Genomic DNA, 72089 nt, shown 5'->3' with positions numbered 1-72089 from the left:
AAAATTTGTGTTAGTTTTTGCAATATTTGAACATGTTTAGCAGATTTCAATGACTATACCATGTATTATTCTTTTGAAGTTAATTAATTTTTCTTTTATATTTCTATATTGTGTAATCATATACATTTTTTTTTCAAAAATTTATAGGAAGTAAATCTTATGATTCTTTAATATTTTTTGGTCTTTCAAAAGTTTTAACCTCTTAATTATTCTTTTGATGGTAACACATCTTTCTCTATTGTCTAGTCTCTCTCTCTCTCTCTCTCACACACACACACATATTATCTATAATTTGTAGGCTTTGAATATTTTGATTCATTTCAATAGTTATAGCCATGGATTATTCTTTTGAATGTAACTCATCTTTCTCTTATATTTCTCTATTGTTTAGTCATATATATTTTGTTTTGTTTCAATAATTTCTAAGAGGTGAATCATCTAATTTTTTAATATTTTCTGGTCTTTCAAAAGTTTTAATATCTAAAATTTTGAATTATTTTTTTGTAGTATTTGAAAATGTCCAAAAAAATTTTGTAAGCCATTTAACGCAATGGTGTAGTTTCTTAATCAATTTAAGATTTTATAAAATTATTTTAGTCTATCTCACAAATAGATAGGTTCCCGTGCATAACATGGGTTATCGACTTATTATAATAATAATAATAATAAAGAAATCTGATTAACAAATATAGCGACTTATAATAATAATAAAGAAATATGATTAACAAATATTGATTAATAGGTGATGAAAATTTAGATGGTTTATTTTTAATAAAATTTATTTTTACTTTCCTTTTAACATAAATATAATTATAAAAAGAAATTAGTGTTTCTATAAAAAATTAAAAAACAAAAAAAAAAAACAAAAAAAAATTTACATTCTAAAATTATCTACCTAACTCTACATTAATCTTTGACAAAACTACATTATTGGAGTACTATTAGTCCCTCAAGTTTAAAAAATGAGAATTGTTACTCCTTTTATTGACTATTGTTAATATACTCTACATTAATCTTTGGCAAAACTACACTATTGGAGTACTTTTAGTCCCTCAAGTTAAATAAATGAGAATTGTTACTCCTTTTATTGACTACCGTTAATATGATTGCCTAGCTGACTAACGGAAAAATAACATGACATCTTTTAATTGACGTGACATTTACAAATTGATGATGTGACATTTACAAATTGATGTAGCAACTTAAGTGTTAAATGACACGTTAGCTATTTAATTACAAGGTTGTCATATAAATTTTAACTGATTATTAGTTATTATAATGGAAAAAAAAAAAAATTTCCTTTTGCTTGTCCATTTTTCCCCTATTTTCCCTTTTGCTTTAGTTGCTTTCATTTCTTCAATCAAGTCACCGGAGCACCTCAAAGCTAACAAAAATCGCTTGTAAATTGATTATTGGGTTGGAGAGTTCCACCTTTAAAGAATTCAAAGTCTTATAAAATTAACTCTCTCTCATTTGGATTCAATGACCATAAATCCTTTCTTGTTAATGGGAATAGTCTAAAGTTTAAGCGCAGGAAACCCAGCACAGATCAGGGAAGAAAAAGCAGTTATGCACTCAAACTTATATCTATGCAATAAAATGCAGATCCCATGAATATTGGTTGGAAGAGGAGGGGTAAATAAATAATAATTAAATATTTTAAATGGATTTAAACCTTTTCATGTTGATTATGGATCTGTACTGGAAACAAAGAAACAATGAGATCTTTGGGGATTAGCAGCTGGTGAGTTCCATGGAGATTGGCAAGGGATAGAGATCAAGGTGCTTGTGCTGATTGATGTGGTGGTGACGACAGTTGTTTGGATTAAAGGGAAGTGAGGCAAACAGCAGCAAATTCTCCAAATGTGTCTATTACCATATAGACACGTCCCTTTGTAAAACACTTTGTAGTAAAAAAGAAAAAGAAAAAAGAGAAATGCCAAATCATTTTGCCATTAGCCACGTAGACAGTAACACTAACAGTAGTTAACTTAAGGATTAAGAGTGTTCATTTTTTAAACTTGTGGGACCAATGGTGTTTATTTGAAATTTGAGAGACCAACTGTGCTCACAAGGAAAATTTTAGGAACCAACAATATAGTTTCGCCTTAATCTTTCTCAACCAATTAAAATTTGTGCTCTTGATACTCTATAGCCATCAAAGGGATAATCACACATCTGATTGGTCCCATCCAAAACCGATTCAATCCAAAAATGATTCAATAGATTTTGTGGATTTAGGAATTCAAAGGGATTATTAGTTTTTTCCAATATCTCAACAATAATACTCAAAACTTCTTTGCAAATCAATCAATCTGATAATTGTTTTTTTAAACAACTTTAACCTTGATTGAATTAGTTTATTTGTACTAATACCACTATGATCATGCCAAAATCGTGAAATATCAACTATGATATTAGCATGTTAAATGCATTTCATGCCAAATATGGTCATTTTGCTATGAAAATTTTTCCTATGTAGAGTAATTTAAATATTAAAAAAAAAAAAATTGTAAATTCTAAACTGTGTTATTTCTACTGAATAGATCAATTCAGCATCAAGCATATTCTCTTCAAAATAGAGCTTAGTCTAAGGCCGACTCAACACGTTTTCACATTTTGGAGCCATATGTAAAGGTAAAATATATTATTACTAGGACTATTAAAAAAAAAAAAAAACGCTATGAACACACTTAAACTGGCTTCAAAATTTGGTTGCCACACTACCAATTGTAGTGGAGGTGCAAAAACTGCATTGTTGATTGCTGACTATAGTTATGTTTTTAGAAAACGGCAAAAAATTGCACCGCACCTCATCTATCAATACATAAGTTATGCTATATTATACTAGACTTATCACATACACTTTACACATGCAATAATGCTCTTTTTTTATTTATTTGTTTTCTGGTTTAGTGTTATAATGTTTAAAAATGATATATAAATAGCCGTTTGTATTTTTCTTTTAAGAAAGAGGTAAGGTAATGTAAATTACTCTTTTAATCAATTTGTGTTATTTAATTTAAAATTATTTAACTAAAAAGATAGAGATATTTTAGAGAGTTTAAGAATTTGTGTGAAGGTATTTTAGTACGCAAAATGTTGAAACTCAAACATGGAATCTTATTATTAATAGTATAAATTATATATATATATATATATATATTAAAATTATCTTTTTAATATATTAAGCTGGGATGAGGTAAGAGCTTGAACACTCCTAATTATTACTTAATATTTTAAAAAATGATACATGAATTAGAAAAAAAAATACAATTTTTTTAATATATTTATAAAACATATTTTGAAACCTTTAATTAAAAAAAATATCAAAATAATCAGTATTAGAATAAAATTTAAATTTGAGATGGTTATTGTCTCTCTTAGCAAGAAAGAAAGAATAAAATTCTTGGGAGATTGAAAACTTTTACACTCTTAAACTACCACAAATATAGTAAAAAATATTAATAAAACTAATACTATTATTCTTGTGCCATGCATATCTTAATGAAAATTTTAGTGGAATAAAAAATTATACTAATAATTAGCAAAAATATATCAATTAATGTTACAAATGGATACACAATTCTATGCACATTTTACATGAATAAGTAGAAATAAAATTTATAATATTCAAAATATAAATAAAAAAATAGGAAAAATGAAACAACATGAATAAATCATATTTGTGGGAGGTTCGAGGACCGAAGAGGATCATAACACAAAAATATCTCGTACAATCCCACCCGTAAAGGGGTATCCACCCCGAAGACTTCATCGACCCGAGGACGTGAAGGGATACAAAATAGTGTTTCATGAGAGCTCATGGAGAAGAGGAAGGACCATGAGGGGGGCAAAGACAGTGGGAGGAAGCTTCCTAGAAAGGCATATTTTGCCCCTCCATATTGAATGCCCTACAACAACCTTATCAGCTGCATTAATGGAAAAGTGACACCTGAATAGTGATTTCACAGCTAGCAGCCCCTTCTACCACCTTCAAAAAACTCTAATGGGATAAATATCCTGAAAATAACCATGAGGCATACAAGTGGAGGGCTAGAATGTAAGAAGAAAAGAAATATAAGGGAGGGGGACCTCCCAGATAAGGGGTTGAACATTTTGCCTAAGAGAGAGAAAGAGAAAAGAAAGATAAACAGGGTGAATTTTGTATAAGGTCTAGAATGTTCATGTATTAGAACCCAATCTTCGAACGAACCTGTGGAGAGCACTATTCTTAAGAACTACTTGAATTACATCTCTCTATTACTTTGTACTCTTCGGTCATAAACTTGTGCTTAGTTTTGGATTGCAACTGAACTGTTTTCCCACTCTCTGTAGAAATTCTATTGTTTGGGTTTAGTTCGAAGGACAAAGCATCACTGTTCTCAGTGGGCTAGGGTCTTCTTTTTCTTAGTACTTACAATATTAAAAAAGCATTTTATTTAGATGCATAATTCTAGTTGAAAAATAAAATTTTGTTTATAAACTTATATAATATATATAATTTATTTGAGAAGCAATAATTAGGCTTATAATTATTAACTTAGCTAAGATTTAATGTGGTGTATTTAATTAAATGATCGAGAACAATATTAAAGCACATACTTTTAAGCCACATCTAGAAATTAAAAATAATTAAGCATTCAAATATTGAAAGACAATTTAAGCTTATGTATACTTGCATGGTGATGTAGACATGGTATACGTATCTATCCACGGTTGTTGCAATAAACAATGGAAGCCTCATCTTTAATACAAATTATCGAAATGCTATAAGAGTTATGCCTAGAATCAACCTTAGAATGTTATTGATAATTCAAAAATTTTTTTTTTTTGAGAAAGTGATAATTCCAATTAAATTTTAAATTGATACTATTTAAAAAAATCGTACTAAGAAATTGATAAGTCCAAATTTAATATAATCTCGATAATATTTTAAAATTAAAACTGATCATTCAAGAATACTTGTGTAGGACATCTTGATAATTTGATAGAAAAACGTAAAAATCAAATACAAAAGTTGTTAAAATTAATCTATCAGTTCCAACTTCTAACCATATTTAATTATTAATTCTCAAACCATAAGCTTATAAATTAGATCAAAGTTAAGAAATCAGTTTTAAAAAAAGACAACCAATACACATTACACAAAACCTCATTTTAGTAAAAACAAAATACAAAAGCAAAGAAGGATCCTTTAGAAAGTTAAAAATATTTTTGAATGGTTTGAATTTATCAATTAGAAACCATGAGAAGATAAAGAACCAATAGTAATACTTAAGAAAAAATAAATAAAATAATGAATAAAAAAAGTATACTCACGTTGTTATGGGATTTAAGCATTCACGTATTGGAGTAAGCTTTACTCCAAAAAAGATATACATATTGGTAGAGTTTCCTTTGACATAAAATTTAAATCCTATTGAAATTAGGAATTCTAATCAACATGTGTGTTCTTATCCCATAAAATAAGTGGAATTAAAAAAAAGTCATATGAATAGAATAAAAAAAAAATGTCGATATCAACATATCGTAAAAATTAAAAATTAAGATAGATTTAAAAAATAAAATAAAAGGGTATGTGTATATATATATATATATATATATCATTTCTAATATCAATAGGATTTAAATTCAATATCTAACGAGACTCTAAGAATATATATATACACAAAACTTATGTACAATACTTTAGGTGTTGTTCCTAAGGTTTCCCTCTGAAGATTTTATCATAGGGCTACTTAACTTACAAAATACTTACAAAATACACTTCCGTTCATGAAAAAAAAAAAAAAGCTACATGGCAGAATTTTAAGAGAAAAACTAAAAAAATAGCACTTAAGTACTGTATCTAAGTCTTACTCATATATATATATAGGTAGAGTCCATTTGATATAGTGTTTAACTTAACATTATATAGATCTTCTCAAAAAAAAAAAAAAAAAAAAAAAAAACTTAATATTATATAGGAGAGTCTAAAGATTCTGTCATAGGGCTACTTAACTTACAAAATACACTTCCATTCATGAAAAAAAAAAAAACCACATGGCAGAATTTTAAGAGAAAAACTAAAAAAATAGCATCTAAGTATTGTATTAGTCTTACTTATATATATATATATATATATATATTGGTAGAGTCCATTTGATACAGTGTTTAACTTAACATTATATAGATCTTCTCAAAAAAAAAAAAAAAAAAACTTAACATTATATAGGAGAGCTACATGTGTGTAAAAGAGCTGTAAACGGAACCCAACTCTGAAGATTCTGTCATAGGGCTACTTAACTTACAAAAAAAAAAAAAAATTAATATTATATAGGAGAGCTACATGTGTGTAAAAGAACTGTAAACGGAACCCAACTCTTTGAAAAAACAAGAATTTGAATTTCAAGAAGAAAAGATTTCTAATTCTTTCATATAAATCCGTTTTCCGCATCCCATAAATTAGCCTATATATCTTTTCCAAATCCCTCACCATTCATAATTCTACTTATTTCTTGCATTGTTTCGTTCTCTCTTTCTCTCTCTTATTCTTTCTCTATAGCCCTCTCTCAAGTCTCAACCCTACTTTCTAGTCATGATGAACGAAGAAGACAAAAACCAAGATACTCTATAACCATCAGAATAGCTAATCGCACATCTAATTAGTCCCATAAGACAAAAATTTAAAGGAATTATTAGTTTCTTCCAATATTTTAACGGTAGTACTGAACACTTCATTGCAAATCAATCAATTTGATTTTTGATTTTTTAAACAACTTTAGCTTTGATTGAATTAGTTGTTATGTACTAATACCACTACGATCATGTCAAAATCATGAAATATTGACTATGATATTGGTATGTTAAATGCATTTCATGCAAAATATGGTGATATTGCTATGAAAAATTTTCATATGTAGAGTGTATTTTAAATATATAATTTTTTTTAATAATTGTAAATTTTAAACAGTGTTATTTGTGTTGAATAGATCAATTCATCTTCAAACAGATTCTTTTCAAACCTCCTCAAATTTACGATGGCTTGCAAAAATAGAACTTAGTCTAAAGCCGACTCAACACATTTCACATTTTGGGGCAGATGTAAATGTAAAATGTATTATTACTTGGCTATACAAAAAATAATAAATAAAAAACCACTATGATTGCACTTAAATCGACATCAACATTTGGTGACCACACTGCCAATTGCGGTAGAGGTGCAAAAACCGCATTGTTGCCGACTACGGTTATGTTTTCAAAAATAGCAAAAAATCACACTGTGCCTCATCTATTAATATATAAGTTATATATATATATATATATATATATAGTATTTAATCCATCTTTTTAATATATTAAGGTTAGATGAGGTAAGGGCTTTGGGCAAACCGCATTGTACGGTGCCTTGCTAAATATGACCCAAAACTACTTCAAACTGTATATCATGAACACTCCTAATTATTACTTAATATTTTATAAATGATATATGAATTAGGAAAAAAATCCAATTTTTTTTATATATTTAAAAAGCGTATTTCAAAAATTTTAATATTTCAAAACTTTTAATTCTAAAAATATTGAAATAAATATATTTGAGATGGTTATTGTCTCTCTTAGCAATGTTGGATTCAAAGGGAAAGAGGGAATAAAATTCTTGGGAGCTTGAACACTTTTACACTCTTAAACTACCACAAATATAGTAAAAATATTAATAAAACTAGCATTATTCTCGTACAATACATTTCTTAATAAAAAATTGATGGGAATAAAAAAATATACAAATAATTAGCAAAAATATATTAAATAATGTTACAAATGGATAAACAATTCTATGCACACTTTACATGAATAAGTAGAAATAAATTTTCTAATATTAAAATAAAATAAAAAATAAAAAAAGGAAAAATGGAACAACATGAATAAATCCTATTAAAAAAACATTTCATTTAGATGCATAATTCTAGTTGAAAAACGCAATTTTGTTTATAAATTTATATACTATATAGTTTATTTGAGAAACGATAATTAGTTTTATAATTACTAACTTAGCTAAGACTTAATGTGGTGTATTTAAATGAACCAAAAAAATAATAAAGCATATACTTTTGAGCCTAATTACATCTAGAGAAATAATAAAGCATTCAAATATTGAAAGACAATTTAAGTTTATGTAGGCTTGCATGAGATGCACCTATTATTGATATAATGCTCATAGAAGCTACCAAAAGAATTAAAAAGTTCAATAAATATTAAAGAAGAAATGATTTTTTGATACAAGATAGAATTTCTATTATATCCTAATCTAAGTGTATATGTATGTAAAGTTCCCTTTTAGAGACTTAAATTCGGCTCTTGCCCCCCACACTATAAGCACTTATACTTATAAAGTGACCACCATACCAAGGGTACATGATGGTAAGAAGAAATGATTAAGTGTAAATAATTATTTCACTAAAATAAAGGATAAGAGTTATGCCTAGAATCAACCTTAGAATGATATTGAATTTTTTTTTTTTTTTTTTGAGACAGTGATAATTCCAAACTAAATTTTATATTGATATTTCTTTAAAAAAATCGTACTAAGCAAATTGATAAGTCAAAATTTAATATAATCATGATAATATTTTAAATTTAAAACTGATAATATATTCAAGAATATAGATGTGTAGGACATCTAGATAATTTGAATATTTGATAGAACAACGTAAAAATCAAACACAAAAATTGTTAAAATTAATCTATTAGTACTAACTATATTTAATCATTGATTCTCATACCCTAAGCATATAAATTAGATCAAAATAAAGAAAATTAGTTTAAACAAAAGACAAACAATACAAAAAATGTAATCATTTTAATACAAGAAGAGCCTTTTAGAAAGTTAAAAACATTTTGGAATGGTTTGAATTCATCAATTGAAAACCGTATGAAGACAAAGAACCAATAGTAACACCTAAGAAAAAAATAAAGAAGAAAAAATGTATAGCTCAAATTTAGGCATTCATATTAAAGTACGTTTCACTTCAAATTAAAAGGATATACATATGGATATGGATAGAGTTCTATTTGATATAGAATTTAAATTTTATTGAAATTAGGATTTTTAAATTCTAATCAAAGAGTGTGTTGCTATCCCATAAAAAAGTGGAATTAAAAAAATAAAGTCATATGAATAGAATGAAAAAAAAAAATTGATATTAACATAACGTAAAAATAAAAAATTTAAATTTGAATGAGAAAAAAAAAAAAAAAAACCATTATATAGAAGAGCTACGTCAGTAAAAGAGATGTAAACGGACCCGAACTCTTTAAAAACAAGAATTCGAATTTCAGATAAATGCATTTTCCGCATCCCATAAATCAGCATATATATCTTTTCCAAATCCCTCACAACTCATAATTCTACTTATTTTCTTGCATTGTTCGTTCTCTCTCATTCTTTCTCTATAACCCCTCTCTAGTCATGATGAACGAAGAAGACAAGAACAGGAAGAGAAAGCACAACAACAATCAAGATTTCCCATTTGTAAAAAGGTTTCAAGAACCTGATCTTACCCTTAGGCTTAACTTTGGTCCCACAAGACCTAGGCAAACATCACCAGTAAACCCATCATTACCATCAACATCATCACCACCACCACCACCGTCATCACCACCATCGCCATCAACAATGGCTCTATCACAATCAATGCAAGCACTTTTATCCCAAACCCCATCACAAATTCCCCCTCAACTCTTTTCCTCACACTCTCTATACAATTATATGCCACCCTTCGTGCCACCGCCGCGGCAGGAGACCTCCACATCAATCCCGGTGGTGTACCACCGCCCTGAGACCGCCACACCCCGCCCTTCACGAGCTCGTCGTAACCCGACACAGGTCCCGCGTGCAGGAAAGAGCGAGACTGTGCCGGCTCTGTTCCCGTGGGCCACAACTCATCGTGCTACGGTGCATAGTCTCGATTACATGCTATCCAAGGAAATAGTTTCTATCACTGGTGAGGTGCAATGCAAGCGTTGTGAGATTAAGTATGAGATGGAATATGATCTGAAAGAAAAGTTCATGGATGTTGCAAGATTTATAGAGAATAACAAGAGCAACATGCGTGATAGGGCTCCTAGTATTTGGATGAATCCTGTTCTTCCAAGGTGCAAGTACTGTGAACACGAAAATAGCGTGAAGCCGATTATTGCAGATAAGAAGAAGGGAATCAACTGGCTGTTTTTGCTTCTGGGTCAAATGATTGGTTGCTGTACGCTTGAGCAGTTGAAGTATTTCTGCAAGCACACCAAGAATCATCGAACAGGTGCCAAAGATCGAGTTCTTTATCTCACATATCTTGGATTGTGTAAACAGCTTTGCCCAGATGGCCCTTTTGATCGATAAGAATTTAAGTAGTATGTATATTGGTCCAGGATGCACTTACACTTCTTTTGAGGTATAGGCATTATTATGTTATAATACCGTGTCCGTGCATCCTGAATATTATTGGTGGCTAGATTGCAATCTTTATTTTTGTTTGTACCTTTATTTTAATTTTAATTTTGGATCTTGATCGATTTGATTTGTTAGGATTTGTGCACTTGGCCTTTTTCAGTTTGGCTTGTAATCTTTCATATTCATGTCTATTTTTTCAAATCGGTGGCTAGATTGCAATCTTTATTTTTGTTTTTGTTTTTCAAGGGTACCTTTATTTCGGATCTTGATTGATTTTATTTGAGCTAGGGCTTGTGCACTTGGCTTTCTCAGTTTGGTTTGTAATCTTTCATATTCATGGCATGCTATATCTAGTTTTCCAAATTGGTTTCATAATCATATTGAGTGATTTTAACGCCATGCATGCTACATCTAGCTTTTCAAGTTGCATGGTTTCCTAAAATTTTAGGTAATTAGGTTTAATAATATCATTTTGATTCTGTTATAATCTCAAGTTAATAAATATCATCATTTTGTTTTCTTGAATTTACTGAGGATGAGGATATTAATTAGATTTGGCTCCATGCAATTATATAAAGCATGACTATAACAATGACTATGACATTCAAATCTGCTTTCATGATCTGACTATGACCATGACTATGACTGTGACATTTAAATCTGCTATCAAGATATACATATGCAGATCATCTTCTGGATTTTAATAGCTAACTTTTCATTTTAATGGGTTATAGAATAAGTCAATGAGATTTCCCCCTCAGTATTTTTTGTTTTGAAGGATTTATAAGTATCTCTTAGGGATGATGATTTCTGGTATAAGGTCTTTGGGGAAAAGTTTGGCTTTGTTATTTTGGCTAGATATAATTGTAATAGGAATTTAGACTTGTACGTGCTTGTATTTTGATACTGCAAAAAAATCAGTCTATCCCGGCATTTTTTTTGTGGCATTTCCTAATATTGCCGCCATATGTCACCTATTGCAGCTGTTTTGGTAAACACTGTCTTGGTTCGAAATGACAATTCGTGTTTGTTGTAGATACTAAATAGTATCTAGTTCTTAGATCACTTGCTTCAGCCGATTTAATGGCATAAATGCAAAAGTTTGGCCAACCAACCCAAAAAAAAACCTTTAAAATGATGCATATCTTGTCTACAATTATTGTGTAAATTTACATGACAAATGGCAGGTGTAAAAACATATTTTGTTTATTTATCAATTCACTTTTTCAGTTAATGCGGACATGAATGATGTGGGTATTTTAAAAAAGTGGTTACCTTAATGAAAAACTAATATTTTATTGAAATAACTTTTAGAATATAATTTGATGTGTGCATTTTTAAAAAAGTTGTTGGGTAAAACATAAAAATGAGACTTTAATATTAAAATAGACATAAATTTTTGTATGAACTTATGTGAATTCTCTTATTATCTCTCACACTTTGTCGTGTTATGATAAGTTAAAAGACTAGATCTAGATTCTTTTGGGAAGTCAAGTTTAATACTTACACCAATGAGTTGCTTGTTAACTATTATTGCTGCGTTTTCTCCTAGACAAAGATAATATCATGATTGATGGAAATGACAAATTAATGAGAAAATATGTCTCCCGTGTATAAATGATTTAAGATATCAAACATAAATATATGGGAGGAAAAGAAATATGGTTAGCAAGGCTACACAAATATATTTAGCATGATTAAATGAATACATATTTGTCATTGCTCAAGTTAATATATTCAACATTAAACTCATGCTAATAAATTATCAAAAAACATTATATGAAGATATGTTGCAACATATAAAGAGAATAAGACATGTAGAAATTAAATTATCTTAGTTGCAAGCAATTTATATATCTCTCTTGGCCGAAACAAATTAATCATGTGGCATGTGCAATAAGTCTAAGTCCCAGGGATCCACATTAACGAGTGTGAAATAGCATCAACTATGAATGTATATTAGCCTCTATGGCTATAGCTCGCAAGACTTATGGTGTAAGCTTCAAAGAAAAGGGAAAAACAAAAGTAATGAGCTATAGGCGAAAGATACATTCCTATTTGTGTAATTAAAATCTCCTAAAAATGCCTTGCATATGAATGTAATTGAGAAATGCAATGTCTACTTCCTCAAAAAAAAAAAAAAAAAAAAAAGGAGAAATCCAATGTTTACAATATTTTTCATAACACTTTTACAATAAATCATAAGTAATAGATTATTACTGACTATTATTGATGGGCAAAAATATAATTTCACTGATGAGTTCAAATTAAAACTAGTAATAACCTATAATTTGTTCTAAAATGTAGTGAATGTTACACTTTTGAATGTAATTTGAAGTACTAGAAAGTTCAAGTTTACATGTGTTTCAAGTATGTGTGGCTAATCTTAATGTCCCTCACATTTGGATTCCCTTTTTATTTTATAATAATGATTCTTGAATTACTTAAGAGACTTGTTGAATGAGAAGAATGTCAACTATGGCCATTAGGTATTAGTTTTCACCCTTATTAGGTAGTGTACATCCTTAAAAGGGAGAAATTACATGGTGTTTCTGATGCATGTATTCTCCCTCTCACATGAGGGTGGACCCTATACTTATGGGGTCTACCCTCATATGAGAGGAATGATGCATATACCGGAAACACCATATACTACCTCTTTAAAATGAGACAACATTTATGCTTTTGTTTAAGGACAACAGCATGGTAGACTAACTCCCTTAAAATCCACTTCCTCAAAGGGAAAATCCTAATTCTAATTTGTAGTAATGATAATTATTTGTGGAGGAATAGATACTGTTAGGTGAAACTTTGTAAAACGGCGGATAACATTTTTGCTCTCATGAGTTCTTTTATATACACATGGGCTCAATGATCTTACAAGTCTTCCGAGATCAGTTGTTAGATTTTGAGTGGGCCCAATTAGATGTGGAATAGTCCGTTTGCCCTCAAATGAGTCAAATAATTTTCCCTTTCCTGGCTACTTCTTTCTCCTGTGAACTTGGTTCACATACTGAGAGGAAGCACTCTAAATAATTTTGGTTTTGTTGGCCTGGTTTTTTGGGCTTTGTCCATTTTTTTTAGCAATATTCTAATGGGTTCAAAGATTTACAAAAGGTGACTTCAACAAATAGTATGATAAGAACGAGTCCAAATTTCCCCTATCCTTCACTCCTGGTGTTCATCTGCATCAGATGGTATTCTCAGTGATTATGTGGTGTTTTATATTTGAAGGAAGACTGTGTGCAAGTTTTCTATCAAGGGCAAACTCATAAACATTTACTGTGAAAGTTTCAAAACTAAGAAAACGAGTAAATGAAAAGGGAAAAAATTTTGCAAACCTTTTTTTTGGGGGGGGACCGGGTTTGAGTGGTTGGTTGACAACTTTCAAGTATACTCAACTGTTGTATTTTCATGCATTGAGTAGAGCAGCTAGAATATGATAGAAACTGCATGTAATGGAAACAAAATTTGAACTCGGAGAGTAACACACAGCAAGCCTTTATAGAGGATAAGGTGGGTTGAAGCAGTCCAGGGCATAACTTAGTCTCAAAGATCACAATTGTAAACTTAACTGTACCTTGAGTGACATTATGTAAACTGCAAAAATGTTGGCATTTTTTTTTTTGGTGGATAATTCAACAGTAACAATAATTGGGAAGGAGAGATTCGAATCCTGATTCTCCTAATAAATGAGAAGAGGTTATACCACTGGGCTACAAAGCTTTTAGCATGTTCTTGGCAATTGAAAATGAATAAATAACCACTAGTGTACCAAGGTTCCAGACCCAAAATGTAATTGCAACTTGGAACAAATGGACATCATCTTACAGCTCCTAGCATGCGGAAGCAAAAACTAGCATTGTAGCAACATGACTACCAAAAAAGAAAAAGGGAAAATATAACTTACTGGCAGTCTGGTACTGCCAAGGATGCAGAGGAAAACCCATTTAAGGTAGGGTTTCCTTGGCAAAACACTTACTTCACAAACAGAACTTTATATATTTCTTAATCTGTATGACTGCACAAAATTAGTTGCCTTGCTTACAAAAAAAGGGTAAGTTTATCAGCAAGCAGAATCAGTCATCCCTCGATCTTCCAGCAATGGATTCAGAAGTAGTTTGGTGGAAAAAGTAGGCATCATGTAAACATTGAATCCATTTAAGATTTAGAATTGTTGAGACTCCTCACTGATGTCCTCTTGCTTTTCATTCAGCTCATCATTAATATCCACGTCATCATCTCCTTTGTTATATGCATGATTGATATCAGCATGATTGGTATCAAAACACTGCACTTCATCCTCTTCCATCTTGACATCTTTAGAATCATAAAGTTGAGGTTTTGAGACTTCATCAGGGCTCTTGTCCGTGTCAAGAAGTTCAGAAGGCTGTGAAACCTCTGGAGAAGCCAAAGTTTCAGTACCTGAGTCCAAGTTAGATTGAGAGCGGCGCGTCTGAATGAGATAATGTGCCACAGACTTGAAGCCCAATTTTAAAACCTGAAAAGTAGAGAAAATTTAGCCATTTCTTCTATTCCATTGCTATTAATTCTGCTCAACATGCTAATTATATCTGTAGCTGAGTCCTAGCATCATATCACACACCAGAAATGGAAGATAAAAACACTTGTACACCTTTTTTAGTGAAAGGATACAAGCACCCATCTGAGCAGGCATATGAGGAACTATGATAGAAGATTATTAATTGCATACACAAAATAAATGGGGAAAGCATAAAAATGTTCATCCTCATGCACATATACAGGGTATATGGAGCTAACCTTCCTGTAAAGATTACCAGTGGGCATCCACCCTTTTCCCTTACGGCAAAGACTGCAGTTGCAAATTCCTCTACAAACAGGGCAAATCCAATCGGGATTTTGATTGGCTTCTATCACATTCTCTCCATATCTGAGTAAGATAATAGATTTCAAACACAGATTGCCAACATAGTTCAATGTGACTAATATTCATAGGCCGGGCACTAACTTTTGAGTAACATACAGTTACAGTTTAATAATTCCAAATAATTTATGGATAATCTCCGTTCCAAGTAATATATTTGGAATGCACGCTTCGTAATATTGTCATTTATGAACTTCATGAGCATACATTTTATTTTGTAGTAATGAGATTAAGGTGCATTGAACTTACTGACCATATTAATTTATCATTATTGTAAAAAGATAGGAGATATAGGGAGGGGAAGGTAGTTTACTAATCAATGTATACTTGTCCAAAACCATGTATGGAATGTTGAAAATGGCAAGAACAGAAAATTTCAGTTTCAATCATAAACAGAGATGTTAAGAATCACTATCACCAATTGTCGTTCATAACTTGAATGTGCATGTTTGTTTCCCACATTATCTAAAAGCAACATAGTCACTCATTAGTATAGGTTTGCAGATAAGTATTATAATAGACATATCTATTAACTGTCATTTTGGTGGTCCCTTTGGAATTGGCATAGCCTTTATGCATGGCAGAGTAATATGAAAGTAACATTTCAAAAACCAAAGAAAAACAGGATGCAATGCAATGGCACTTCAATCAAGCCAACATAATTAAATAAAAGACAGTTTACTTTTGTGGAAGTCTAGTGGATCAAGTTAATTAAAATTAATTACCTCATGTATAAGCAATCCCCACAAAACTGCCCTTGGACCAAGGTGCATTGGCTGCAATGGGTACGCAGACCAAGAGTTTTCTGTCTAAAAAAAAAAAGGGCCATTACTGTGCTTGCATTATTAAGTACTACCATGTAATTGGAGAAAAGGTAGCTCTTATTACAGAAGATACATTGGACAATTTGAACAATCAACCACAAGATATACGGTTTAGGTGTTTGAGTTACACCTGATGTGACTTTTCCATTGGATACATTCTTTGACAAACCCACTGTTTAATTATATTGTCTCCTTATATCTTCCATGCTTGCAAAATATCAAGATGATAAAAAATCAATAACTATCTCATCTACAAAGTGTTCAAATTTCAAGTTTTCTTAGTTTAAAATTATACCCAAACATAAATTTATGAATCATCTGATAGTAAATAGAATCATATTAGCATGAATTTAGCATTCGTGTTGAGAACAAATAAAACATGTAACCCAAATATGGAACTTGCAAAATATTAATCCAGTAAAAGACTTTAAATGGTGTAACACTAATGAAGAGTTACACCAAACACCCAAAAATGCTCTCTTCCAGTTGTATAATTAATTACATACAAAACTTTTGAATTATTACCCAATTCTACATCCACACGTGTAAAATAATTTCAGAAGTAAAAGAAACTACATGCAAATCAGCTGATGGAAAGCAACCTTTTGTTGAAGGCTACAGTTACACGCTGCTAATTAATTTCCTATCTGCAAGGAATTTGAGGTGTGCAGGGGATGAAAGCTTTGAGGAAGAAGGGAAGCGGAAAAAGAGAGGGGGGGGGGGGGGGGGGAAGGGGAGAATTTAGAAGCAACTGCATATTGTCCACAATAAACTGTATTCCAAGTTCAAGATATTATTACCGGATTAAGAATGAGACAACAATACAACAATATCACATACTTCCAGCATTAAATAAGCTTGAGTAGATTTTCCTTTTATTACATCATTTTCTAAACAATTCCAATAAGAAAACTTTATTATAATTTATAAAGAGAAAAGAACAAGAAAAAAAAGGAAACCCATCCATCTAGAAATCAATAAAAATGCTTTACCTGCATTGATGGCATGTCTCTCCATTCACCGGATCATAGATGCGCTCCCCGTCCTTGCCATATCCATCCACTGAAAGTGTCCAACTTGACTTACAGTCTCCCAGAAGCTTATCATGTTCTTCAGTATAAATTTCTGGCTGTGAACCTTCAAGTATATGAATCTCAATATTCCTTGAGAAGCCCCTCTTCCTTTTCGGATGGTCTTCTGAATAGCTAACTGGAGTCAAAGTCTTCAACCTAAAACCCCCCACCAAAACTTTCAAAGAAGATTAAAAGCATAAACCCAGAAATTTGCACACCATTAGGAATCAGAACAACATCAAGAACTACAAAAACCACACATATATAAGTTTCTAATACTTGAGTTAGTCTACAACTGCTTGGCATTTGAAAAGAGAATCATATCATTATATCATACATGGAAACCAAAACTATAAAAAGTCTACAATCTTCTATTAAATTACTGATAAGTACTAAAAGAAAATATCAGAATTTTGAAGCTGGAATTTTAAGCATTCTTTAAAAGATTCTAATTTTAAAGGCGAAAACAATATTGAACACACAAGTAAGTTCCTTCTCTTTTTATTTTACTCCATATTCTCATCAACCAATCAAAGGCTAAACCACAAAATATCAAATACACAGAAGAGTAGAGTGGATAACACAATTTCACACAAAATTTCCATTCTTTTCTTTCCTTTCATGTTCTGAGCAATCAAACATGAGAAGATGTCTACATACATAAGAAGGCCAGCAATAGACAGTAGCAAATGTTTTCAACTCATATTTCTTTCAAGTTTTGAACTTTTACTCAATTAAAAAAAAAAAACAAAAACTGTCCTTCACTTCCCGTTCCTTTCCTCATTTTCCCACCAACTAATTTTAAAGGCAAAAACAATATTGAACGCACAAGCAAGTTCCTTCTCTTTTTATTTTCCCCCATATTCTCATCAACCAATCAAAGGCTAAACCACAAAACATGAAATACCCAGAAGAGTGGAGTGGATAACACAAACACAACAGCACACAAAATTTCCATTCTTTTCTTTCCCTTCATTTTCTCAGCAACCAAACATGAGAAGATGACAACATACATAAAAAAGCCAACAGTAGACAGTATAGCAAATGTTTTCTACTCACATTTCTTTCAAATTTTGAACTTTTACTCAAATTTATAAAAACACCCAAAAAAAAAAAAAAACAAAACAAAACAAAAACTTTCTTTCACCTTCCATTCCTTTTCCTCATTTTCCCACCAATCAAACAGAGATTCAAAGTTCAAAAAAACTCAAAAAAGGAAGAGAAAAAAACCTAGTAGAGCGCCTTGGAGAGCCAGAAAGGGGCAATGGGTCGTGGGTTTTTTTGTCAGAAGGGTTTCTTGGAGTTGGGTTTGGCTTTGGCTTGGTGTGGGACTTCTTAAGGTTGTGAGAGAGGTCAAGAATGCCTAGCTTCTGCATCCTCTCCATGTTTTCTTTGATCCTCTGCTCCCTGAACTGCTCGTACCCTGAGTTTTCATTCTGTACAACGTTTCCTTCATTCTCACTGGTTTTTCGTGCTCTCTTTGCCCGAGCCATTACAGTCTTATTAGCCTCTGACTATGTATGACTCTCTCTCTCTCTCTCTCTCTCTCTCTCTCTGAGTTTTGAGCGAAGTGAGAGAGTTCTGATAGAAAAGAGAAGACATGCATGATGATGATGGATTTATGGTCCAATGAACGGCCCGACATTTGGAGGGCTGTCTTTTGTTTTTCATTTCTTTCAAAGTTTCCATAAAACGATAGTTGGAGGGATTTGTTATTTTGCTTCGCGGGCAGAAAATACGGTGTCGTTTATCATTCATGGCATTGACAAGCATCTTTCTTTACTCAAATTTTTTTAGTAAAATCTACAAAAATAGAAAAAGAAAGTCTATATTGAACAAAACTCAAGAACGGCATAAATTTGGAGGAAAAGTTTAGGACTATAATACTATGATCGCATCATTTTCAAAATAATTTTACAATGGTATTTTGTTATTTACAAATAAAAAAATGATGTCAATAATGGTTTCAAATTAGAACCAGAAACAATTTGTTATTTATTCTCAAACAGTAACAAAATCAATTGAAAAAATCATCAATGATCTATATACTATATGCACTTTTATTCACATGACAATTTTTTAATAAGTCATATGACATATTTAAATAATACACAAACGGTCTTATAAAATATAAATTATCATGCAGTGGTTGGAGAAGATATATAAATAGACAAGTGAGAATTGTAAATTTTGAAGTTTGGACGTGGTCAAAATTTGTAAAATCCTCCTTGATACAATATGTTAGTTGAATCCAACAAAAAGAATTATAATAAATAAGTAGTTTCTACAATGTAAAAATTGATTATGATATAAGTGGCAAGTACATTATTTTGTTTTTCATTAAGGAAAAAGTTAACAGATGTTCTAAAAGAAAAGAAAAAAGTAATTGATTTTTTTACAATTTATTACATTTCCCATAAAAGTGGCATCAAAATTTTTCTAAAATGATTTATTAACAAATGTCTCAAGAACATCTGTTAACCGAACCTTTTATCAATTTGACCATTCTCACTTATTAGCAGCAAAATGCAAATAGTAACAAATTTTGAGCTTCTTCATACTTGTGCTCAACCATACTTTCAACCACCATCCACCCAAAAAAAAAAAAATTTGAACTAATAAGAGGCCATTTTGATAGCCCAAACAATTTGAACTAGCAGGCAGAAGATGAAAAGGTGGCAACTGTTTCTGTCACTGTTGCAGATTGGGCACTTACATGTTTCAAGTGCAAATCTCTTATTTGATGCATCACATGTAGGTAGTATATTCCATGCAATCTTCCTCAGCATCACCATTGCAGATCGAGTCGCTCATGAATTTTGGATTTCCATTGTTTGTTCCAATCCTCCTTTAAAGGACTCGGAGAGGAAAAACGTTGAGCTTGGTCAATTCCATAGGCTGATTTGGTTGTGTGACAACCATCTTAACTAGGGGTCCATATATTGCTATCACCAGTGTTAGTTTATGGAAAATGGATTCAAACACCTGTGATGTGATGCTGAAATATGGGTTCATCACTTCTGAACTTTGTAAGCCCAGGCTCATGTAACTGTTAAATTAGCATTTGAATTTGAACCCTCTGATTGTTGGCATCCAGATCATTCCTAACATCAGTGAAAATACCATTTCCAACATTCAAGTAACTTTCCTTTCTCCTTCTCAAAAAAAAAAAAGTAACTTTCCTTTCTCAAAAAATAAATAAATAAATGACTTCCCTTTCTCAATAGTTCCCTTCCACAGACACAATGATAAGTTCAATGCATTGATGCATTCGTCTAAAGGAATAAAAAGGATTTTTTTTTTTTTTCCATTTTTCTTATTTTGCTAAGTAAATAAAAAGGTACATCTTTTCATTGTTTTGCAACCAAAACACAGAATATCGTAATCACAGTTGTACAGAAGCCTAGAATATCAAACCTTTGTGCAACTAATAATGTTTTGAAATTTGAAATAATGGTGATGAAAAAGAATATCAATGATTTTGTATACTAGTGTCTGCGACAATACAAAATCCCTGCCAAATGGGAATAGCTCAAATGAGCAGTAGGTGTACACAAAAGATGATTTCTATACACTCTAATTCTACGTTTTTGTACAGTTAAAATGAGAGAGATCCAAAGTTACTTCCCATATTCCCAAGAAGAAAAGAATTTCCCATATATTTAAACATTCGAGGCTCCAGTTTGTTGATAAAAATTATTGGCACCACGTAACCTAATACATGATCTTGCCAACCTTGGAAAACATCTCAATTTTTCAGCTTCATGATCACAGGGAAGATAACCAGACAACTCCCACAAGGTTAGAGTAAAAGGTATCCGTTAACGTCCTATACAGGTTGTGGAATACTCATCTTCCCATGAACATCATGAACAAGATTCTTCAGCTCGGGGAAAACTGATACAAGTGATTTTTCTAGTATCGCGTATCCAAGTTGCTTCACACAAGTAGTAGACTGCAATTTATAGCAAACCATATTTAGCTTTTAGAAAACGAACAGAAAGCTGAAAACAAAGATAAAGAAATTATGGAAAGAAAACAGCATCAAGAAGGCTTAACCTGAGTGAAATAATAAATGTCTCTTGCACAACGCCTGTACTGCTTATGCCCAATCAAGCTGACCAAGGCCGTTGGAGCTCCATCTGGAAAAAGTGAAGGTTAATTTAATCTATTTATTCATTACCGTAGTCATTTTAGTTTGTGTCAATCTTGCTAACAGTAGCTTGCATGTTGCCTAATGTCTAAAACTTTCAGAATTACTAATCATCCGACATTGAATCAGAACCTGTATAGTTATATCTTATGCTCAGATATTGGGATCCCCATGAAAGTCTTATCTTTTTAACATTTGCAATGCCCATATTTTGTTCAGGTGTTCTGTGGTTTGGCCTCAGAGAATTCTACGTACGGGCTAAGCTTGATCAACATAGTTGGCCTCTTTCCTAGACATAATGTAAATGCAACAAATAACACAAAAGACAGCACTGGATTAATTACCTATATAAAAAAAGCACCAGATTTGTGGATGTACGACCCCTTGATCACATGCTGGAACACACATAAATTCATCACTCCCACCTCTATACATACATATTGCAAATTTTCAGTCCTATTTACTTACAATGATCCCCGAAACTTCCCCCTCAAGTCCCCAAAAATTGATGGCTGATCAATATATAGGAGCATTTTTGCTTCTTGTACCAGGAACTAAGTACTTATCCAAAAAAAAAAAATCTGGAACTAGACACACTCATTTAGATTACTTGGTCCCGCTAATCAAGACTCATATGAATAGAAAGTATCTAGTAACACATTCCAATTCTTAAGCACAAGCAAGGAGTCACAACTTTTACAGCATCAAATCTCAAGTGGCTAAAAGTAAAATGTAAATACCAACAAAGGATAAAGGTAAATTTCACAACTTAATGACTTCTAATATAAAATTGAACTCTTAAAAGAACATTTCTCACCAAATAGCATTTTCTTGACCTCACTTGCTCTGCGAGCAGCCTCAAGCTGTTGTTCAAAAGCCCCCAACGTAGAGATCTTACTGCCACCAAATCGAGTTGTAGTTTGAGAAGGTTTTTGATTAGGTTCAGTATCATCATCATTACTCTGAGCAGTCCCTAATTTCATGAAGAATGTGCCATCAGGCCAGAGAACCTGAAAGAAATATATAATTAGCAAAAGCTTGCATGCTTCTTTCATATTTCTACATGGTGTCCCATTCCGTAACAAGAAAATGTTTTACCGTAACAAATAATTTTGAGAGGAGGCATACACAAATTTAAGATCATGATACAACTTGGAAGTAATGCAAGCAGGAGTGCATGTAATCACCTGTTCTCATCTATAAACAACTGAAAGGCAATCTAATTTCAGCTCAAAAAGAAAAAAAAAAAAAAAAAAAAAGAAGCCTTGAATGTGATCAGATGCAGTTATAAGGAAAATTGAAAGTCATCTGATAGTGTCTTGTGGGGAATTCTGTTCTTCAATATCCCTTGTTTTTAACATAAAAATTAACAAGTGCAGGTAAGAAAACAAGTGTTATTTAACGCGATCTACATGTATTATTATTATTATTATAGAATGGGTTCTACATGTATGAAATAGTCACAGATATTTAACACTTCAAATGTACAGGACCAATGTAGATATCTCTTTCTATGCTTCTAGTTCTATCAGCCAATGCCCAGCCTACAATTCAGGCACAAAATTTCAGTTGCAAATCTCTTAGTCCACAGTTTTAAAGTCTACACAGTGGAGAATGGTGTGTGCTAATTGCACATGCAGCTCTAATTGCTGAGTTGGTGAACATTTCAGCAAAATGATGATGGTTATGATTGGTTGAATCCTTACATCTTGAACCCACCGAATCCCTTGAGCGATAACGTCATCTCTCCGGAGCCAATGAATCTGCCTCAAGAGCCAGTCATCAATTGCATCTTCCATTATTAACTGCAATATTTGTTTTGATATCCAAAAGACCTGTCTTCTGTATCAACGAAAATAACTCTTAGAGACCAATCAATTGCAGTAATCAAACAAACAATAGCATAGTTACATGTTATCATGTTTTAACACAATTCCATCAGTACAAAAGACCAGAAATTAAGTGCAAGCCTAAATGAGATGATAGAGAAAAGATACTGTAAAAGTTATAGATGATTTTATGCGCGTGAAGGGGAACAACAAAATGGGGTCAGGAACAAGATGAAAGATTTCTTCAGGAGTAAATATAAAATCTAGAAAAGACCAATAAAGAACCACACCAGCCAACAATCTCCTAAAATAATCAAATTATGATAGAAAAATATTAGTTGACAATCAACATAGAAATTATTGATGTCAGGAGGGCCATACCTACATAAATTCTGGGCATAAGGAGCACACGGGTAAATAAAGATATAGGAAAATGAAATAACATAAAAGGCTGTTGATCAACAAACAAACTCCTAAAATTGAAGAACAGAAGGGCACATCCTCTAGAAAGAAAAAAGCAGGGAAAAAACAGAAAAAAGCTCATTATTGAAAATTACACAGGACACAGCCTGCACAACAACTGCATCATGCCAGAGGGACAAGATGCTAGGATGTAAATGGACATGTTAAGGTTGATCACAGTCACACAAAAAGAGGTCTAAATGAAGAATGTAGTAATCAACTCAGGCACATGCATACACACACACAACAAAAAGGCATTTCATTAAGGGATGGAATAACTAATGAAAAATTCAAGAAAGATTCTGCAAATTGAAAGACAAGGCACTGAAAAAACACATAAACTTGACTTAATAGCAATAACTGTGTTCAAAATTTCTTAAAATAAGACATAAATATAGCCCACCTTAGCCAGCCTCTTCTCTTGAGCTGAAATATCTTATCAACTAGATTCAACAGAGGAACACTAACATTAGACGGAGTCCACTGCAAGAAAAATCCAAATAGTAAATAAACATATAGTTTCAAATACAAATTAAACACACAAAAGATAAGAAAACTTAGTTAGTTACATAAACTAAAATAGGTAATACAGGATACACACAGTATCTAGACAGCCAATGGTGACACATAAAATGGAAAAGAAAACAAACTCAGCTAACTCATGATACCTCAGGTGGCATTCCAACTGGGTCCTCCCAGTGATCTGAGATTACCAGGAGATCTGCTGCTGGAAATCCACCCTGGTCTATCCCAGATTTCACCATTAAACCATGTCTCTTCTCCGAACCCAAGTTCCTAGGCTCTTCACCACATTTGATTACTCGAGGGGGAAAGCTTTTGGAGTTCAATTCATTGTCTGAATGCCACCCATTGGTGCTACTATTGACTTCCTCATGGCCATCATTTTCATCCTTGTCACCTTCTTCATTATCAGAATAACTGTTTTCAGTTCCCACACTATAATGACTTGAAACATTTCTATTTATATCATCTGCATTCAAGGGTAAGTTTCGGCTTGCTGTTGAAGAAGATGCTTCATAAGTGGGTAATGGACCAGAAACTTTACGAATTAAGCCATCTGAAACCCCTTTGAACTGACGCACAATATCATCCACCGCATCATCAACATTGACTGTTTGAGATTTCCGCAATACAAAAATAAAAAGTCAAATGTAGTAGGAAATATTAAGCAATGGAAAAATGGTCATAAAATCCAAATAACTCCGTTAAAATGATATCTAATTCATAACAAACAATTAGCATCATGAACAATCACATTAAAAAAAATACATGTCAGGGTTTTAAGAAATTTGGAGATTGAGTAGCAAGGATCTTCATTTTGTAAAAAAAAATGTTTTAGAAGGAAAAGCCCATGTTCACGCAATGCCCATTCAATAAAGCAATGAGAAACAAAAAGAACAAGATTATTTCATACGAAAAAATCAGCTTCACTGTGTGTGATGAGACGATTAATACAATCCAGGACAAGCTGTCTTTAATCATCTGTGAATATAGGCAGCAAACATTCTACTTTCAAAAAAGCATATTGAAAAGAAGGGCTTCACACAGTTAATTAATGAAGCAGCAGGGATCGCTCACTAGTTTCATATAGATAGACAAACTAATTACAACATCAAAAAAATGATGGCATACAAATATATATAAGGAACAGGCCACTTTTACAAAGAGATGGAAAATTTTCTCTTCATAAGAGACATATGGTGGATGACAACAAGGGGAGTAAGGGGGAGAGTAGCATATTGTACCCAAATCATTATACTGGCTACCAGTCCATTTTAAATTTTTGTGTGCGCGTGGGTGTGTACCTTATGGACACTCTTAATCTTAAGAAGTTGAGTTGTTTTGATTGGTAGGGGCCTTTCTTGTATACAATTCACACACTTATTCAGAGTCCCTAAATACATGATTAGCAACACTCTGCCTGTTCGGAGCTCCTAACTAACAAATAAGGGTATCCATCAGTAGCCCATCAATTAGGATGGCACCCAATGAACTTATACAACAAACTAACAAACAAATCAGAGATGTAAAAAATATTGAACATCAGCAGACTAACTTGCAGACCACCACATACACAAATCGGTCAAAACTAAATACAGAAACAGCCAGGATGATGCCAAATCAAAGAAAAACAACATACCTGCCAGGCTTCTCATCACTGAGGAAGATTTCCCGAAAGAGTAATTCTTCAAACAAAGAAAGGGTTTTTAGAAGGTTCGGATATCAATCAGCTTACCAAAAGAAAATATAAAATAATTGAAGAAGTGAAACAATAGGATGTTCATCTAAATTAGGAATAATAAATTTCAAGAAGAGCACACCTTAGAGGAAGCACTCAAAAAATCCCACACTTCATGTTGTTCAGCAACATTAGCTATTGACAAGAGATCCTAGGAAAGATAGCAAAATTAGAGCAACAGGAACAAGGACAAAAGAGAATTCATACAAAAACAATACAGCAGGGTCTAAATAATACTTGCAGATATTTATCAAGCTGAATGCAGCGCTGATGAACAAAAGCATCCTCTGTGCTTGATGAGAATATCCTTTTGGGAGGCAAATGTAAAGTATAATTAGGAATATCTTTAAGATGCCGATGTAATCGCTCAAAATTCCTGTATCTGCAAGCTAAAAAAAATTAAATTAAAAGAAAAACTAAACCCAAAAGAAAATCTAGACCTGGATGGTGTAACTCCACTTTCTTCACAATAAAAAATAAGCAGTTTGAACAAAACTAGGTTGAACATACATAACATAGTAAGCATGTTTCAATTATGACAAAGTTGAGTACAAAACCTTCTTTTCACAAACCAAGTCCTATTTTCTGCATCTGTCACTGCAATTGAATAAACAGCAAAAGATTTTGATCCAAGTTTCTCAAAGTATGCTCCCATAACCTGTAGAGGCATTAGTACACAATGCAAGAATCAAGTTAGATTCAGAGCAAGCATTTACGGTGACAAATCCTACATAGCAAAGCCAATAATGTTTTAATTTATAGACTCAATTTCCTAATGATTCTACTAGCAGTTCATATAACAGATTTGTACATTACATGATATTTACAGTAAAAGAACGCTCACCCGGCACCTAAGCTTGGGAAATTGTTGTCCCTCACTGTGAAACACCATGTCTGAAGCACTCCTGCCATAATGCTCTTCATTATGCCTGCCAACATTGGCGCTGTAGAACTCCGAAATAATGGACCCTCCATGTTCTCCTGTAAATGTCTTTTCTGTATGAGGTTGGACTACCAAAGCAGAAGTGCTATTGGATCTCTTAAGACAACCTTTATTTCCATCAGCTACAGGAGTATTAGTATGCTCCAATTCATTAACAGGATGCCCTCCCTCAAAAGACAATTTTTTGTTAGGATCCTGAAAGAACTGTTTCCCAGTTTTGTTCCCATCACTTGATAGAACATCAATACCTAGTCCATGTGTTAGCTGCTTTACAGCTCTCTGATCTATTCCTACATATATTTCAGGCATGTTGGTTAAAGTTTCCTTTCCCAGATCTTTATTAGGTATAGCATTTTTTGTTCCAGAACCCTTTGTTATAGGATCTTGAAGCCCTGCTTTGATTTTCTTCAGTTCTTTCTTTTTATAATTTCTTCCTTTTGTCCACAAGTTCTCGAGATTTTCAGGAGTAAGAACTTCAGTTCTCCTCTGGGTCACAGCATTCAGCACTCGTGCCCAATCAGCAGACTGGTTCATAGGCACTTCTGTGTTATAATCCAGGGTTATTTCTCTCTGATTGTTAATTTTATCTGATTTCATATCAGTCCCTTGAGAAAAGGATGAATATTTCCTTGAGGCAGTAACATCATCACGTACAGCCCCTGCAGCAAGAGGATGATCAAGGGGATGAGCCACCACATTAGTCGACTCATAATTACCTACCCCTTTAAGGCTGTCATCGTTAAGGGCAAGCAAAATGTATTCAATCAACTCGTTGATGTACCTGATACCAGAGAAGCATTGATCGCAGTGGATTAGATGTTCCATTTAAGAAGAAGGGAATAGAGAATTGTACTCACACACACGTGTATGTCTATGTATAAAAGGATAATTTATATACTGACAAATGTAAGACATTCTATACAAGCAGTGACAACTAAAAACAACCCAATGTTAGAAAGAGAAAAAAGAAAATGAAAAAAAGCTAAAAACACCTTGATGTAAATAATATAATACTGAAATCTGTTTACAGAGCTGAGATTTTAAGACAATCAATACTTACAAGAAACAGATTGCTACTGCTTTTTTTGGGATAGGGGGATCGGTACTACTGTAAAATATTGAGTAAATAATTCAACAAACATACCCAGGGCTTGCAAAATTCATAACTGGTTGCACAACCAAGCAAGTTACAAGTTCTCGAGCAATGGATCTAATCAAAGGAGATTGAGCTTCTCGTGGTCTGAGTACCACAGCTAACACTCCACCTATTAGCCGTTGAAGAACCTGTGATAAAATATAAAGCATCAAGCAAATTCAAAATATAAATCCTAAAGCAAAATGTATTTCCATCAGAACACTCCACTCACACCTTGTACTCACTCTCAGGAGATATCAACGCAGGATGAAGCTCCTTAGAAGCCATAAGATGGTGTTTCAATCTTTCATCTCTCTCCTCAGAAGAAAGCATTGCCATAACTTCAACACCTATAGCAGCTTGGTTTCTTCTGAAGAGGTCCAAGTGATTCCCTATTAAATCAACTATGTCCCTGAAACATTGGACAGTCATTTAATTCTGACATTCAACTATAAAGCTATATATTATCCCCATAAAAGTTTCTTAAAGACTCACAGATCCTTTACTGATAGCAGAAAGGGAAAACTAAAATAGAAAAAAAAAAATTACCTTGTGAGCAAGTCAACAAGGTTTAACTCTTTAACCCTTCCCGAGATTTCACCAAGAGCATCCATGATTATAGCACGTATCTGCTCAGGAAACTCCCTGTCTGGGGTAATTTCTGAATACCACAGATCTACAACAAAATCCTTCAAAATTTTATCAATAAAATCACTCATTGCAGCCTCAACAACAGGAGAATCAATTTTCCTTTTCCATTTTGGAGGGGGAGGCATAGTAGAAAGGCGTGAATCATTTACTGACAACTGTTTCTTCTCCAAATGAGACAAATATGTTGGTGGATGGACTGATCGAACCTTCCAGCGGAACTCTACTTCATTTAAAAGAATGCGAAGTGCAGAAACAAACAGAATAGATATGGGTATATTCATCCACATTGATTTACTCGTATCTGCAATGAATAAGAAAGAGTTTATAACAGAGACACACATATTATATGTCAAGTTTAACATCCACATTGTCAAGATGATAAAGGAAGCAAAAGTATCACTAATAATCACAAAAGCAACTTTGCCAACGAGCACTAGCTCAAATGGTACTTCCTCAAAGAATGGGGTGGAAGCTGAGGTCACAGGTTCAAAACCCATTGGGCTAGAGATAAGCTACACACTTTTTTATGGGACAAGGAATTACCATTTGAACTATAACTCATTGGTGGGTGTGGGTGTGTAACTTTAACAAATAAAAAATATCACAAAAAAGAAAATTTAATGGGGCCGTGGTGCATTGCCATTCTTGTGCAAACAAGTTGCACCCTCAAACTGCATCCAAAATGGTGACCAACCCATTCCCTCATGCATCCAATGCGCCCCATAGACTCACGGCCAAGTGCCACGTGTCCCTGAAAGCTGTGCCCATTCTCATTACAACCACAGTGATCAGATTATAGTAGCTGCAAACCTCCATTTGAGGAAATATACAACTCTCTCTCTCTCTCACACACACACACACACATGAACAGATTGATACATCTTAAGTGGGAGAGGGGGATTCAAACCTTGGATGTCTTTGATGAAAACACAAGTAATTGTCAATTGACTTAAAGGTCATTGGCACGCACGCACGCACACACACATACATAACAAATTAGGACCCAAGGAAACAGAAAATCCCACTGAACTAGAGATGTCATTTGAGCTAGAGCTTATTGGCAAAGCCTAAACAAGAATTTGGTTTAGCTGAAATCCCAAGTTTTTTCTTTTAATACTTGTTAAGTTACACAGGCATATGGTGGACTTTGAACCCATGATCTCACCCTCAATTTTGTGCTTACAAGTAAATAAGATGTCATTTGAGCCAGAGCTTATTGGCAAAGCCTAAACAAGCATTTGGTTTAGCTGAATTAAGTTTCGACAATTCCCAATACACTGTTTCCTTTCATATTGCACCAATATATGAATATATAAGAAGTTAAATAGAGGTGATGCTGACAGTAATGAAGAGTTTGAAATAAAGCAAGATTAAATATAAAAAGATTCAAAATTTGTGGTGTAGTTTTGATGCAGGAACTTCTCTAGAAGGACAATTTGCAGATTTTTGGAATAGGCTATCCTTGGCTGTACCAAAGGCCCATGAGTCTTATTTTGTGTTTTGAATCCTTTTCCTATTTGGTTTGAATGTTCTTAAGAACGTTTTCTTTGTTATTAGTAATCCTAGTCTTTCTAGGAATGTCTTTTTATTGGGATAAGATCCCTCCCATTAAAATCCTCCAAATCCCTCCAATTTTTAGTCAGGTGTGAGGCACATGGAATTTATTTCATTTTGTGCGGTTTAAATGGGGTTTTTTTTTAAGGCCATTGGATTTTTTAATTGCCACATGTCTTACATCTACATTTAAATTGGAGAAAATGGGAGCGGATCCTTTTCCTTATATCATAGTGAGATTGACTTTAATAAAATTTCAGCACCTTATTTTAAACTTGAGGGTATGATTGCCTTCTCCTACTTAAGTGTGATTGCTCAAGATAACCTAGGTGGCTAGGTGTAATTCCCTAGATAGTGTTTTATCTTTCATTATTTTCACATTACATTGTTTTAACACCAAACAGCCATCAAACATATTTACGACCCATTATTTTCATTACCAAAACCATTAAACGTCAAACCTTATTCAAAACCCTTCAAGATCTCATCAAGATATCTAATTTAGCACTGAATTCCAAAGATCCCACATCAAAATTTTGCATAAAAAGTAAAAACCCATTCAAGCTTCTGTCTTTCCTCAAGAGGATTAGGTACTAATTCTTCATTCAAAGCACAAAAGGTAAAAGAAACTTAAAATGCAATAATAATCACACAATCCCACATCAATTCTAGGCTGCTATATAAAGCAAGCAATACATACTATCTACACACAAAGCAAACCCAATTGCATGAATTACTCAATGAAACATATAATCAAACAGCTTCTGGGCATAACATAAAAACCAAAAAAAATTAAATCAAATACCAAAGAAAAAATCAAAGCTTACGGGTCATGAAGTATGAAACGGCGAAGATACACAAAGCCCACCAAACCGTTCGAAGCTTAGCCTCCTCGATCAAATCCTGTACGGTCCTCATCGCCTTCATTTCTCTCTGAATTCACAAAAGGGAAATAAAATTTTCGGACCCAAATTGAAGAACCGAGAATTCTAGCCGATTGCGAAAAATCCCAAATATCGGGAACATCAAAAAAATTCAAAAATCAGAGATGGGCTTTGACGTTATCAGAAACTGAATTGTCGAAAGAATCAACCTGAAAATGTGTCTGTTTTTTAACGTTGTTTCTCAGATGAGTCTCTCTACGTGTAGAATATGAGAAAGAGAGAGAGAGTGAGAGAGAGAGAGAGAGCGAGCAGGTAAAATCGTCGTTGCTCGCTATTTACACGTTTGGAATTTGGATCTCCTCGGCTCTTTTTTTTTTTTTTTTTTTTGATATATTTGTTTGCCACCTCAATATAAATAAAATTTTTGGGAAGATTATTCATGTAAGGTAAGTAATTAGTAAGACAGATATGTATCAATAGTACTATTGCAAGGGCGGCTCCATGACCAGCCCAGCGGGTGCCCTTTACCTGGTCCCAAAAGAAAAATTATATATAATTTTTTAAATCTTTTTTTGTTTCGATCCCAACGATAAAAACTTTAATACCCTGATTTTAAATTTTTTGTTAATCCCAACTGAAATAAACTTGAATATGATAAGTAGTTTAATAAGTGTTCTACACATTTCCAAGTCCAAGAAATATTTTATACTTACTCCAATTCAAAGAGAGTGATCGTGTGTATGGTTAAAAAACCATACACTTCAAAAGCAAAAATTTATTACTGGAGTATTATTTTTTTTAGTTTCACGTTTACTCTTAGCCATACTCCTAAGTATGTTACTATTCTTATTTATTCTATATTTTTTTATTCAATTGATATAACCTATAAATATAATAAGTTATTATTAATTTGTTAAAAATGTATGATTAGTTATTTAATTCTATCTGTTGATGCATTCAATGTTGTTGTCTTAACAAGTTTTAAATTGTTAATAACTTTTTTATACTATTATCTATCTATACTTTTTTTTTTTTTTTTAAGAATACTAAATATTTTTAACATACACGGGAAGAGAGGATAAATTTTTTTAAAGAAACTTACAGTGGTGTATATCCAAAATAGCCTAACTTTTGGATACACAGTACATGTTTTAAACCTCTTAAACTCACACTCATTTTCCAATGTGGGATTAACCTACTGTTTTTTATTTTGAGAATATTAAGGGTACGTTTGATACACTAAATGTGGATTATAACAAGAATGGAAATCTTTATTACCAGGAATAAAATATGTTGTAATGGAATAACTAAACTTATTCATTAGTTTGGTTGTGAGTTGTAATATTAGAATAAAACTAATGATCTATTTTAGGAAAAATCTCATTCATACAATTATATTTCCTAGAAAATAATATATTTTAAATTTTAGAGAGTTGAGTTTTTTTTTTTATGATTTTTTATTTCCATAATTGTTTGGTGGATATGAAAAGTTTATTTATTTGGAAATATATTAATGTTAGAAATTATTATATCTACTAAGGAATAGCTATTATAACCTTTTTAGAGATGAATATTTATTCCTCATTTTAAAGAATAGTTATTCATAAGGAATGACTATTCCATGTAATAAAAACATAACCAAATTATTGAATAACTAAACCATAGGAATAACTATTATATTACAGTGTCTATTACAGTCTACCAAACGTGCCATAAGTATTTTTAAAACACACACACACGGGAAGAGGGGAGAAGATTTTTTAAAGAAACTTACAGTGGTGTATATCCAAAAGGGCTTAACTTTTGGATACACAGCATAGACTTCATCCATCTATACTGTATATAAGAGGATTCTCCTCTTTCAACTAGACTTTTTTATGGTTCAAAAATATCCTCATTAATAAAAGGTAATTGCATTTAGAAATTAAGTCATAAATGTCAAATAACAAATTTCATTTTGAATTCAAAAAGAGAATTCCTAAAATTTAGGATTTTTCTCTTCATCTTCAAAAAAGAAATTATAGTTACTATTTATCCTTTTTATTTGTTTGAAAAAAAAAAATATATTTCTAAATTATAATAAATACAAATTATTAATCTTTATTCCAAAAAAAATAGAAGAACCTCTGAGCACATATTCAAAGGCTGGTACAATATGGCTGTATTATATACAACGTGGAAGTTGTATATATATATATAAACAACAACAACAACAACAAAAATTATTCATCTTAGAGTATTTTTATTACTTGCCTACACCCCACCAACAAATTTCTGGCTCCACCATTATTGACCCTTAAAAAAAAAAAAAAATTTGGAGCTGCCAATGAACTATTGTATAAATTATTACAGTATCACAAGTCAATAGACTATAACAGAATCAAGATAATAAAAAAAAAAATGCTTCGCTTTTTGCCCTATGGATGCTGGTTTTCTTTTGAGAGGGCTTTTTCTTATTTTTGGGTTAAATTGAGACAAAGTGAAAATAATAATAACAATGAATTTGACCGGTGCAAAATGCAAATATATCTTAAAAGAATTTTAATATAACAAATAAATATTTAGCTTTAGGTGAAATTTACATCATCACATAGGGTAAGAAAACTAGTGATAGTTATTATTGAAAGTGTTTAAATTATCTCTAAAGTCGTAGGCTTCTAGCACCATTTTGAAGTAGATTGTAATTAACTAAAAAATGTAAAACAAAGATGATTTAATCGTAAGCATTAATCATGGCGCTTAGTGATTAATTAGTTGGATGATAGCACATTTGGGTTTGTGTTGTATCGTAATGACAAATTATTAGGTATCATACAAAACTGGGAGGAGGTTTGTAGCTCTGTTTAAAAAACAAAAACAAAAAAAAAAAAAAAAAAAAATCATACCTCATGATAATTAAGGATAAATTTCACCATTTCTCAAAGAAAAGGGAGATAGATTTCACTATGTTAAAGAAGAAGACTAGCAGAGATTTAGTGTATTTATTTATGAAAAAAAAAATTAATTTTTTTCTATATCTATACTATATATAAAAGGATTTTTTTTAAAAAAATTATAGTTACGATTTATTTTTAAAGTTTATCATTTTTATTTGTTTGAAAAAAAAATTTAAATTATAATAGATGCAAATGATTAACCTTTATCCAAAAAAATAAAAGAACTTCTGAGTATGAGCGCTTGCTCAGATACTAGTAAAAAAAAAAAAAAACCTAATTTATTTAACAGCTTTTTATATGTCTCATAAAAATAGTTAAAACTTTCCTAAAATGGTACAAATGCTTAATTAGATATTTATTTATTTATAGAAAGAGCAACGATTGTTTAGTATCCCAATTTAGGGAGCAGGATCACTCTTTTTGGGATTGATGGGTTGTATGAATAATGACATTCAGTTATACTTGCACTAACGGTCCATTAAAGTAACGGTATGTACAACTCAGGTTTTGTGCGTTTTAGCTTGATGACAAAATTAGCTTTTGGCTTGACATTGTTTTATAAGCACTTGTTTAATGTGTGTGTATGTTATTTTGATGAAGTAAAAGAAACAAAAATAATAATAATCTAATTATTTTAATGGGTCTAAGTCTTAATTTAGAAGCCTTCTGTTAATTCTTTATTAATCTCAACCGATTCTCATTTAAAAAAAATCTCAACCAATTATTCTATTTGCCGTTGTCAGATTAAGAATTTTATTATTGTTTGATATATATATATATATATTGGCTGGAATATTCTTGTTTGACAAGTTCGAACTAGGAAATTGGAATAATGCATAGATGTCACCACATGGCTAATAGGTGGCCATGGTGGTGTACTGATGACTGATGAGAATGGTGACACTTCAGCCAGCTCAGGTGTAAAGAAAGGGTCATAATTCACAAACTGGTGGATGGGAAAAAAGTTCATGTGAGTATTATAAAGGGCTTAATTCATGTGACTTGTTCAGTTGTACGGCCACATTTGATGTTTCAATTATTATTATTTGTAGCTTTTGACTATTGGTATCCCAATTCCAAACACTAATATTTGATATCTACTCTGACAATTGATCTTAAAAAGCCTACAAGATGTAAGGAAGAGGACTTATATATCAGATATACGATATACATTTTCATTTATTATACACATCTTACACACGTTCATTTTTTGAACTGAATTGTGAACCGTTCAATTCATAATTGTAGTTCAAAAAATGGGTGTGTAAATGTGTGAAATAGTTTTTATCGTATAGAAAAAGCCAACTTGGAAGTTCTTGTTCCCTGCATCAAATCGAATTGGAAACTTGGCTAGGTCCATCCGAGTAAAGGAACCAAGAATTGTTGGGCCCTTGGTGAGACTGCTTGATGAAAGGCAACCTGAGCTTTCCATGGAGGCTGCCATTGCATGCCCTGAAAATTTTCTCCATGTTGATCATTGCAAAGCCATCATAGATGCAGGAGGGGCTAAGCACTTAACTCGGTTTACTTTGGTGAACAAAAGGTACAAATTTCTGTACTGATTCTGCTTTGTTACCTTGCAATACATTTACCTGACAGTGAGATACTTGCACAAGAGAAGGTGCTTGCTTATTGTGCTTGAGTGGTCATCAAAGCAGGCTCAGATATTCAAGAAGATTCCATTAGTTCAATCAAATTGTAACAATGTTGCTACGATAAAAAGAAAAAAAAAGGTTCTACTTTTATTTTTGTAGCACTAGCACATTCTTCTTTCCCTTGTTTTCCTACTATTTTTCATTGTTATCTGTCTTGCAGTCTTATTTTAGTCTATTACTTTGCATGTTCGTGATATATTACCTAACTAAATGTTTTTTTTTTTTTTTTTTTTTTTGGAGAAGCACCTAACTAAATGTTGATATTGAGAGATAACAGTTGAGTGAGATTGTTTTATAGCATCCTTTATAATATTCACAAGACAATGACTTCTAAATCTTTTCCTTAATCACTCCTATCTCTCAAATAAACTCGGAAACATATAAATTTCAATGAATATTGATGATTCCTTGGTTATCAGTGGGTTGATAAGACTTGAACGTTGATCTTCGGGCTATCTCCTGTAATACCAAAGACACAGAATCAGAGGGGACCGGTGTCGACCGGCCAAAAATCCTCCGATGATCAAGTTAGTTATTTGGAACTCTCTGTAACGAAGAAGTGTTCTCTTAAAAGTAAGAAAGTGTCTGAATACCTTTTTCCTTCATCGAAGAAGCCTTATATAATGTGTGGAACGGTTATCTATTTGGTAACCGTTCCCAGTGTCGAGGAGTCCGGAGAATTGGGAGTAACCGCTGTGGAAGTTACTTAGGTCGGACGGCCGATGAACTCGTCCATCCATAATGAAGATGGACGAGACCTTCATGAGTAGCTCGTCCACGTTTAGTCCATCCATAATGAGGATGGACGAGACCTCCAGGATGATCTCGTCCACTTTTAGTCCATCCATAATGAGGATGGACGAGACCTCCAGGATGATCTCGTCCACTTTTAGTGAAAGACGGACGAGATCATCTTGGAAGGCTTGTCGTCCATAAATGACGAGTAGATCTTGAGGTATTAAGCCCGTCCATATACGGACGAGGGTCGCTGGTATGGTTGCAATACTCCGCCTATTGTTGCTTCTTTCGTTGGACGAGACATATGGACGAGTCATGGGTTTGGGGATTCTGTGACACCATCAGTTGCCCCCTCGTCCATGTGGGTCGTCCAAAAGGTTGAACGTTCTTGGGCACAATTGGTTAACAATTATTGTACCACGTGTCCTTTTCTTATTAGAGACTGATTCTGTCGATTTATTTTTCCAAGATTGATGCCACGTGTTGCTTCTGTATTGGTTGGGTCGTTTCGATTACCCAGGTCAGCATCCTATAAATAGTGGAATGCCTCCCTTGACCCTCCTCATTCCAGAAATTTTCTTCCTTGACATCCATCGTCTAGAGCCTCGTCTAAGAGTTCTCTGCGTCTAGAGTCTTCTTCCGTCTAGAGCCAGGTACTCTTCTTTTTCTCGTCTTTAGGTTTAAGTTTCTTCTTAGGGATGTCTGTTGCTTCCTCGTCCACAGATAGCCTTGATAAGGTTATAGACGAGTATTGTGATGATACTAGTGATAGGTCTAGCTCTAGCAGTGCTAGTGATGAGAGTGGAGGAAGCACGGACGAGAACTACTCTTCTGGGGCCCCTGGGCTCCCTATTGAAGTCGTCCAAGAACAGCTTAGGAGAGCTTCTGGCTCTCAAGCTGGTTCTCCGTCCAATCCAACGGACGAGGTAGAAACCGTCTTCAGTTGCGCTGTAGGCGTCCATTCTAAGACGGACGAACAGAGGTTAGGTAACCTTAGGTCCTGGTATCAAATCCCAGACGAGTTTAACCCTAGGCTACCCGTCCGTGGAGAATGGTGTTGTGAGCCCCGTTTTGGAATAGGCGTCTATGAATCTTACTTCCTAGGTGGCCTTAGGTTTCCTTTAAATGCCTTTGCTAGGGAGTTACTAGTCAAATTAGGTCTAGGTGTTTGTCAATTCAATCCTAACGCATGGAGATTAATTATCTCCATGCAAATTTTGTGGAGGGAAGTTTTTGGTAAGGACCGTCCTCTTACAGTGGACGAGTTCCTTTATTGTTATAAACCTTCTGCCATAAGCCAGTCTGAAGGTTTTTACCAATTTACTGCTAGAGGGAATGATTGTAGGTTGATCAAGTCCCTAGCTTCGTCTGATAGGAAGTGGAAGACGGAGTTTATTTTTATTTCAGGCTTCTGGGCTGGGAACCCTGTGGACGTTGGCAGGGATCCCTTTCCTCCTTACACTGGGGACCTGGGGAACCTTCGTCCAGAAGGTACGTCCCTTCCCCTCGTCTACTTTTATTCTTCTATTTAGTACATTTACAATTTCTAACCTTTGTTTGTTCATTGTTTTGTAGCTGCCAAACGTCCGTCCTTGAGCAAATTTCACCGTGACCGCGTCCACAGGGCTCGTCTACACGCAGACAGGAGCTTCCATTCCCTTGTCACGCTTAGGCGTCTGGCCAAGTGGGGTTTAGGTCCCGAGCCTTCAGACGAAGCTATAGCCCACGAAGTCACTGTGCGAAAAAGTAAGTTTTTAACTTAACCTTCCTTTTTTTTTTTCTTTTTTATGTATACATTCCTCATTTGTTCATCTCGTCCTAGGAATGTCAACAATGAAAGAGAACCGAGGAAAAGAGATCGCAGGAGAGGGGAAACGTCCTGAGGGTCAAGCCCAGGATCGTCCAACGGCTGGGGACAAAAGAAAGTTCTTGCCTAAGAACATTGACCTGGATGGGCTCCCCAGTCGAAGAGATAAAAGGGTTAAACAAAGCTCGTCCAAGGTGGTCAAGTCCAAACCACCCTCGTCTCAGCCTGCCGTCCAAATAGTTGATGTGGACTCGTCCACTCCAGTTGAGTCCACCCCGTCCAAGACTCCTCCCAGAACTCCTGTGGCCAGATCTACCATGCCTGGCTCGTCCCAGCCTTCTATGAATATTATTGCAAATGAAGACCTGGCTTGGGAACGGTTCCAGATGGCCGTCAAGGACGAGGATATAAACATGTGCTATAACATGGGCTTGAAGGAATTTGAGCATTCAGGCGTCCATGACCTTTTCAAGGTATGCCAGTATCCCTCGTCCTTGTTTAGTTATTAAATTTTCCTCATTTAATCATTTTATGTTGTTCTCTGTTCACAGGCCATGTCGAAGTTTATAGCAGCGTCTAGACAGGCAACGGAGCTGGACAAGACGAGAGTCTTGTTGGAGACGAGGATTCAGGAGGTGAACGCTGACTGTAAGAAATGGGCTGGGTTTGCTGAAAAAGCTAAGGACGAGGTCAAAGAGCATAACAAGCTGATTGAGGAGCTAAGGACGGATGCATTGGAGAAGGAGACGCGCATTGATCACTTACAACAGGTGAACAATGAGTTGAATGCTCGTCTTTCCAAGGCAAGAGAGGACGCTGTGGCTGAGTTCAAGTCGTCCAAAGAGTATACAGACACTTTGGATCGCAATTATGCAGCTGGTTTTGAAGATTTCAGAATGGACGCTGTTGAAAACTTTCCTGAAGTTGACTTCAGCACAATCAAGCTTAACCTTGCTGCTGCCACAAGCTCTCTCCTCCAGACTGGCTCTGATGATGTCAACGTGGAAGACGACGCCAGCACTCAGCCTCCTCAGGACGAGCCTACAGTGAATGCTCCCCCTTCTTAGGACGGGATTTTAAACTTTGTAGCTTTGCTTTTTCTTTCTTCTCTTTTTTTTTTTGTAACTTTTGTGTTTGGTCCCTTGTTTTTGGACCTTCTTTATGTAACAAGAATACATTATACTCGTCCATGGTTTTAGGACGGGTTTTTTAAGTATACTATTTCTACTTTTCAAACTAATCAAGGGTTTTTGGACGTAGGATGTCCACCCTTTGAATGAAGTTTTATTTTCTTTGCATGGATAAATGATTTCATTTTCTTTGAATGGACGAGTGATTTCATTTTCTTTGCATGGACGGATGCTGCTAAGCTATTTTATTCTTAGCTCGTCCATGTCGAGAATACATATTTTTCTTGTAGTCTAACTCGTCTTAGCAGGTAGTATTTTTAATTAGCTTGATTCGTCTTAAGACTTGCAAACTAATTTTTCATACCGTCTACTTATTTTGCCAACTTTTTGTCTCGTCCAGAATTTGGATTGTTTCAGTTGGCTTTACCTCGTCCATGAGTTGGACGAGTATGGATGTGGTTTCTTTTATTCAAGAAAATTTAGACGTTACATCTCTGCGTCCAGAGATTTTGTTCGTCTTGGATCTTTCAACCCTCTTGAGGATTGAATTGGACGATAATATCATGGAGAATTCACACAACATTTTGTACATAACATAAATATTGTTTACAGACAAGGCATATGCACACTGATGCCTTTTTATTTAATAAATACATACTTCATGACTTCGTCCATAACCACAACACAACTATAAAAAGTAAATCATAGTTTCAAACTTCACACACAAACAATACCAAACATAGTAGTATCAAACAGCATCACTCATAATAGTACGCTAGTAGACAAATAAGACCCAAGTCTCGTCCATAGGTTCACTCTTACTGGTAGTACCTCCTCAGGTGCTCCACATTCCAAGGATGTTCCAATTTTCTCCCGTCCAGGGCCTCCAGGTAGTAGGATCCTTGCCTTTTACAGTTGATTATTCTATAGGGTCCTTCCCAGTTTGGGCCCAACTTCCCATGGGCTGGGTTCTTGGTTGACAAAGAGACCTTTCTCAGGACGAGATCTCCTATATGGAAACGCCTAGGCTTCACCATCGCATCATACTGCTTAGCCATGAGGTTCTTATACTTTGCTGCCCTGTATTCTGCGTTTGCCCTTACCTCGTCTATTAGATCGAGGTTCAGACGAAGCTGGTCCTCATTATCCTTGTCTTGATACGTCATCACCCTGTGATTAGCCATATGCACTTCTGCAGGTATGACTGCATTGCTTCCATAGGCCAACTTGAAAGGAGTCTCCCCTGTAGGGGTCCTCACAGTGGTCCTGTATGCCCATAAAACTCCTGGTAATTCATCTGGCCATATTCCCTTTGCCCCCTCAAGCCGAGTTTTGATGATTTTCAACAAGGATCGGTTTGCTACTTCAGCTTGGCCGTTGGCTTGGGGGTGTGCAGGTGAGGAGTAATGGTTCTGAATTCCAAAGTGTAAGCAAAAGTCCTTGAAGAGTGCATTGTCAAATTGCCGTCCGTTGTCAGACACCAATACCCTCGGCACTCCAAATCTGCAAACAATGTTCTTCCACACGAAGTTCTTAACATTCTGTTGTGTGATATTTGCCAACGGTTCTGCCTCCACCCATTTGGTGAAGTAATCGATGCCCACAACTAAAAACTTCATCTGCCTTACTCCCAAAGGGAAGGGACCCAAGATATCCAATCCCCATTGTGCGAAGGGCCACGGTGCTACCATTGGGGTGAGGTATTCCGACGGTTGCCTGGGGACATTACTAAATCGCTGGCATTGGTCGCAGACTTTAACATATGCTTTTGCATCAGCTTGCATGTTCGGCCAGTAATATCCTGCACGGACGATCTTGTGGACAAGTGATCTGGCTCCTGAGTGATTGCCACAGGCCCCTTCGTGAACTTCTCTCAGCACGTAGTTTGCTTCGTCCGGAGCTAGGCACCTAAGGTAAGGTTGAGAGAAACCTCTCTTGTATAACACTTCATTCATAAGGACGTATCTAGCTGATCTCACCCTCACCTTTCTGGCTTCGTCCTTTTCTTCTGGTAGTCGTCCATCTTTCAAATATGATATAATGGGAGTCATCCAATCTTCTTTGTTATCTACCTGCTGTACTTCCTGGGCATCTATACTTGGCATATATTGAACTTCATCTGACTTCTCTAATGATTCATCTGCTGAGGCCTCTTTTGCTATAGTATCAGCTTCCACGTTCTCCTCCCTGGGGATTTGAACGAAGTCAGCTTTTTCAAACCTTTTCACAAGGCGCATCACCCTACCAAGGTATTTCTTCATTCGTCCTTCCTTCGCTTCATACATCCCATTCACTTGCCCCATGATCAGTTGGGAGTCTCCCATGACACGTATGGACTTGGCTTCCACGGACTTCGCCAATTCTAGCCCTTTGAGGAGGGCTTCATATTCGACTTCATTGTTTGTCGTTTGGTATTGTAGACGGACTTTATGTTTCAGCTTGTCTCCCTCTGGGGACTGCAGGACCACACCAATTCCTCCTGCATGCCGTGTAGACGAACCATCCACGTGGACGATCCATCTCTTGCTGTCCTCTGCCTCGTTATGACTTGGGGTAAACTCTGCAATAAAATCTGCTAGGGCTTGAGCTTTTATGGCATGCCTTGGTTGATATCTGATATCAAACTCACTTAGCTCCACAGCCCACTGGATTAATCGTCCTGCAGCATCCAGTCTATTCATTGCCTTTTTGAGAGGATGATCTGTCATAACATTAATGACATGTGCTTGGAAATAATGCCTCAGCTTCCTTGAAGCTGTGATTAGTGCGAAGGCCAACTTCTCCATTTGTGGATATCGTCCTTCCGCTCCTTTCAATGCCTTGCTTGTATAATACACAGGTCTTTGTACTTTATCTTCCTCTCTTATCAATGCTGAGCTCACTGCATGTGGGGTTACCGCTAGGTACAAATATAGTTCCTCTCCTTCCACTGATGGACTCAGCAGCGGTGCCATGGTAAGGTATACCTTCAAATCTTCGAAAGCTCTCTGACAGTCGTCGGTCCATTCAAATGCTTTTTTGAGAACCTTAAAAAATGGCAAACATTTGTCAGTAGCCTTAGAGACAAACCTGTTAAGCGCAGCGACTCGTCCAGTGAGGGATTGAATTTCCTTGGTATTTTGCGGTGGCTTCATGTCCAGTATTGCTTGAATTTTATCTGGATTCGCTTCAATTCCCCTATGGGATACCATAAAGCCAAGGAATTTCCCTGACGATACTCCAAAGGCACATTTGCTAGGATTCAGCTTCATGTGATACTGCCTCAACGTCTCAAATGTCTCCTGCAGGTCATCTAGATGTCTTCCTTCGTCCTGGCTTTTCACCAGCATGTCATCTACATAGACTTCCACATTCCGCCCAATCTGCGGACGGAACATGTGGTTGACCAACCTCTGGTATGTCGCCCCTACATTCTTTAAACCAAACGGCATCACTTTATAGCAGAATAAGCCTTGACTGGTGACAAAAGATGTCTTCTCTTGATCAGCCTCGTCCATTCTTATCTGATTATATCCTGAAAAGGCATCCATGAAGCTAAGCAATTTGTGGCCTGCAGTTGAGTCTACTAACTGGTCAATGCGCGGTAACGGATAGCTGTCCTTTGGGCAAGCCTTGTTCAGATCAGTGAAGTCCACGCACATTCTCCACTTGCCATTCGCTTTTTTGACCATTACTACATTGGCCAACCAATCCGGGTAGTACACCTCCCGAATGAACTTTGCTACCATCAGCTTTTGAACCTCGTCCTTGATTGCATTATCTCTCTCAGGGGCAAACACCCTCTTCTTTTGCCGCACAGGCTTGGAGGAAGGACATACATTCAAACGGTGGGTAATGACACTAGGGTCTATACCCGGCATATCCTCGTGACTCCACGCAAACACGTCGATGTTTTTCTTCAAAAACTGGACGAGGTCTGTCTTAATCTTCTCTTCTAAATCTGCCCCCACCCTGGTACACCTCTCAGGGTTATCTTCATCCAAGGAAATATCTTCCAATGCTTCAGTAGGTTCTGCTACAACCCTCTTTTCTTCAATGTTCATTGCTTGAACTTGTTCATCCATGGCCAGCATGGCCAAGTAACACTCTCTTGCTGCCAGTTGGTCACCTTGTACCCGTCCTACCCCGTGTTCTGTTGGAAACTTGACTGATAAGTGGTAAGTAGAGGTAACAGCTTTCCAACTATTCAAAGTTGGCCTCCCAATGATGGCATTGTAAGAGGATGGACAATCTACCACAAGGAAGTTCACATCCTTGGTAATCTGTTGTGGATATGCCCCCACTACCACGGATAGGGAAATGGTTCCCAATGGTTGCACCTTCATCCCCCCAAAGCCTACTAGGGGGGAGTTCACTGGACGGAGCTGGTCTCGTCCTAATCTCATCTGCTGAAAGGCTGGATAATACAAAATGTCTGCTGAGCTTCCATTGTCCACAAGCACTCTTCTGGTTGTGTAGTTTGCAGTTAGTAAAGAGATGACGAGGGCATCATCATGAGGGTGATGAATTCTGTCGGCGTCCTCGTCCGTAAAAGTGATTGCCCGCTCGTCCGTGGATCTTGCTCTTGGTGATCGTCCAGAAAGTTGGACGCTCTGTACTACCTTCAAGTATGCTTTCTTGGACTTGGACGACTGGCCAGTTGTACTTCCTCCAATGATGACTCTTATCTCCCCGAGTGGTGGTCGCGATGAATCTTCCATCTTTCCCTTCTGTTTCTCGTCCCTCTGGTCTCGTCCAAGGAAACCCCTTAACTTCCCTTGCCTTATGAGATTTTCAATTTGCTGCTTCAAGTCAAAACACTCGTCCGTGTCATGACCATGATCCCTATGGAAGCGACAATACTTGTTCCTGTTGCGCTTGTTGGGATCACCCTTCATCTTCTCTGGCCACTTCAGGGAAGGATCATCCTTGATTTGCATAAGGACTTGCTCAAGTGGGGCGTTTAAAGGGGTATACTGCTGGTTCCGTACTGGAGGGCCTGGCTTCTTACTTTCTCGATCTCTCCTTTCCTCCATCCGTCCCTTCTTTGGACGAGTACCTTGCTCATGCTGACGACTGGGATTTGCGTCCATTCTCTCGGACCTCTTCCGCTTCTTAGCAATGATTGCATCTTCTGCATTCATAAAATTCTGAGCCGAATGGACGAGTTCGGCCATGGACTGGGGCTCTTTTTCATAGAGCTTGTGTATAAACAGATCTGAATTCACCCCATTGTGGAAGGCTGCCAGTAGAAGCTTATCATCTGCTTCGTCCACACTGAGAGCTTCTCTGTTAAAACGGGTGATAAATGACCGAAGGCTCTCGTTCTCTCCCTGCTCTATTGTCAACAAACTGGACGAGGAACGCTTGTGCCTTTGTCCTCCAATGAAATTGTTAACAAATAACTTACTCAACTCTTCAAAAGAACTCACCGAATTCGGAGGTAGTTTGCTAAACCAAACTCGCGCCGAACCCTTAAGGGTGGTTGGGAAGGCCCTACACATTATTTCATCAGGCACTCCTTGAAGATGCATGGTGGTTTTGAAAGTGGCTATATGATCAAACGGGTCACGTGTTCCATCATATGAATCCAAAGAAGGCAACTTGAACTTTGATGGTAGTGGGTGACCGTTGATGGAAGCCGTAAAGGGAGAATCTGTCCTGTGAACCAAGTCTTCTATCGGATTCGCCTTTTTCATATTCTCCTTCATTTCCTCCATAACTCTCTTCATTTGGTCCATTTCTTCCTTCAAGTATGGTACCGTTCGTGAAGTGGTGCCTCTGAACTGACTTCCAACTTCGGTGTTCTCTCTTCCACCGTGACTATCTGTTTGTCTTCCTTCACGTTCTTCTTGTGTTTGCCTCCTCATATTAATCTCCATTCGCAATTCTTGGTTTTGGCGAGTCAACTCCGCCATAGCGTCTGCCATAGATTGTGCTTGTTGGGCAGATGACTGCATGACCGGCGCAGACTGGCGATCGCGATGCGGGTTGCTGCTACCCTGATGGCCTGGGCTAGTAGCCCGTGATCTAGTCCGAACCATCAACCCTTTGTCACGAAGAAACAAATTGTGAAACAATCGTTCCCACAGACGGCGCCAACTGATGATTCCTTGGTTATCAGTGGGTTGATAAGACTTGAACGTTGATCTTCGGGCTATCTCCTGTAATACCAAAGACACAGAATCAGAGGGGACCGGTGTCGACCGGCCAAAAATCCTCCGATGATCAAGTTAGTTATTTGGAACTCTCTGTAACGAAGAAGTGTTCTCTTAAAAGTAAGAAAGTGTCTGAATACCTTTTTCCTTCATCGAAGAAGCCTTATATAATGTGTGGAACGGTTATCTATTTGGTAACCGTTCCCAGTGTCGAGGAGTCCGGAGAATTGGGAGTAACCGCTGTGGAAGTTACTTAGGTCGGACGGCCGATGAACTCGTCCATCCATAATGAAGATGGACGAGACCTTCATGAGTAGCTCGTCCACGTTTAGTCCATCCATAATGAGGATGGACGAGACCTCCAGGATGATCTCGTCCACTTTTAGTCCATCCATAATGAGGATGGACGAGACCTCCAGGATGATCTCGTCCACTTTTAGTGAAAGACGGACGAGATCATCTTGGAAGGCTTGTCGTCCATAAATGACGAGTAGATCTTGAGGTATTAAGCCCGTCCATATACGGACGAGGGTCGCTGGTATGGTTGCAATACTCCGCCTATTGTTGCTTCTTTCGTTGGACGAGACATATGGACGAGTCATGGGTTTGGGGATTCTGTGACACCATCAAATATGATTGAATTTTAATAAATCTAATGATAAAAATTTTCACAATTGTTGATATAGTCTATTGTGATTGGTGCATAATAAAAGTGGTTTTATTGGTTAGCTCATGTGAAAGTGGTGTTAATCCACTTTTGACTTCACACCTTAACAAGTTGTGAAAAAGAAAATTTTGCCTCTAGCATTACTCATTAAGTTTAGAAGTTTTGAACCCTTTTGGGAGTAAGGTTGCTTACTAATTTCCTTAGAAGTTTGGTGTCAGATTTGTTAGTTTCTCCTTCTAAGGTGATTGGTTTTGTTAAGTTTAATCCAATATACCAATTATGATTATTGAAAATGATCATAACAGATGAATAGTAATTATAATCATTTTCTTTTTAAGAAGAAATGATATGTGTCGTTATAGTAGTGTTTTCAATTTTTATTTATTTAAAGTTAACGTGTGGTGGTAGTGTAAAAGACCACCATGTATTATATGCTATTTACATTAAAACTGGCCTTCAATGTTGAAGGGAGCTTTCTGTGTAGATAATAGATATAATTAGAATTTATGGTGGAGTGTAGTGTATCAAATTGACTACAAAAGAACTAATTTTGCAATAGACCATTAGAGATGAAAAAGGGAATGAAAAAGACAACTAGACAAAAAAATAAAAAATAATTTGGCCTTAGTGTTAAGTGCCAAATCAGTTTTTAGAAGATAAAGGGGATGAGTGACCATTTTCTCAACAAAAAAAGGGGGCATGAGTGACCATGTTTTCAATTGAGATTAAGCGACTTTCCTGTTAAGAGTTAATCTAACCCGTCCAATCCGGGCCATTCATATGGCTTAAATGGACTTCTAAGTATTTAACTAATTTTATAGAATTCACTTATTAAAATATTATCTCTCTACAGGTATGTTCGTAGTAAAGGTATTTGTGCTTTGTCACTTGAATATTCAACAAGAAGTAAGTTTTTTTTAAAAAAAAAAAAAAAAAAAAAATTGCACAAGTAGCTAATTCAAAATTTGAGAATTAACATCATACTATGTCAGATAATTAATAGTTAATACAATGAGTAAGTTGTATAAACTTGCAAATTCATCTATGGCAAGACTGCCCGTTTGGTACCACAACTTAAACAACAATTTTCAATTTTTAAACAACATTATACGTATTTTCATATACTCTTTCATTTACACGTATTTCTAAAAAATACAAACAACATTACTAGAACAACATTACCAAACGGACTCCAAGGTAATTGTGTATGCATTTGATACATTGTGTTGAAATTCAAATTTTAAACTGATAACGTTAACATAATACAGCAAGAAAATAATTTATATAAATAACTTTCTCACCATAGCAATTTCTTCCAAGTATCATAGTATTTTTTTTTTAAAAAAATCTTTGGAAAAATAAGAGAATTGTACACAATAAAGCATCTTTCACTGCCCATATGCATGAGTTTCAATAGGTAGGAAGACGATTACTAATCTACTGTCAACATGACCTTTGTTCATTTACACTTCTAATGCCTGTTGCATTGAGTGTTTTTATTCTGTCATGAAGTAATAGTTGAATAAATTTATTTTGAAAAATTACTGATTTTATCAAAATTTGTTGTAACTTCAGTTATATATATATTTTCCCTAGAGGATATTAAAAATAAGCAAATATGGGGCTTCACCATTTCAGATTAGCTTTTTACTTTTCTTAATTTCTTAACCGTGTGTAAGGAAATAATCAATGAAGTAGGAGCCTATGTTACAAAAAATATTTGTGTCATGTATCTTTCTATTTTGAAAGAACAACATTCTCTTTATTTAGCCTTCACGGTTAACATTTTAGTTTGAGTAAACTTAACAATTTAAAATATGATGATTAGGTTCATATTCTTTTGTATATTAACCTTAACAAATTATATTTACTCTATTTTTAGTAACATGTAATGTAATTGAAGCTAATTCCTCAAACATTAAATCACATGATGAGTATTATGCATGGCCTTAAAGATAATTTCTTATAAAATATTTTAAAATAAATTAATACCGAACCCGTGCATCACACGGGAACATTGGCTAGTATATATAAAAGCAGAGACCTCATGTTAGAGAGTATGAGTTTGTGTCATGTGGTGCATTTGTTGAAGTTCTCTTTATTTAGGATTCTAAGTCAACAAAGTTTGCATTTATATCAAAGTATTAGTTCATTAAATTAGCTAATAGAGTAAATGCTTATTGTAGGGTTAAGGGCCCAAAATCATGATTGGGCATTGGGCTTTGTCCGAGGACGTTGGATGATCTGAGGAGGAACAAATAGTTATTAAAAATTACAATTTATAGTCTCATGAGTAAGGAATAAATGGAAGATGGTCCGAGGAGGAACTCCTCCTCGGATATGATGAACGCAGTTCAAGTATGTACTCCAGCAATTAGAGTGACCGTCCAAGAAACTCCAATGATAGGGACGTGCCTCATGAACATACGAGAAGGATGAAAACCCAAAAATATCTAAGGGAAGGCTGCCACCACCGCATTAAATGCACTGCAGCTACTTTTCTGGTCACATTTATGTGGAGAAGACCTCTGAACAGTACTGCCTTGGTCACCACAACTCACAGAAAGCCAGAGGGGGTGTCTGATAGGGCGAGTACACAAGTAGGAGCTCAGATGATCAACAAGTGTAAGACCAAGATGGCCCAAAGGGAGTTATATAATGTGAGAGACCCTCTATGAGAGAAGGATCGAAAAAATAGAGATAGAGTACTATAGCAATCTAATTATCTTTGTATTCATCCGTGATTAACTTATACAAGGGTGACCTCCTCGGACTAAAAGTCTATTAAAATCAAAATCTCTTATTTGTGTTTAATTGTCATTCAATTCAATATCATCCATTGTTTAATTCATTAGGGCTTAGTTCTTCAACCCCTCTCTACAAATTTATTGTATTGGGCTCAATGGGCAAATATCCCATACGTTTTGGGCTTGGACTATAAATCAAGACCCTACACTTATATTAATTATCTATAGTTGTATATTAATTATTTATATCAAATGAATTTATATGATTATTTTTATAAACCCTATATAAGAGATTTTTTTTTTTTTTTGGAAAGCAAACTCAACTTCATTCAATTAGAAATAGATAGAGAATCCAAATACAAAGCTTCTAAGGTAGGTGGTGGTGAATCTTCTAACCAAATAATATCCTCATCTATATGCCTAGCATAGCGACCTAATGAGTGAGCAACTCTATTTGCACTTCGTCGAATACTCTTTATTTCCACACATCCTAGACTGCTACCCATACATCAAATATCATCATACAGATTACCTAGCTGAGACAAGTTAATCCGTGATGAGTTGATAATTTTTAGTTGGAATAACAATAATAAATTTAGAATATGACATTCTTACTCATGTTTAGTTGCTTTGACAGCAATTGATACAAAAGCCATAAAAAATTAAATATTTGTGAATTCACTAAAATAAATCTTAGTCCTTTAAATTTCCTAACTCCTTTTAGTCACATGTAATAGAATAAATATATTTATTTTGTTATAGCATAATGAAATTTTACTATAATTTTTCTACGATTTATATGAGAAACAATAATTGAAGGATGTATGCATTTTCTTAGTAGGCATGAAACGTATCTTATCTATATTAACCACTACATCATACTATTTTCAATTTGTGAACACATATATAATGTGATTTCTGTTTTGTCTATAAAATAACTAAAGATGACAATTTTTTACAAGGAATTTTTAATTTTTAATTTTATTTTAAATTTTATACATTGATTGATGGGGATATGAATAATGAATGTTTCTATTAGAAATTGAGGTGTCAACAAATTAATTTACAAGATTTTTGGCAAAATTATTGAAATATTGGAGAAAACTAATAATAAATTGCATCGCACATCGTACGGGAATTTAGCTGGTAAGTTTAATAACCCAAGCTAATATCAATAACACTACTACAATTGACTATTTTTAATTTGAATTGTATAATTGTAATTGTTTTTCGTTCTACACACTAGTGAGTTTAATTGCCAAAGCTTATATCAAATCTAATATGAGCTTCTTCTTTTTTTGTATGAACCCTAATATTCATAAGCTTATTTATATGAAGTTTTTTTTTTTTTTGAGAATCAAGACTCAAGCTTAATTTGATTATAAATAAACATATATTAAGGATATTTTTTTTTTAGGGATAAATACACTTTACCCACCTGTGGTTTGCCTCTAATTCTATGTGCCCACCCGTGGTTTAAATTTTGACACTTTGCTCACCTGTGATTCTGACCGTGAGTGCTCCGTAACCCACCTCAATGTTTTCCGTTACTCTAACACCAAATAAGTAAAAAACACATCTCAAAACGGATCAAAACTCACTCTAACTCCCACTCGCTTGAGACAACTGTGGCAGATCCAAGCCAAGGAAGAAAGACGCAGTTGCTTCTCTGTTTAGCTGTGGCAGATCCTACAATAGGCTTTGATTCGTGCATGCTCCTGGGTTTTGATCGTGCTTGCTCCTGGGTTTTGATTGTGGGTAGCTTAAAACTAATTCTAAAAAAAATTTCTCATATATTTTTAGTTTTTACCACATATATCTAATATGCCGCAGGCTAGAAGAGAGAAAGTTTTTGTTATTGTTAGATGATATATGGGAACGGCTTGATCTCAACCTTGTAGGAATTCCTCTTCAAGATGATCTGAATGAGTCCAAAGTAATATTTACAACCCGATTAAAGGAAGTTTGTGGCCTCATGGGAGCTTAGCAAAATATCAAGGTAGAGTGTTTAACACAAGAAGAAGCCTTACGTTTGTTTCGTATGAAGGTAGGTGAAAACACTTTAAATTCTGATCCACGTATACCGAAGCTTGCAGAAGATATGGCTGCAGAATGCAAAGGCTTGCCGCTAGCTCTGGTCAGTGTTGGGCGTGCAATGGCTAGTAGGGAGGATCCAGAAGACTGGGAGTCTGAAATAGCCGCATTGAGGAACACTCCTTCAGAGTTTCCAGGCATGGATTCTGTTCTGCTTCCTTTGAAGTTTAGTTTCGAAAAACTGCAGAATGCTACCCTTAAGTCTTGTTTCTTGTATTGTTGTCTATTCCCTGATGGATATAACATCAGGAAAGAAGAACTCATTGAATATTGGAGAGCAGAAAGGTTTCTAGATGGATATTACCGTGATGGAGAATATATAATCAGAAGTTTGAAGCGTGCATGTTTACTAGAGAGTGGTGAATCAGAAGAGTTCGTTAAGATGCACGGTTTGATTCGTGACATGGCCTGGTGGGAATGTAAAGACAAGGTTGCATTGACAATCATTAGGCACAACTATCCATTCTCATTTGTAGAACATGAGAACAATAGGTTTTTCATTGTTATTTGAATCTTGATATTAAGACTATATGTATGAACACTGCAAAATTAGATTTGATAAAAATATACAAGAGAGAAAAGGAAAATCTAAAACATGATTTAAAGTCAATTACTGTGAGATTTTGCTTATCATCAAATTTATGGTCTTCATCTAACACTGATGAGTACATAGTTCCCCAAAATCAGCCAAAACGGGTTGTCCCCCAAAATCTTCTCAAATTAAGTGAGTAAAATTAACATTATATATGAATAATCATGCATGATGACAGGGTTTTGCAGAACAATCTTCATATGGTCACATTATTGATGATATCCTCCATGATTCGTCCCAGCTAAGTTTTAGAGTTATTGGTACATCCGCTGATGGGAGGGAATTGTTGGAGGCATTGAAGGATGTTGAAGACCATTTTATCAGAGCTTAAGATTCTGGTTTGGAAGTTTCTAGGATGCTGGAGGCCAATAGATTTCCAATGTTGTCTGGTTTGGAGGAAATAAAAGGTTGGTTCTTTTTCTTTCTCTATTTATTGATTTTTATTTATTTCCTCTCAATGTTATAATTTATAATTTCTTATGATTTGTTCATGCTTGCCGTAGTTCTATGTGTATATATATGGTTAAATTAGAGGAGATTAGTTATGTTTGTTCCCATGGAATGCAAATTGAGGAATAAAATGTCTTGGTGCCTGATTTTGATGAACAGGGTTATTTGTCATTGGTGGTTGTAAAATGTGACATTGTAGGCTATTTTATTTTTTATTGAAGAAATTGTGTAATGTGGGAAGTAGATTAGGTATATTTTGCCAATTTCAAAGAATCATCCCAAAGGAGTAGGAACTCACTTTCCATCTTGTAGGAATGCATATTTTAACAAAGAATGTATGCCCTTGTGCTGACAGATTTAATTGAAGTCATCAAATTCCATTTCATTGAATTTAATTTCCAAACCATTCTTGGACCTAAAAATTTGAACAATCTTCACTTCATCACATTATTGCTATTATTTTTCAATAAATTTCCCTCCTGGACTTCCAGGTTGGCTTCTCAAAAAAAAAAAAAAAAAAAAAAGTTTGCAACATTTTAGTTCTGTCAACTTTAGGATCCCAATTATGACCTGCCTTCCCATAGATATATATATTCTCAAGCTTTGTGTCTAAGTTTTCCCAACTTTTGGCAAGTAGTTTGGCAGTAAATTGTGCATTACTTGTTGAAGTTTTAATTCAAAGTTTAATAACTTGGGTTTTCTTTTTTGAAGGATCTTCTTTGTCATCATATTCCTGATGATAACCAATTGATTTTCTTAATGTGAAAATTGATTTGTTAATATGTTCCTTGGTTTTTTCAATAATGAAATTGTTCTATTTACAAACATGGTTTATTTTTCTGCGGGCGTTTGCAACCATGCCTTCCAGTTCCACTGCATTAGTCGGGGATTGAAAACTCTCCAAGTTTGCCCATTGGTGATGTACTATGTTTTATGGCAATCTGGTGTGTCTTTATTGTTATTGTTTAGAGTATTATAAACAAATAACAATTATAAATATGCAAGTTCCCATTTGAAAGTTTTGGATAATTTATAATTATGTTAATCTCGTAGTTCCTTGAGTTATTTGGATGTGAAAATGTGCATGCTTGGAAGTCACCAACTTCGAAATGTGACAAATGCCCACTCATGCAACACTTTGCCTTCGTAATTGAGGTTTCTTTGATTGTGTTCTCCACCAAAGGGAAGCTTTTTTTAGTATTCTATCAATTTCAGGTTTATAATTCTATTACAACATTTTTCGTTTTGTCATTTTATTACCAGTAATAAGAGCAGCGTGCATAAAATTGTCAGTTTGTAAGAAATTTGGCACAAGTTAAGCCTGGAAAAAGAGCTTAGATTCAATTACATGTTCATTTCCTTAAAATTTATGGGTGTCACCCTTTGTTTCTCAATCGTTTTAGGTAGTTATGAAGAATTTGATTTATAGTTTTAAATTTTGATAAGAGAGTTTTAACAATGATATCATGTATATTTTATGCCAAAGTCTCCAACCCCAATGAAGATGGAAAATTATAGATTTATGGGCTAGTATCAATTATCTTTGTAATTAATAAAGAGATGATGAACTCCACTTAGTTTTTTATTTTAGTAAGCATTAGTTGGTGCGGCTTTGCAATTTCTGTAACAATACTATTAATTGCTTGATTATGTCATTGAGCCATTCATGTAACAATACTATTAATTTTGCTAACTTGCAAGTGGACATGTTGATAATTAGCTTTGCACATTCTTTTTATTTAAATTTGTATTGTTGAGTTTTCAAACATTGTTATATAAAAGCAAAGTAACATTATTCTGTAGAATCTTGTGCACTTGTTGTGAATCTCTGAATTTCCTGATTTTGGTTTAATCTTGGATTGTGTATACTCTTAACATTGATCTATACATATTAAATTTTTAAATATATTTTATTTTAGTTTTGATTTTGGAAATGCAAAGGAGATATTTGTGAAATTATCTATTAGAAACTTTGAAGTGATATTAAGCTATTTTATATGCATGTTTATGCAGTCTTGAAGGTGATTCGTCAGATTGAGAAATGCACCAGATTGCGGGAATGATCATCTACTAACACTTCCGAAAGGGTCATTGAATGATCACTGGGTATCAGTGACTTCTAGAAGTGAGGAGTATTGTCTTAAACATATGCATAGAAATCAGTATGAAGAAAGTCTATTCAGATGAGAAGATGATAGGTAAAAGACTTGATAGAAGCCTTCATCAGTTGTGAATTTTCTTGCTATTTGTTAATATTTAATTTAATAAGGTTTTTTTTGTGTGTTTCTTTATATCTTCATTTGACTTTTATGGCGCTAACATGTTATTCTAGTTGATTAGGAGTTTAAAGATAAGGTTTTGAGATCTGATGTAGTTTTTTCATGGCGCTTACTGATTATTCCATTTTCTTTGTAATACATTATCAGCTATTGGCAATTATGAGATTGATTTTTCCCTCTCTAGAGTGGAGCTTGATAATTCTTTTTTTTTTTGGTTCCAACTTTGGCATGTAACAATTTACAGCTAGAATACAAACACAAACAAAGATTGTTCATGAAAAGAGCTTCCTGGACACAAACATAAGTCCAGACTTCATTATGATTGGTACGTAAGAATCTTTAGACAACGGTAGCTTTGACATGGAGAAGCTTCATTGTTTCTTTAGGACATAACTCTTGCATATAATATTCAAGCTTTACAATTGAGGCTTTATATATATGCTTATATTGCGGTATAAATATTAAGTATAATAATTCCTCTAGTGTTATATACAAAATGGATTAAATTTAATAATGTGATTATATTCGCCTAATAATGTGATTATACAAAGTTTCACCATGGATTGACTAATACAATTTTACTATCTTGAGTAACACAATTTCAAGGGAACAAATGAAATGCGACCGCCATCATACATTGCGGAGTACGAGGTATTAACCATGCTATGGACCGAACTCAGTAAACCAACCAACTCCAGGGAATCACAATGTTGGTAAAAGCACAAAGCGCCACAACTCTAGCACTTGTAGCTCTAGCACTTGTAGCCTCTAAAGCTAGCCTCTAAGTATAATAATTCCTCTAGTGTTATATACAAAATGGATTAAATTTAATAATGTGATTATATTCGCCTAATAATGTGATTATACAAAGTTTCACCATGGATTGACTAATACAATTTTACTATCTTGAGTAACACAATTTCAAGGGAACAAATGATATGCGACCGCCATCATACATTGCGGAGTATGAGGTATTAACCATGCTATGGGCCGAACTCAGTAAACCAACCAACTCCAGGGAATCACAATGTTGGTAAAAGCGCAAAGCGCCATAGCTCTAGCACTTGTAGCCTCTAAAGCTAGGTGTATTCGATTCTCCAAAAAAAAAGAAAAAAAAGAAAAGAAGCTAGGTGTATTTAAAGAAACACACTTTAGGCATGCTTTTTTTTTTGTAATTCTTTATTTTTCAAAAAAATAAACCAAAACTTAATTGTAGCCATAGTATCTTAACACTATTGATATAAATCATTAATTTGGTATATAAAATTCAACGTTAAGGTGTGCTACTATATAAGACCAATTTGGGACCACAATCACTCCAGTCCACCATTCATCTTATATTAGCTAATTCTTATAGATTTATAATTATTAAGTGATTAAATATATAACTAAGATATGTAATTAGTCATTGCTCATTATAGTTGCCTAAGATTTAAGAAAGGATATTTCCAAAAGTACTCATTTAGCTAATCCAAAAAATAAAAATGACTTAACTTGCATTATTTGTGGTAAAATTGCAAAATGATGGGCTTCTATAACTTTCATATGAATTAATAAAATTATTTTATATCCATTTACATGATTATTTGATCTCTTAATTGTTGTATTTTCCATTAATAATTATTTTCAAATCTATCAAACTATTTTTTTTTTTTAAACGTGTGCTTCACATCAATCTGGTGCACACTTGTACTGTGTCTAGGCTCCAACATGCGTTTTCACTTAATTGTGCCTTGCACTTTACCGCCTTGCACTTTACCAACACGAAGGAGTTAATAATAGATTTCAAGTTGTATGAGTTCAAGCCATTGAATTATACTTAAATATCAATTACATTTTTGCATTCACCCAAAAACAATATGGAGCATAAAAAATTACAACATGTCTATCAATACAATAAACAAACAAATAGAAGGGAGCACATGTTAGCTTGTCTAAGTAGATTGCCCTATGTTACCATAGTTAATATTTTCAACTCATCGTGTCTCAATCCCAACATAAAACAAGGCTATTACTAAAATGTCAGCAATTCATCCATTTCATAACATATCAGACTAAAATCTTGACCCGCCCATCATGTTTAACTCTTCTCTCTCAATTTATCTCTAAAAACTTGAGCACAAATGCAAGTAGGCTTTATACTCGTATATACAGAACCAAAGTTGCATTTATAATTCAGCATCCATACGAAGTAGAAGAAGTTAAGTCATCTGGTGAGTCCAAAGTGCAATCACATGTGATGTTGGTACTCCATAATATGAGAATGATACCATCAAATGTGAGAAATAAGTGACAAAAATACAATTACATATGATGTTGGTACTGCATAATGTGAGGATGTTATCATAAAATGTGAGAAAAAAAAAATCACCGAATGTGACAACAGTACAGTTATATGTGATGTTGGTACTGCACAATGGGAGGATGATACCATCAAATGTGAGAAAAAAAAAAAAGGAATTACCAGATGTAACAAAAGTACAGTCATATGTGGTATTGGTATTGTGCAATGTGCGGATGATACCATTAAATGTGAGAAAAAAAATAAGAGAACCACAAAATGTGACAAAAGTTTAGTCATATGTGATGTTGGTACTGTGCCATGTGAGTATGGTACCATCAAATATGAGAAAAAAAATAAGGGAACAACCGAATGTGACAAAAGTACAGTCACATGTGATGTTGCTACTGCGCAATGTGAGACTAGTACCATAAAATGTGAGGAAAAAAAATAAGGGAACTACCGAATGTGATAAAAGTACAATCACATGTGATGTTGGTACTGCACAATGTGAGGCTGGTACCATAAATGTGAGAAAAAAATAAGGGAGCCACCAAATGCGATAAAAGTACAGTCATATGTGATGTTAGTACTACGCTTTGTGAGATTGGTACCATAAAATGTGAGGAACAAGAAAATAAGGGAATCACCGAATGTGACAAAAGTACAGTCACATGTGATGTTGGTACTGCGCAGTGTAAGGATAGTACCATAAAATGTGAGAAAAAAATAAAAGAACCATCGAATGTGACAAAAGTACAGTCATATGTGATGTTAATACTGTGCTTTGTGAGATTGGTACCACAAGATGTGAGGAAAAAAAATAAGAGAACCACCGAATATGACAAAAGTACAGTTATATGTGATGTTGGTACTGCGCAATGTAAGGATAGTACCATAAAATATAAGAAAAAAAATAAGGAAATTACCAAATGTGATAAAAATACAGTCACATGTGATGTTGATACTGCACAATGTGAGGATGGTACCATCAAATGTGAGGAAAAAAATAAGTGAACCACTAAATGTGACAAAATACAGTCACATATGATGTTGGTACTGCATAATATGAGGATGGTACTATCAAATGTGAGGGAAAAAAAAAAGGAACCACTGAATATGACAAAAGTATAGTCACATGTGATGTTTGGTAACCTAATATGGCAGGTTGCTTACTAGTGGGTACCGTACCTCCCAAAAAAAAGAGGGGGTATTGTAGAATTACCCTTAATTGAGACTCTTACCCACATTTTGCTTGCAAGAAATTATTCTGCACACACTATGTAGGTGTCATGTACACGAGAAGGTATTTAGTATCAAATGATACCGTTAACACGTTATCAAAATCTAATAAGTGAAAGACATGCCTGCAAAAAATAACTATCCCACTAACAAATGAAAGACGTGTTAGTGAGTTGTTATTTTTACATACTTCTTTGATATATTGGATTTTGATACAAATGACATGGTATCATTTGATATAAAATACTTAGACCTACATTTAAAAGACACCTTTGTGTGAGAGGAAGCAGGTGCACTAAATAATTTCACCTTTGCATCGTATATATGTAATACTAAAATGTGCAGCATATGGACATTATTGGTAACTAGCATGTTATAACTTACAAGCTGTTGGGTGATGATAATAGATAGAAGTAAATGAAGGATTAATGCTTGCTTAATCATTGAACACATGCCTTTTGAATTCTAATAAACAATCCAAGTATTACTCAATCTATACTCATCATAATATCTTATAGAATGGCAATCTTATTCTGAAAAGTGCTGCCGTGAATGTTTAATTATAATTTGTTATTTATGTTGAACCTATTGTGATTGTAGATATATGTATGGATCGGTTGTGACTCTGCCAAATTGGGACGCATTTATGCAGCTGCACCTACACGACCTGTATGTTCTTAGTCCTTGTACCCTGAGAAGAGAAGCTGGAATGTTGAGAATTGCAATTACATAATGCTTAATATTGTTATTTTCACAATTCAAAAATTGACATTGTGTTCTGCTGTTTGGTGATGTAAGCAGAAGGATATGATTAGTGTTACTTCCATACTTGGAGGAGCTTCTGATAATACAGGATCTGGCATTGCTCGACGATTAGGTAAGTTCTGAATCATGTTTGATGTTTTTGTGATTATATACAAATATCTTGTGCTTGTTCTGACGTGCCATATTTCTCGCAGTGCTGAAGACTGGTCTCAATATAATTTTGGCTTGCAACATTCCTAAGAATAGTCCCATGCTTGAGGTCTCTTCTCTCTCTCTGACATAAACTTGCATGGTCACACACACAAGTTCACGTGTTTATCAGTGTTGTTACTCTGGATTTAGTGTCAGTATGTTTTTGGGCAAGCTATATTTTTTCACCTCAAACTCGGGTAAGTTTCTATTTTGTCCCTGAACTCATAACTTGGGCAAAATCAAAAGTTGGACCAAATAGAAAATCTCCCCAAAATTTGAGTTATAAAAATGTAGTTTACCATATGTTTTTTATTAGTTAATTTAATACTTCATTTGGCTGTTTGATCTGGATCTCCTTGTGATGTGTATATTTATCTAATTCTTCCATCTCCTTTGGCATTTTAGGCGGAGGCTGAGAAGATGTTGGTACAAAAGCTAAACAGCTGGGTTACACGAGAGCAAAAGCAGAAGGATCATCCTCATAGCAGGGTGCCTGGCAAACCTTGCTATAAAATGAAACATGCATTGGATACAGTAGTCCAGTTGGCCCTGTTAGGCACGCTATTCCAAAAGGCAGGAGTAATAGGGTCCAACCGAAGAGGGTGTTATTTCTTTCAATTTTTTTATCTTTTGATTCTTCTTTATTACATTAAATGCAATGTAAAGTTTATAGGAGCTAGATGTTCTGTGGGGCATTGATGCAATCCCTTGCCAACGACAACAAAAAGAATGTCATTGACTATTCAAGTTCAATATAATCTCTATATGGCCTGTTTGGAAGTTAAAAAAAGGAGGGGGAGTAGAGTAAAGGGAGGGAGAGTAATCCAATTACCTTGTTTGAAAGTTTTTTAAAAGAGGAGGGAGAGGGATTTGGAGGGGTTTCAACTACCTCTAACCCCTCATTTTTAATTCCCCCAAATTGGAGAGATTTGAAGGGAGAGTAGAATAAATAAATTATTAATTAAATAAATTTGAGTCTTTTGGATTAATATTGCAAAATCTGAACTTAATTTGCGTTATAGGAACTGTTGAAAGTTATTTGGAGTTTTGAGGAGAGAGATTGAATTTCGGTATCACTATTGCCAAAATTCAGCCAAAAGTATGAGAGAGAAGAAGAAAAAGATGGAGAGAGAAAATGTTGAATTTCGGCAACGTGGATACCGAAATTCCTTTGCCCAATTCTACTGCCCGAGTCCTGTGTCCTGTGTGCCAAAGTGTGGAGTGCTAAAAAAAAAAAAAAAAGCAATTGTGGCAATGCCATTGCCAAAATAGGAAAAAAAAAAAATTTTTTTTTGGTAATTGTGGCAATGGCATTGCCGAAAATGGGGAAAAAAATTGAATGGAATTGTGGCAATGTCATTGCCAAAAATGGGAGGAAAAAAAAAATTGTTGCCGAAATCTAGGAAGAAATTTAAAAAAAAGTGTTACGTTCACAATATTTTTATAATACTTTCACAACAAATCACAGGTGATTAGTTATTATTAGTTCAAATTTGATTTTAACACTGAGATTACTTTTTTAATCTAATAATAACAACCTGCCACTTAAAATTTGTTGTAAAAATATTGTAAAAATTGTGTGTATCTATCATTTCTTAAAAAATAAATAAATAAATAATAGAATTGTGGCAATGGGATTGCCGAAATAGGTGTAGAAAATTTTCACCTATTTCGGCAATGCCATTGCCGAAAATGTGAGAAAAAAGAATAAAGAAAAGAGAAGAATTGTGGCAATGGGATTGTCGAAATTGGTAAAAAAGAAAATCCACCAATTTCGGCAATCCTATTGCCACAATTCTTTTTTTCTTTTTTTCTTTTTTTTTTTTTTTCGGCAATGGCATTGCCGAAGTAGGTGAAAATTTTCTACACCTATTTCGGCAATCCCATTGCCACAATTCTAATTTTTTTTTTTTAAAGAAATGATAGGTACACACAATTTTTACAATATTTTTACAACAAATTTTAAGTGGCAGGTTGTTATTATTAGATTAAAAAAGTAATCTCAGTGTTAAAATCAAATTTGAACTAATAATAACTAATCACCTGTGATTTGTTGTGAAAGTATTATAAAAATATTGTGAACGTAACACTTTTTTTTAAATTTCTTCCTAGATTTCGGCAACAACATTTTTTTTTCCTCCTATTTTCGGCAATGACATTGCCACAATTCCATTTTTTTTCCTATTTTCGGCAATGCCATTGCCAAAATTATCAAAAAAATATTTTTTTTCCCCTATTTCGGCAATGGCATTGCCGTAATTGCTTTTTTTTTTTTTTAGCACTCCACACTCGGGCACACAGGACACAAGACTTAGGCAGTAGAATTGGACAGAGGAATTTCGATATCCACGTTGCCAAAATTCAACATTTTCTCTCTCCACCTTTTTCTTCTTCTCTCTCATACTTTTGGCTAAATTTCGGCAATGGTGATACTGAAATTCAGTCTCTCTCCTCAAAACCCCAAATAACTTTCAACAATTCCTATATCGCAAATTAAGTTCAAATTTTGCAATATTAACCCAAAAGACTCAAATAAATTTCCTAATTTATCCTTTCTAAATTAATAAAATTACAACAAATAATTTTTGTTTGTTTCTTAAGAAAATTTAAGATTAATGAAAAAATAAATTGTAATAAATAGTACTTCCAGTTCACACCTGTTGTAGTTGTACATTCGCACCAATAGTCAGCGCCGGAACTCTGCACAGAAACTGGCCGGTCGCGCCTCAGACTCACCGCCGGCGACATCTCATTTGTATTCCAGCGAGGACCAGGCCTCGATCTGAAGCTCGAAGGTGGTGATTCGTTTCTACCGCGACTAATGCGGCTCGCCGGAGACCTTGCTGGCTTCATTACGACGATCGGAGACTCGCCGTTCCGATCGTAAACGAAGTTCTGGTGGCCCATTTGATTTTAGCATTCTTCGAATGCAAAAGGCCTTTGAGTTGCAGAGCTTCGAGAACATGCTTCAAAGTCTCCAAATCTTTGGACGGTTCTTCAATCCCTTGCATCGATTCGACGACTAAAACGCACCGTCTGTCGGCATCGGAACTCTGCACAGAAACCGGCTGTTGATCGAGGGCACAAGACCGCGGCGTCGATACCGTGGCGGACGTGACGTTGGGACTTTCGTTTGACCGGTTCGGGTTGTGCTTGCTTGACTTCTTCTCTTCTTCTTCTTCTTTCTTTCTTTTATTTTTTTATTTTTTTATTTTTTTATTTTTTTTGGGTAAAGGTGGTTGCTTGACTTGCCTGAAGCTTCTTGAAAATTTTTCATAAATTAAAAAATTTTTATTTTTATTATAATTTTTTTAGTTAATAAAAATTATTTTATAATAATTAATAGTAGTTTTATATTTTTATTAGTGATGAATTTTATTAGTTGTAAGTTCATTTTTAAATAGGGGTAAATTTGTCTATTTTAATCATTTCTTCTCTTCTCCTTTCTAATTTTTAAAACATCTAAATAAGGAGAAGGACTAATTACCCCCTTCCCCCTTACTAATTTTAAAAACATCCAAATAAGGTGGAGGGAAACTATTCTACTCTACTCTCCTCCCCTCTACTCCCCTCTACTCTCCTCCTTCCCTAAACTTCCAAACAAGCCAATAATGGCAGGGAAGGATGATTTAGGGAACTTGTTGAACAGCCAATCCTTGAAGCATCTCGATCCTTCTAGGTGCGTTTATTTCTGCAGCTTTCATTCTCTATGTATGAGTTTTTTTTTTTTTTTTAAGAGAACACTCTCTATGTATACTAGGAACTTTTTTTTTAGAACATGGTAAAATCTTTTTAATTAGTTTGGCTCAACTGTTTTTATTCTGTTTGAAATATAGGGTAGGTTTCAATTGGTCTTTAAATTTAAAAACTTTCAGTTTTGGTCCTTAAGCTTAAGGGTAGGTTTCATTCCTGTGCATCTTCCAAGAGATGCTCTTAATGTCATTTCCCCTTCAATACTGTAACGCCCCCTCCCCCACTTTCCATCTTCTCCCCAAATCAGTCAATTGAACCTATCATTGGTGAAGCTAGAAGACTGTTACATTCCCCTAGCTTTTGTATCTCATGCCAGTAGAGACTAGAGAGCTTAATTTTGTTGCCCAAAATTTGGTAGGATGGCTGTTTTGTGTAGTGAAGAGGGAATGATTTCTCTCCTCTATTCATGTTGAAATTTTTGTTTTCCCTGGTTAGAGATGGGGGTGTTTTTCCTTCTCTCTCTCTCTCTCTCCTTTTTATGGTTAATGAAATACTTATTCAGTTAAAAATAATGTGTTAATTTTGAGCAATGTATACCATCAAAGTTGATGAGGATACTGTTGAGCTGAAATTTAAAGGATGGAAGCTTGTATATATAATAATATGCGAAATTGAGAGAAAATTAAATTAAAATTCTAAATTAGAGTTCCAATTTAACGCCATGAATTCTAAATTATTTATTCTTAAAGAGTTTTATTTCTTAATTTTGAGCAATATATACCATCAAAGTTGATGAGGATATTGTTGAGATGAAATTTAAAGGATGGAAACTTGTATATATAATAAAGATAAAACTTAGGTATAGTACCTTATGTACAGTAATTTAGGTTTTCTATTTAAAATTTTGACATCGGTCCAATTTGACATCCCAAACAAACGGCGTTAACCCACGGCTTAAATTTTTTTTCTTTTTTCCTTCTTCCTTTTTTCCCTGTACTGCGAGAGAGAGAGAGAGAGAAGAAAGAATCATAGATCAGAAAAGAAGAAAGAGTCATAGATCAGAAAAGCTCCAACAACAAAAACTACACAACCCATTTCAGTGGCGACGCTACGTTTGGTTCAAGGTGTTCCCAGGAACACCCTGACCTCTGAAGAAAAAAAATAATTATATGTAATAATTTAAAATTTTTTATTTATCTATCCTTAAAAAAAATGAGGAACACCCTCAAAAAAATTAGGAAAACCCTCAAACTTTTTTTATGCCAAACAAACTTTGAACTTAAATCTATAAAAAAAAAAAAAAAAAAAAAAAAAATGGTAACAGAGAATCTGAAAAAAAAAAAAAAAAATTGTAACAGAGAATATGTGAGAATATGTGAGAAAATGATTATGAAATAAGAAATATATCTTAATTTGGGCGAGGAGCTGAACTAGGCTTTGGAGGAAACATAGAAAGAGAGGAAACTGCAGCTCTGCCGCTGCTTCTTCTTCAGAGTGAGAGAGAGATTTAAGCAATTTGTTTAGACATTTTAGATAAGGAGAGGAGAGGACAATCCTTTTAAAAAGTTTGGTATAAATGTGGATGGATATTCTTTGGCCACGTTGATGCTTAGGTGGTGAGGCAGACCACTTTACTCTTTTTTTCTTTTCTTTTTTTTGATGAGAAATACGTTTGTGATATGGCTTATGTGGGTTTGAGGGGTCAATCAAAGGCAAAAAATCTGAATTATTTGCACTTCGTACACCGGTAAGGTTATTGCAATATTCAAGACAAGCATAATATATTTTTATAATAAATACTATTTTTTTTAGAAGAAATATTTAGATGTGAAATTATATTAACATAGATAAATATTTTTAAATTAAATAATGGTTTTGTTAAAAATACTGAAAATTATATATGATTATAAAACTTTAAAACCATAACTTTTTTTTTTTTGGGTAGTTTGTTTAGGTTAACTTCTTTTTCTTCCTCTAAAAAAATGATAATTTATTTTTCTTTTAATTTGAGTTAAATTTAACATGAAAATACTTCTAAAATTTTATATCTTTTTTTTAGTAAATATCAGTATCTATATTCTTATTTATTTAATTTTATTATTTTTTATAATTATTTATTTTTTAATTAAATTATTTAAGATGTCACTGGTTTGACCACCGGTCAGACTTTGGTCTGACCAGAAAACCGGTAACCAGTCTTTTTTTTGGTTCTTTTATCATACCGGTTTTTAAAACCATGGTGGGGGGTGGATGGAGGCATAGGGCCGGGGGTGAGATATTTGAATTGGGGGAAATAAATACACATGGGGTATGTGCTAGTGCAACTAATAAACAATAATTTAATTAATCAATAATTAATTGGGGGAAGCAACTAATAAATAATAATTTAATTAACAAATATATTATAAAAGACAAACAAATTAAATTATGTTATGCTAAACAACAATTAATAATTTTATAATTAATGAAACAACAATATAACAAATTATAGTTTATAAAAGACAAACAAATTAATGAAACAACTAAACAACAATAATTAATAATTTTATTAATATTTCAAATGAACTTATAGTTTATTATTTATTCTTTTGCTAGAATTGTAGAAAAATATTTGATAAGAAAACCACGACCCAAGGAATACTCTGAGAAAAATTCTTGGAGTTGCCACTGTTCCTTTTTACAATGGCTGAAACTGCAGTGGCTAGACATGAGATTGCTATACCAATCCCCATGCGTTCTCTAAGGCTAAGCCCCCGTTTCCTTTTGGTGAACTTTGATAGGAAGGGAACTAGAACTTGAACATAGAAGACCACGGTTGCTGTCATACTCAGGATTCCAAAGACGCTGAAGGAGGCTGGTGGGATTTTGAACTTGGAAAGAAAAAAGCGTCTGTCCATGATTTTTGCTTGGAGCACGCCAAATGAATGTTCGTTAAGTGTCACAGCTACTGGTATGCCAGTGGACCAAATGGGGAGGACTTTGATAAGAGCTTTAAGCTCTTCTACTTGTGTAATTGTGCATAGACTCCAGGGGTCCATAGCCAAGCCATCTGAGTCCAAATCCTTCAAAGGGTTTCCAATGATGCAAGCCTTGTTTAGAAACCTAAGAAAAGTCAAACAATTTTTTGACCTTTTTTTTTTTGGGAGGGGGGGAGAAGTTGGAGAAAAAGGGGGGGGGGGGGGGGGGGGGAGGGGGTGGGGTGGGGAGAGGGGGGATTGAGAATGTTGGGAACCTTTGAAAATGGTTATGGTCAGTTATAAGTGTTGGTTTGGTCCTTTATATTTTTTTATATTTTTGAAAATGAAAAATTTAGGGACACAAATTTTTATATATTTTTTAATCTGTTGAGTTGATGCATAATAAAAATAGTCTCAATAACAATGAAATACTAATATAAAAGTAATGTTTTTCCAATTACAATTTATCACTTTAACAAGTTGCAAATTTTTTTTGTCCTAATAGTTCAATTTTGAAAATGAAAAAAGAAAAAAGAAAAAAGAAAAAAGAAAAAAGAAAGAGAAACGCTTTAATATGCTATTCTTTGAAAAATTGTTGCCGCTTTACAAATGGGCTTTTAAACAAATATGCCTTGTTTTAGATATGAGTATAATTAATCAAATGTAGCTTGACACAAAATCCTCATTATTTCTGTAGGGTCACGCTTTTCAGCCCAGGCCCAAGATGCATGAGACCTTAGACCAATGAGCCCGGTACAATGAATTTGTAGAGAGTGAGTCAAAGAGCTGGGTTTTAGTGTATAGACAACGGTTAACACGGTATTCTTCACGATCAAGCTAAGATGAACCGATCTTACCAAGGAAGATTGGTCCTAGGCACAGTCCAAGGAGCTTTTTCTGGAGCTTCTGGTGTGATAAGGGTTTTCGGGGCCCCCTTTTCTGTCTCCTTCCACCCCTTTTTTATAGTAGTTTTCTTCCTCCTGAATGGGGTCCCTAGGGTAGGTACTTGTCCCATCAGCTCTTTCCTCCAGTTGTTGGGAGTGGTTGTAAAAGCAGAAAAGCATCATTATGTCAGGCACAAGCCACTGAATGTAATAATGACAGCCTTTACCTCAAACATTTCCATTTTCTTCATTGTCCTTTTCTGCTTTAGTACTTTTCTTGTTCTGTGGAATGATTTGGAGCGTCACTACCAGTAGCAGGTTACTCCCTTTGTTCTCGGCTACATCCATGCCGAGGAGGGTTCTTCCCATGACCGAGGAGGGGTTTTTCCTTGGACTAGACCCTTGACCCTATGTAGACGTTGACATGGACCTTCTGGTCTTTTACCCCCACAATTTCAAACTTGAAATGGATACAAGCCATTTTACGATTTATTTATTTATTTATTTATTTTGTGTGGATCTAATAATTAATGTTTAATAGTGTGTTTAAATGATGTGGCATCATGCATATCTATAGATATGTAATATCTAACATGAACCATGAAATGGACTCTCTATTTCACTTGAAATAAAGGGCATTATTTTTCTAATAGAATGGTGGCCACCATACCTCATATTGTCCGTTGGTGCGGTCAGCTTTGAAGCCTTGTGATGGTACCATCCATCAGATTCCAATGGTGGCTCTGGCAAGGATAGGTGTCTGTTTCTCCAAGTTGCCACAATCACTTGGGCAAATCCAGTAAGCAAGCTACTCTTTGCCTTCATCTTGATATAAAGAGGAGAACCCAAGAAAAACATAGTGGAAGAGAACAACATGAGCACAACAGGAATTCCAAAACCCACAACCCAACCTTTTGCATTTTGAATACAAACCATTACTGTCGCTGCAAGCATCACTGAGATTCCCACTGAATCATAATACCAATTGAAGAAGGTTTGTAAGATCTTCACTGATCTTTTTTTAACTTAAGGTCGTCAACCTGTACCAGCTGGTTAAATTTGTCAGCACCAACGGCCAAGGAACATGGCCTAATGCCACCGGCTCCTACTGACATGAGAACAAACGCAGAGAAGAAAAGTGCAAGCTGTGCTGAACTCGGGGAAACACACTTTTCTCCTCCCTTATTATGCTTGCAAGGTGGAGGCCTTGCTTGTGGCAAAATTGCTGTCAACCATAACACGCTCATTCCCTGTAGATTACTGCCAAAGCAACCACAACTGTTTTTTTCCATATTTTCTGTTTCTAAAAATAATTTTTTATTTTTAATACTAAAAAACTTGTTTGGTAATCCAAAATAGATATAAAGCAAAATCTGTTGTCAAAACTCATTTTGTGAAGGAAACTAAAAACATATAAAAGACTGATTTCAGTTTCTACTTTTCAAAAATCAATGAAAATACGCATTTAATTTAATGAATCTATCTCATTTAATGAGTCAGCCTTAGAGTTCAATTCCTAGTAACAACAGGTTTTAGTATTTTCTATTTTTTTTTCAAAAAATTAACTTTTTAATTTCAACTAACTAAATATATTTTTGATTTCTAAAATACAAGAAAATTGTTTATTTTCTTTATATTCCCAAAAATAAAATTTTGAAAATAAAAAATAAAATCTATTACCAAACATAATTTTAATTGCACACGCTAAAAAAGTGAAACGGAGAAAATAGATTTTGTTACTAGAAGGCTGCTTATAGTCCCATATGCAATCACCCGAAACCGGCCCAAGTAAGAATCAGAAAGGAAAGCCCCTATGATCGTAATGAGATTTGAAATGGCTGACCACTGAAACAATTCAATAGCTCCAGTTGCGCTATCCATATTATATTCCAATATCAAGTACAATTTCATATTAGCTTGAAGCCCAAAGCTTGCTACCTTTTCAAATGTCTCATTTGCTGCACGAACAACATTGATAAAATTATGATAAATCATCGTATGAAATAATTATCACAGCTTTGTAAAAGATATAAAACTTGTTCTCAAAGTACATGTTGAAACTTGAAACAACAGGCCAAAGCTGCCTTTAATCACTTCGTTGATGTACTGGAAATGTTAATAATCATGCGAAGCATAATTCAATGACTAGTAAATGTTAAACTTTCAAGTCCAACAAACGGAAGATATCCTTCAGTTCTTAGAGTAGTGCTGTAAATAATAAATATGAAGTGGAGGCTGTGGTGTGCATTTAAAAAAAAAAAAAAAAAATTTTGTTAGTATTTTTATTTATTTATTGATAATTTAATAATTCGAGGATGAAAATTTTGAATCTTAGATGTGACAATTGAGTTTTTTATTTTATTTTATTTTTTTAAGAGGCTGTGGTGTGCATTTTTAAAAAAAAATAATTTTTTGCTAGTGTTTTTATTTATTTATTGATAATTTAATAGTTCGAAGATGGGAAATTTGAATCTTAGATGTGACAATTGAGTTAAAAAAAAAAAAAAAAAAAAAAAGAACTCAACTCACACATCTAAGACTCGTAGATGCTAATACTTTTATTAGCCACAAAATAAAAATCAATTCTATCACACTGTTGGAGGGATTTGCCGCCACCTAGCCCACCTCTATCTTGGATTCTTGAGGGAAAAATATAGAAGTGTGAGATGGAGGGGACGTGGATTAATTACAAAATAGATCCCATCTTGTTATATTGTAGGTCACAATTTATATTCATTTTAGATAGATAGATAGATAGTGGGGTTCAAACCATAGGCATAGGGCAATACAATAGTGTTATTACTACTGTGTTATCACTTGAATCCCATAGTCAATTGTTAAGGTCATATTTTTCATGTGTTGGTATATCATTTGATAAAACGTATTTTATTTGTAATTAAGTAGTTTTAAGTGGTTTCTAGAATTCATGAAGTATATTTTACAAACAAGATAAGTGGTATTTTGAAGACATGAAGACTGCACCAAGAAACAAGTGAAGAAAAACTAAAAAAGTGAACCTCAACACTAGCTTCTATTGAGAATAAATGAAGAATTTCGATGCCTCTCAACACCCCTTGATCTATCAAGCTTCGCAAATCCAAAAATCTCAAATATGTTTTTTAGCTTGTGATAACTTGGACTTCTAGGGTTTCGTTCACTAATCCTTTAGGGGATATAAAAGCTTTATTTTAAAGTCATCTCAAGCAAGGTTTTAAAACCTGGACCGTTCACTGAACCGTAAAAGAAAGAGGTTCAAGGTTTTTAAGGTCAAACCGAGGTCGAACCGAGGTCGAACCGTGATGACGTCATAATTAATTTAATAATTATTTTAAATATAAATAAATACATTAAATTAGTAAAAAAAAAAAAAAAAAATTAACTAAAATAGTCTCCAAATAAATATAAGATTTATCTTTTAAATATATTTTCATATCATAATTTTCATAAGACAAATAAAAAATATTAAATCTTAAGCAAACTTAATAAATAAACAAACAAATAAGTATATAACCATATTATAGTAGATGATATAAGGAGTATAACACTACTGTTGTAGTAACCAATTAGTAAAATTACCACTATCAATTTTTTCGTATAAAAAAATCCACTATTAAAGTTAAATCTGATATTAAATTTTTTATTTTTTGGTAAAGTAACATTAAAATATTATTAAAACAGAAGTGCTTAAAAGGCTAAAAGCTGTTGTAGCAGTAGTGGTACTGTAATACACTAATATAATATCAACAAAGATAAACTAAATATAATAATTAATAAATACATCAATTTATGTGGCCTGTGGTGATACACGAGGTCCGACGTTTTTTACAAAGCATATACACTTTACATCTTTACCCAACAGCAACAGAGAAAGACTTCAATCATCTCAGCCAAAAAAGAGAAAGCAACACAGTGAGAAAAAGCGAGTCTTTCACTGGTTTGGAGAGATCCGATCGCTGGTCATCAACTGGAGGCAGCAGCAGGCAACAACGCTGACAAGGACAGAAGCTTTGACTGAGTTGAGGAGTGCAGTGGCAGACGAGGGAGAGAGGTGATTTGAGGCGAGGGAGGGTCCGACGGTAGGCGATTTTTCTTGAGCTTAAGGACCAAATGATGGAGACCTGGTTTAGTTTCTACTTTTGACTCTTTGAGCATCCTAAACATCACCGTATAGAGGAAAAAAACAGACATTGATGCTGTTTAAGGCTTTATTTATTTTTTTTATTTTTAAAAAGGGTTCATGAGAACCGTTGAAACCGTTGACGGTTCTCAGAACCGTACGGTCCGACCACGGTTTGCACGGGTTTCTGTTTTTTTCCATAAAACGGTTTTTGAAGCTAAAAAAAAATCGCATTTATATTTTTTTTGGAATTTTTTTACAAAGACTCAATTAGAAAACTCATACACTCTTAGTGAAGTTATTACATTCTTATGCGTTTTAGGGTTTTGTAACCAAGTGCTTTCATATCTTCAAAGTGTATTGAAAGTTCGTATTTATGTTAAAACACAAGAACTTGTTCAAATCCTCAAATAAAAATTACGGTTAGATTACTTTTACTCTAACTTAGACTAAATGTGGAAAAGAGTAAATGAAGCGCAATCATTGGATCTACTCTAGTGCATACACATAAACAATAACAATGAAAGTAAAGCACAATAGTAAGGGAAGAAAGATGTAAACACAAGATAACATTAAGACGTGTTATCGAAGAGAAAATCGAAGAACTCTGCGAAAAACCTCTCTGCGACCCTCTAAGTTGAAATTGATCCACTAGTGAATAAGTTAGAGTACACGAATAACAAAAGACCCTTCAAGCTTAGTTTACCCAATGTACTTGAGCCCTCTAAATTCTTGCTACCAACGGATTTCTCAGAGTCTTGTCTTCACTAGCTTTCCGAATCTCGCAATACGCCTGATTGCGTTTGCCAAGCCTCACCAGCTTCTTTTGGCAAATTCCCAAAACTTCCCAAACTCAAAACACTCACTATACTCTGAAAAATGTGTGGGTTGTGTTTAGGTACAAATCTCCTCTCAAGGTATGACAATGAGAGAGGGAAGGAGAAGAGACTACAATAATTTCTCATTAAGGATGAGTAGTTCTCTTTATAAAAAGATGGGTATGTTGTGTTGTAGAAACCTATTTAGGATTTTCTCTCTAAATAGTATCATTGTACTTTTGTGGGTAATGAGGGTATATATGGTATGAATGAAGGGTAAGAAAGTTACACTTAAAATCGTTCAAGCAGAGAATTTCGCGAGTACCTCGTGAAATGGCCTATCTCGCAAAGCACTCACGAAATGTAGCCTGACACTTGACTCTTCAGCTTCTAACATGTGTTTCTCATATGCCTTTTTCACAGGAACCTTTACTCGCGAGCTTCTGGCGAGCTAGTCGCGAAACTGCACTGATTTTTATTGCATGCTTGATTCTTCATCAACTTAATACTAAATCCAATACAATAAAATCCCACCAAATATAAGGAATAAAATTAATGCAATTACAACACTTTTTATCATGGAATAAAACCAACATAAATCATAGTTGGAAACCACAACTTTGCATGTATTAAAAGTGAATAACTTTGCATCTAAAAACAAACATCAATTTTTGGAAGTTAGTCACGTATTGAGATCTGTGCAAAGGAATAAGTCTTTATAAGATCAAGTCCAATTGGAGATTGGTGTAAATATTCAACTGTAGGTTGGTATTTTGAGATCGTTCAGGGTAGTGGTAAGATTCCTTATACT

The 72089-nt window shown here is 34.4% G+C and overlaps 5 protein-coding genes, 1 long non-coding RNA gene and 1 pseudogene across 10 annotated transcripts; 4 read left to right on the top strand and 3 right to left on the bottom strand.

Annotated features, from left to right (window-relative positions):
* The first annotated feature begins 9451 nt into the window (after positions 1–9451).
* On the top strand, positions 9452–10372 carry LOC126705043 (uncharacterized). The gene has a single exon (XM_050404001.1). The coding sequence runs from the start codon at positions 9452–9454 to the stop codon at positions 10370–10372; it is 921 nt and encodes a 306-aa protein (XP_050259958.1).
* A 3717-nt stretch (positions 10373–14089) lies between these two features.
* LOC126706778 (uncharacterized) lies at positions 14090–18851 on the bottom strand. Its single transcript, XM_050406327.1, has 5 exons — positions 18457–18851; positions 17146–17382; positions 16055–16138; positions 15206–15335; positions 14090–14924 (listed from the first exon to the last, which is right to left on the bottom strand). The coding sequence occupies exons 1-5, from the start codon at positions 18717–18719 to the stop codon at positions 14592–14594; spliced, it is 1047 nt and encodes a 348-aa protein (XP_050262284.1). The 5' UTR covers positions 18720–18851; the 3' UTR covers positions 14090–14591.
* A 1793-nt stretch (positions 18852–20644) lies between these two features.
* LOC126706077 (uncharacterized) lies at positions 20645–31467 on the bottom strand. Of its 3 annotated transcripts, XM_050405340.1 has the most exons (15): positions 31041–31463; positions 28558–28960; positions 28243–28420; positions 28018–28157; positions 26775–27654; positions 26488–26588; positions 26168–26312; positions 26013–26081; positions 25832–25877; positions 24339–24802; positions 24074–24153; positions 23086–23221; positions 22197–22389; positions 21286–21368; positions 20645–21181 (listed from the first exon to the last, which is right to left on the bottom strand). In XM_050405340.1, exons 1-15 carry the CDS (start codon positions 31138–31140, stop codon positions 21056–21058), a joined length of 3144 nt encoding a protein of 1047 aa, XP_050261297.1. In that variant the 5' UTR covers positions 31141–31463; the 3' UTR covers positions 20645–21055. The 3 variants fall into 3 exon arrangements, with proteins under 3 accessions (XP_050261297.1, XP_050261298.1, XP_050261299.1); XM_050405341.1 differs by lacking the exons at positions 20645–21181; positions 21286–21368 and adding an exon at positions 21391–21806 and having other exon boundaries at positions 31041–31467; XM_050405342.1 differs by lacking the exons at positions 20645–21181; positions 21286–21368 and adding an exon at positions 21391–21774 and having other exon boundaries at positions 31041–31466.
* Positions 31468–36067: 4600 nt separating this feature from the next.
* On the top strand, positions 36068–39345 carry LOC126706079 (uncharacterized). Its single transcript, XM_050405344.1, has 4 exons — positions 36068–37917; positions 38002–38172; positions 38249–38706; positions 38785–39345. Exons 1-4 carry the CDS (start codon positions 37125–37127, stop codon positions 39298–39300), a joined length of 1938 nt encoding a protein of 645 aa, XP_050261301.1. The 5' UTR covers positions 36068–37124; the 3' UTR covers positions 39301–39345.
* A 12343-nt stretch (positions 39346–51688) lies between these two features.
* Positions 51689–54724, top strand: LOC126706082 (uncharacterized). Of its 3 annotated transcripts, none has more exons than XR_007648507.1 (3): positions 51689–51732; positions 51842–52007; positions 54064–54528. It is a non-coding gene; the product is annotated as an uncharacterized LOC126706082 (long non-coding RNA). The 3 variants fall into 3 exon arrangements; XR_007648506.1 differs by lacking the exon at positions 51689–51732 and adding an exon at positions 54574–54724 and having other exon boundaries at positions 51739–52007; positions 54064–54248; XR_007648505.1 differs by lacking the exon at positions 51689–51732 and having other exon boundaries at positions 51739–52007.
* A 3465-nt stretch (positions 54725–58189) lies between these two features.
* On the top strand, positions 58190–59406 carry LOC126705041 (uncharacterized; annotated as a pseudogene).
* Positions 59407–61248: 1842 nt separating this feature from the next.
* On the bottom strand, positions 61249–68338 carry LOC126705040 (protein NRT1/ PTR FAMILY 1.2-like). Its single transcript, XM_050404000.1, has 5 exons — positions 68084–68338; positions 67390–67593; positions 67014–67348; positions 65127–65604; positions 61249–61290 (listed from the first exon to the last, which is right to left on the bottom strand). The coding sequence occupies exons 1-5, from the start codon at positions 68336–68338 to the stop codon at positions 61249–61251; spliced, it is 1314 nt and encodes a 437-aa protein (XP_050259957.1).
* Positions 68339–72089: the final 3751 nt, after the last annotated feature.

Source organism: Quercus robur, chromosome 11 (assembly GCF_932294415.1).
Source record: "Quercus robur chromosome 11, dhQueRobu3.1, whole genome shotgun sequence".
Taxonomy (NCBI): Eukaryota; Viridiplantae; Streptophyta; class Magnoliopsida; order Fagales; family Fagaceae; genus Quercus; species Quercus robur.
This window is presented reverse-complemented; position numbering and strand designations above follow the sequence as displayed.

Coding starts and splice junctions, on each gene's coding strand:
- LOC126705043 (XM_050404001.1), top strand. CDS start 9,452: ATGAACGAAGAAGACAAGAACAGGAAGAGAAAGCACAACAACAATCAA.
- LOC126706778 (XM_050406327.1), bottom strand. CDS start 18,719: ATGGCTCGGGCAAAGAGAGCACGAAAAACCAGTGAGAATGAAGGAAAC. Junction 16,139..17,145: donor GAGACATGCCATCAATGCAG/GTAAAGCATTTT, acceptor TTTTTTTTTTAG/ACAGAAAACTCTTGGTCTGC. Junction 14,925..15,205: donor CTGGTAATCTTTACAGGAAG/GTTAGCTCCATA, acceptor TCTACTTTTCAG/GTTTTAAAATTGGGCTTCAA.
- LOC126706077 (XM_050405340.1), bottom strand. CDS start 31,140: ATGAAGGCGATGAGGACCGTACAGGATTTGATCGAGGAGGCTAAGCTT. Junction 25,878..26,012: donor TTTTGAGTGCTTCCTCTAAG/GTGTGCTCTTCT, acceptor CTTTGTTTGAAG/AATTACTCTTTCGGGAAATC. Junction 22,390..23,085: donor GGATTCGGTGGGTTCAAGAT/GTAAGGATTCAA, acceptor TATTTCTTTCAG/GTTCTCTGGCCTGATGGCAC.
- LOC126706079 (XM_050405344.1), top strand. CDS start 37,125: ATGTCTGTTGCTTCCTCGTCCACAGATAGCCTTGATAAGGTTATAGAC. Junction 37,918..38,001: donor GGGGAACCTTCGTCCAGAAG/GTACGTCCCTTC, acceptor ATTGTTTTGTAG/CTGCCAAACGTCCGTCCTTG. Junction 38,707..38,784: donor GCGTCCATGACCTTTTCAAG/GTATGCCAGTAT, acceptor CTCTGTTCACAG/GCCATGTCGAAGTTTATAGC.
- LOC126705040 (XM_050404000.1), bottom strand. CDS start 68,338: ATGATTTATCATAATTTTATCAATGTTGTTCGTGCAGCAAATGAGACA. Junction 67,349..67,389: donor CTGACAAATTTAACCAGCTG/GTACAGGTTGAC, acceptor AGATCAGTGAAG/ATCTTACAAACCTTCTTCAA. Junction 65,605..67,013: donor GCACCAACGGACAATATGAG/GTATGGTGGCCA, acceptor GACTTTTCTTAG/GTTTCTAAACAAGGCTTGCA.